Source organism: Filicampus tigris, chromosome 11, assembly GCF_054856515.1.
Source record: "Filicampus tigris isolate MCC_2025a chromosome 11, RoL_Ftig_1.0, whole genome shotgun sequence".
Classification (NCBI taxonomy): domain Eukaryota; kingdom Metazoa; phylum Chordata; class Actinopteri; order Syngnathiformes; family Syngnathidae; genus Filicampus; species Filicampus tigris.
This window is the reverse complement of record NC_141227.1, coordinates 4149149-4221237: the sequence shown is the minus strand read 5'-3', so window position 1 is coordinate 4221237 and position 72089 is coordinate 4149149. Positions and strand designations below refer to the sequence as shown.

General features: G+C 39.7%; 4 protein-coding genes across 4 annotated transcripts in view; 3 read left to right on the top strand and 1 right to left on the bottom strand.

The window, feature by feature from the left end:
• tslig3a (tRNA splicing ligase complex subunit 3A) overlaps window positions 1-5715 on the bottom strand; it is a 12055-nt gene extending 6340 nt beyond the window's left edge. The window contains exons 1-3 of the mRNA XM_086045852.1: window positions 5552-5715; window positions 4835-4983; window positions 2973-3107 (exon numbers count right to left, since the gene is read on the bottom strand). Of these exons, the coding sequence (XP_085901978.1) occupies window positions 2973-3107; window positions 4835-4983; window positions 5552-5589 (322 nt within the window). The 5' untranslated portion in view covers window positions 5590-5715. The remainder of the gene's footprint in view (window positions 1-2972; window positions 3108-4834; window positions 4984-5551) is intronic.
• A 2031-nt stretch (window positions 5716-7746) lies between these two features.
• tmem97 (transmembrane protein 97) lies at window positions 7747-15108 on the top strand. Its single transcript, XM_086045176.1, has 3 exons — window positions 7747-8135; window positions 8219-8363; window positions 14457-15108. Exons 1-3 carry the CDS (start codon window positions 8019-8021, stop codon window positions 14729-14731), a joined length of 537 nt encoding a protein of 178 aa, XP_085901302.1. The 5' UTR covers window positions 7747-8018; the 3' UTR covers window positions 14732-15108.
• A 4896-nt stretch (window positions 15109-20004) lies between these two features.
• On the top strand, window positions 20005-46544 carry LOC147139452 (uncharacterized). The gene is made up of 9 exons (XM_086044776.1): window positions 20005-20370; window positions 25945-26087; window positions 27294-27885; window positions 28651-29230; window positions 31353-31420; window positions 31857-31953; window positions 32048-32166; window positions 35557-45440; window positions 45558-46544. The coding sequence occupies exons 1-8, from the start codon at window positions 20173-20175 to the stop codon at window positions 36079-36081; spliced, it is 2322 nt and encodes a 773-aa protein (XP_085900902.1). The 5' UTR covers window positions 20005-20172; the 3' UTR covers window positions 36082-45440; window positions 45558-46544.
• Window positions 46545-68481: 21937 nt separating this feature from the next.
• LOC147139451 (cadherin-1-like) overlaps window positions 68482-72089 on the top strand; it is a 13815-nt gene continuing 10207 nt past the window's right edge. The window contains exons 1-4 of the mRNA XM_086045170.1: window positions 68482-68933; window positions 69940-70054; window positions 71196-71284; window positions 71541-71681. Of these exons, the coding sequence (XP_085901296.1) occupies window positions 68883-68933; window positions 69940-70054; window positions 71196-71284; window positions 71541-71681 (396 nt within the window). The 5' untranslated portion in view covers window positions 68482-68882. The remainder of the gene's footprint in view (window positions 68934-69939; window positions 70055-71195; window positions 71285-71540; window positions 71682-72089) is intronic.

Genomic DNA, 72089 nt, shown 5'->3' with positions numbered 1-72089 from the left:
TGACACTTTGTCATTATTTCAGTCATATTTAAATTTGTTTACCTTGCTTGCTGAAATTGTAACCTCAGCTCTATAGAATTCAATTGTCACGTGTAGAATAAATGCTGGACCTTCAATAGACATATCCACTCAGAGTAGTAGTAGAAAACACTTGAATGGCCATATTGCATGTGTGACAAACACTAACAAGCAATGTACAGTAAAATAATCTTCAAAAAAAAAAAAAAAAGACGACCTCCCTTCTACCCTTATGTGGATGTGAGAGCTGCGTGTGAGTTTAGTTATAGTCAGCTGGATTTTTACTGAAAGTCCAAGTGACCAATTCCTATTTAATGCTTGGGTCTGAAGTCTTCGAGGTGTGTTGAGGAGTTCCAGGAATGGTGTCGAAAACATACATTTCAAATTCAAACTACATTAGAGTTGTTCCCTTCAAAGTGGGCCACTTGGGAATGGGCCGCGGCGGGCTGCACAGATGAAAGAAAAATGATAATAAAGTACAGTACTCCCCCGGTTTATTTAGCATCCGTGGCTAAAAAGTATTTTATTTTGAAAAGTGACCGGATTCTCTCCGTTACATCCATCTATGACTGACTCTTAACGCATGTCAAGTTGGCTCTGTCACGTAACACTAATATTAAATGCGTGGGCTAGTAAATGAATAAAATAAACAGACGTATTTTGGAAGGTTTGGGAAGATAGAGTTGATGGGAAAATGGATGGGGACAAATACAGGGCCAGTTTGGAAGAAAACCCGTTGGAGTGTGCAAAAGAACTGAGACAGGGACAGGGTTTACCTTCCAACAAGACAATTGCTACATTTACATGGACAAAATTTCTTTAATCCGATCAGATTTCGGATTAAAATTATGATTGGATGCACTGTGTTCATGGACACTAAAAATATTGATCCGAATAGGACTTGCATGTTCATGCATCACACTTTCGATTGGAACAAATGACAATCTGTAGAAAGATTTGAAAACTGCTTTTCAGAAACACTCCATCTAAGATACCTGAGCTGGAGCTGTTTTGCAAGGAAGAATGGGCAAAAATCTCAGTCTCTGGATGTGCAAAATTGATAAAGACATACCCCAAAAGACTTAGCTCTGCAAAGTATTAAATTGGGTGTGGGGATGAATAATTTTGCATGTCCTACTTTTCAGGTTTTTATTTGTAAAAAAACAAAAACGTTTAAAGCATCATACATTTCGTTCCACTTAATCGTATCCCACTTGGTGTTGATTCTTAACTAAATGAATTTAATATCTTAATGTTTGATACCTAAAATGTGTGGGGAAAAAAAAAAAAAAAAAAAAAAAAAAAAAAATCAACAAATTCAAAGTTGTCCTGATACTTTTGCAAGGCACTGTACTTTGAAGGGGAAAACTTGTAGTTTGGCATTTGAAATGTTTCTATACTGACATTGGCACCATTCTTGGACCTCTTCTGTCACCTCTCACATTTACATGTATATTTCAAGTGATACATATCAAGTATTTTCGCTCTCAAAAACTGCATTGACAGGAATAACCGATCAGTCTGTTTAGGCTGCAGTTGACTGATTCTTATCTAGGATACTCTATTCCATAAGGTTTTTTTATGTCTCGTCACACTGCCATGATGTGCATCAGAATTGTGCCATTTGGCAGTAATAAATCAATAAAAACTGTGTCAATTGAACCATACAGTTTAACCCATTAAGGATGGGAGTGCATAACTGTCTTTCTACCCTTAAAGCCTGGAGCGCTGTTGCATCTTTCCACCCTTAAAGCCTGTAAAGCATATATGTCATTTTATTTTTTCAATCCAATTTTTGTTCTCTTAACCAATGAAATGCATCAGAATATACACGTGACGGTGTCGTGAGCCCGCAGAGGATGTTCTGGAATTCTTTGGAGTCATAATGGCGGACGCTAGGGCTGTTCAATTTTGCCTAACAAGAAAATCCGGATTATTGTCTCTTAAACACGATTTTACGATTACGATTACTTTGTAAAATAAAAAAATGATGAAAAATGAAGTATTTTGAATGTCTTTTATTTAAACTTAATTTGTCTTTCTTTGAACTCAAAATGCCAGTTAATTTAACTTAATACACACAGAACAATCCATTGGGGTTAACAGCATTTTACTAACACAATAGATTTCAGATCTGTTCTTAATTAAACCAATAATGAAAGAAGAAAGTGCATATGCCATCTGAAACGAAATCATCAACATGAGGGACGGTAGACAGTCAAGTCTGTAAACCAAACAGTCTGTCAGCAAGTCATTTTGCCAACCAGCCAGTGAGTAGCCTTTCACATTTCTCCCTGGTCTTACTTAAACATAAATCAATGATTAGTGCAAAACTGTCACTCTATAATACAATGCACTGTCAATTTTAAGTAAGGATGCATAGTCCAGCTGGACCAGAGGTCTGTTGTAGAGGAGAAAAAAAAGGGACGCCTTTCAGACATTGAGTTACTTGCTCGCGGGTTGTATTGTACACGCGGGGCACACACTACACTTCAGATCTATATTTGCCCGATTTATTAACTAAACGCTAACTTGCCTGAGCAAATAGCAGAATCGCCGGTAGCCATGGATGATGTTGTAGTTTTTCCGGTATGCGCGCTCGTGGGAGGAAGCGGAAATGCAGAGGAAACTACGGTGGCTTAGATACACCAAAAATAACAACATCGAACGTGCCGACTGAACATTTTTAACATTGTTTGATCCAGAAAATTCGGTTTCGGTTTAAAATCGCTTAATCGAACAGCCCTAGCAGACGCTATCGATCGAGGGACCTTTGAGCTTTGTGTTGAATTTCTGGGAAAACTTCAGGTTTTCAAGGGTAATTCCAAAGACGACCTTAGGTTTTGGGGAGCTGTTGAGCCAGGCGCTTTAGGCTTAAATGGGTTAAATCCAGCTGCAGAGACTTAAAAATGCTGTATGATAAAAAAAATAAAGTTGACAATACTGAACCATACAGAGTAGCAGCAGACAGTCATTCTTGTTGAGAAGCCTTTGGGTGACAGCTCCACTTGTGAGGACGGAGTAAGGACAAGCAACTTCTGCCAACAAACCGCTCATCTCCAGCTGGAAGCCCTCTGCCTCACTTGGACCTGCAATAGGTAAAAGAGCAACTACCTTGTATTCTTGTCCTTGTGAAATTTAAAACATAGTGTATGGGGGCGAGGGGGGCGCAAACATATTGCGTGGAACAGGCCACCAGTGCAGTGGGTGTCTGCAGCGGAAATAAATGTGATTTCTTTAAGGGAACGGATTCAAATTGCTCATTAGTTTTCGACTCCAATGGAATATGTCCCTCCTCACTTGCTGTACTGTGATTGTGCCAGGGATTGTCTAAATGCGCAACGTACAGTAAGTGAACTTCGCCTAATGTACAAAAATTGTGATCAATCAGCACCCAAATTTATGTTGACATCTCTATTTGTGCGCACATCAACCTCTGAATATAATAAAATGATCGCCCCAAAATTACTGATTTTATGGCTATAACCAGAGCTGGGCATTTTCCAAAAATTTCCCGGTCCTTTTATCGCCTTCCGCCTGCAGCTGGGGTACCCTTCCGGCTTCCGTCTATGTACCTTTTTCTCCGGCCAGACCAAATAGTAATCGCCTGTAGGCCCGTCCGCCTATCATTTTAAACAGGCTTCCTTTAGCAACTCTGTCTACCAACTTCCACAACCCACCCCAAGTTCCCCTTTTCATGTGCCCTCTCATTAAAGGCGAAGTAATCCAAACATATTTTTTTCAAGAATATGTTCTATGCAGGGCGGCACGGTGATCGACTGGTTAGCACGTCCGCCTCACAGTTCAGAGGTCGTGGGTTCGACCCCGGCTCCGGCCTCCCTGTGTGGAGTTTGCATGTTCTCCCCGTGCCTGCGTTGGTTTTCTCCGGCTTCTCCGGTTTCCTCAAACATTCCAAAAACATGCATCGTAAGTTGATTGGACTCTCTAAATTGCCCCTAGGTGTGATTGTGAGTGCGGATGTTTGTCTTTGTGTGCCCTGCGATTGGCTGGCAACCAATTCAGGGTGTCCCCTGCCTACTGCCCGGAGACAGCTGGGATAGGCTCCAGCACGCCCCGCGACCCTTGTGAGGAGAAGCGGTATCGGTAATGGATGGTTGGATGCATGTTCTATGCAGGCCCACTAATTGGAACAAGGTATTCTGATAAATTTTGCGTTTGTAGAAAAGAGAGTTAATCCACCCGTTTTTAGCCAAAATGGGGGCGGCCATTTTGTCACTTCTGTCGACTGAAAATGACGTTGAAGTTGGTCAGGGCTCAGGTAGTGACCAAACACGGCTCACCTGTTTTCTGAAGCTAAGCCATGATTGGTCATTATCTGAGCCCTGAGCATCTGTGATGTCATATTCAGCCGACAGAAGTGCCAAAATGACCGCCCGAGAGATGGCTAAAAACAGGTGGATTTTGCTGCTTAACTCATATTCCACAAACGCAATATTAATCAGAATGCAAAGAACATATTCTTGAAAAAAATATGTTCGGGTTGACTTCCCTTTTAAGTTTGAGGGAACAGTTATGGACAGTACCCTGATCTGGTTGCCAGCTAATGGTATGGCACACAAAAAGAAAACAAATCACACTTACACATCTATGGACAATTTTGAATATACAATTAACCTAACACGTATGTTAGGAAGCTGCAGAAGCTGGAGTATCCAAAGAAAACCCATGCAAGCGCTAAAGAGCGTGCAAAGTTTTATGTCATTGTCAAAGGGCCTTGCAGAAATTGTGATTCATTTAAACAAAAGCAGCATTTATGAAGTTTTGCTATTCAGGAAGAAAAAAACTGAAATCGTACAGTTCGTGGCATGGACATTCTCCTCCAGTTTACTGTAAAGTCTGAGCTCTGACACAATCCAAGCACAGAGCTTTGTAAACTCCGGTGAAGCAGCCCCACCATTCACAGCTGACTCCAGAGCTCCGTCCTCCAACAGTGGGCCTTGATACCTTCAATGACAAACATACCACACATTAAAATTCTATTCAAGCCACACTGTTATTCCTCATCAACCTATCGTGGCTATAGATAACCTGCAGTTAAATTGACAGCGCCCAAACCAAAACCCGTTGGCAAATTTGACCAACGTTTAGGAATGAAGACATATATCGCGACGAAATTGAAACAATTTGTTGATAGTTTCAAAGCTTTAAGGATGTCCCCTTGAGATGAATCATCTCATTTTCGAAGGGGTCCAAATGACGACTTTCCAGCGAGGGTGGGGTTAATAAGAAGCTGCACTTGATCGCAGCAACAATTACAGTGCAGCAGTTTCGTTTCAAGAGATACGTGTTGTTGAGAAGACCGCCAAACGGCTTGGTTGTAACAGTTGTTGCAACGTTATAATGGTCATCAAGAGAGTTAGATTAAAATGACTGTCTGACTAATGTTATCTTAAACACCGGGTTTAGTAGACCACGAGTAGACCACGTCACATTGCTAAACAGATACAGACATGGTTAGCCAACTGTACACTGTTTAATAAAATTATTGAAATTATTTCCCCCCTTCACTTACCCTAAATCCTCAAGTGAAACGATGATATCATTCTCCATAGTAATAATTCTTGCGTACGGTCAAAAATCACGAAATGTCAAACACACTAATGGTCCAGTTGGACTAACGATTGACTTCTTCGCTGGATTTATTTCTGCTCAGGAACGTGTGGATTGGGCGAATATCGCCGACTAGTGTCAGGATTCTGTCCGGCCAAATCACAAGTAAAACACTGCAGACTACTCGGTTTTTGTTTTGTTTTGTTTTGTTTTTGTTAATGTAAAATACAAAATAGTAGTAGTATAGCAGTTCTTTCTCTTGTGCTTCCCTCTTGAGGACCAACTTAACTTTGTATGTTATTTTTTGTAACATTTTGTTTTATCACAAAGACAATTAAACGTATTTCAATGTTATGTAAGTTCGGCAAATGTTTATGGGGTGAGAATTGTGCTTATACGTATGTAAGGAAGCATGCTAATAGAACTTGTTTGTGTAACATTGAAAGCTCTACTGGAAGTTTATCTATATTATAGACCCAAATTTAAGCCACCAAACCTAGAAAATATGTAATGAGGAATACAATTCTAAAAAGGAGACAGGATTTTTAAGAAAATGTTTTGCCCAAATAATTTACATATTATTCAGAGTAGTGAAATCCAAAACATTAACTCCACCATGTTCACAGTCTTTCATCAGTACACATTTTCAATTATAATGTGTTTTGTTTGCATTCGGTCATCCTCACAAGTTTTGCTGTTCACCTGCAGAGACATAGCTGCATAGGTGTAGTCGAGATTTTGAGAGCAATACTTTTCCTCTTACTCTTCTCCTCTTAAACTTAAATGTCTTTGCAACCACTGATTTTATTTAGATTGTGCTTTTATAATAATAGGAAAATTTGACATGATTCTATTTTTTAGGTTGTGAGGCTGGTTGGATGTACTGACAAATTCTCTGAAATGCCTTTGTAGACAGCTAATAGTAGATAAATGAACATTCAATGCACGAGCAACAGCTCTGGTTGACATTCCTGCTGTCAGCATGCCAATTGCACGCTCCTTCAAATCAAAGATGTTGCAATTGCAACATCTGTGGCATTGTGCTGTGTGATGAAACTGCACCTTTCAAAGTGGCCTTTTATTGTGGGCAGTCTAAGGCACACCTGTGCACTAATCATGGTTTCTAATCAGCGCGTGCTGCAGGAAGACGACTTCAGTGAAGTGGATCCCTGCCCAGTTGGTCAATGTAGAAATCTCCATAGCAGCGCCTCCAAGGATGTGTTCAGGCGGATCGATACCAAAATTTCGATATTCCAATTCCAGAGTGCTCAATTTTAAGTATCGATCCTCAAGCTAATCGATATTTCCAATACATTATTTGTTAATGTATACTGTAATTTGGAAGGTTGTATTGTCATCCAATCAGAATTTTCGCTGTGTGTAGCCAAGGGCAGAAACAGACTGCTGGCTCTGGTCCCGCCCACCAGAAATTTGCAAACATTGTTGATTGGATGAAGAACGATCAGGGTGAAGGCCCACTTCTCGTAGGCACTGCATGGAGTGCACACCACTGTTGACAAAAGGACATGGAAGTGGTAACAAAATGGTTTGAAGTAGTTTGGTTCACTGGTGCAAGGACAGCAACAGCGCACATGTGGTTTTGTTCGCAGCTTTATGAAAAAAAAAAAAAAAACACATCACTTCCGGTATCAAATCTCGGATCGGTAACACAATATTTGGTGAAGTATTACTTGGTATCGTATCAAATCCCAAGTCACTGGTGTCGCCCATCCCTATAAGAAACAAACAAAGATAATGTGAGGGAGATAAATAAAAACAGTGAAGCTAAAGGTTTTTAAAACATAAATGGCTGGTGGAAACTCTGATTGGCTGTTATGTTTAGAGCTTCACCAGCCACAAAAGTTAATTTACAACCGTGTTTATCAGTGCGTGTTTTAAGCTATCCTGCAGGAACACTCTTGTGCAAAAAGTGTCTCTTCACCTGTAAATATTGGAAAATTACAAAGTTTATCATTTGTATGTGGCATTCAATCAGTGTTTAAAGGTCTCGGTTACCTACGTATTTTGTCCTAGTGTCGCTGCCGTACTTAGCAATATTCTGCGCATGCGCTGTATATCGTGCATGGGCCGCAAATAGTCAAAATAATGGAGCAATAGCTCTCATCGACTGGAAGACCAAGCCCAATTATTACTTTCCTACTACTTTCCTGAAGTTTTAATAGAATTTCAAAGATAAAAATTGCTTGAACAACAACCCGTGTCACCATGCTCCCTGACGCAGAGGCATAATCAGTCGATGACGTCACAAGCACTGTTCCTATAGTGCAACATTTGTCCACTTGTTAACTTGTGCCCTCGAACACTACGTGCACTTCGCCTACGTGTACACTTCAGTGAACATTGTTTAGGGTTTTGACTAACGTTGACTTATTTATATTCGTTTGTTTTGTGTTTTTTGTTTGCTTTGGATGAAGATGATTCGTTTATTAGAAACAATATTTGCCTTCTATTTTATATCGCACATTCCTATCACGTTATTCATTGACTTGCAAACTGTTCTACCGGGATATTTGTATCCGCAAGCTGTAAGTACAGCGTGATAAGATGAGGTTTCGATGTTTCAGTGGCTTCGGCACGTGTAATATCCGTCCGTAATTTTTTCCCCTAGCTGAGAGACCTACTCCAGTGGTATTCAAAGGAGGTCAACGACACGCTGCTCCTGCACCCTCCAGAGTGGTTCAAATCTTTCATCGTCTGTGAGGGTTTGCTACAAATACCATTTTTTCCGATTGCAGCATATGCTTTCCTCAAAGGTAAGTTTACCAAAACGTCGACTACTACTAATGCAAACACTGTTCTGGATACGCGCTAATGCATAAAAAAGTAACGCTAATTAATTGCCATTGCGTTACAACAAATCTTTGATATATCCAAAGTGGGATTACAATTACTACTACTGGTCACTTAAAATGGTGCAACGATTATCTGCATCTTCTGCACAACTGTCATAGTATTGTAAGTACCGCACCACTGATCACTTTATCTGTGCTCGATGACTTTCCACATTGTTGCACTGGATCATTTATGCGCTTGTATTCACATAGTTTGGTGGGCTGCACATGTAAATTGTGCAACTTACACGATTTTAATGACACTGTTTATGTCTTTACCATTATGGTATCATCAGTTAAAAAAATATTTGGATGCAATCTGTCAGAAAGAAGATGCACTGAGGAGCCACATTGAGAAAAAGACTGTTGCCGTCATATTTAATTAAACTCCAGATGCTGAGGTGGAGATGTGTGCTTAAATATCATTTTTCAATAAAGAATATACACATTTGGAAATATCTGTTGCTTTCTCAAACACTTTTTGTTAAAATCCACTTAAAATTTGTCGGAAAAGTTTGCTTGATTGTAAACAAATAAGAAAAAAAAAATGCAACTTTTATTGCAACTTTTAGGAAAATGGCCCACGAAATCAGGCATTTTAGACCGCAACAATCACAAAAAATTCCCCCGAAATCCTGGAGGGACGATTATATTAGGGCTGGACGATTATGGAAATAAAAATAATGATCAATGATCTTGATTGATATTGAAATCAGTATTAATAAAACAATTATTAATTGGTTACAAAATTTTGTATTTATACAACTACTAAAACACAACTGTATCATCATAGCCTCATGCCATCCATCCCTGCCCATGGAACACTTTATTCTTAAACTCCTTATTCTTTTTGTCAAGTAGAACATGACATTGTAAATATAATGTGGAATGTGTGCCTCTTGCATTTTCATTCTGCTAAATCCATGCCTTCTGACGCCTTGCATCTTGCACACATTCGAACTGGGGACTAGATGAAAAATAGCCTTTTGGCTAATTCTGGCTTTTTTTAACCGTGATTTTTCACATGTTATGTGAAATTCTCCTTTCAGATAAACTAATCTCTTATCTCTTGATCATATTTATTTTATGTTATTGTTCTATCTTGATTTTCACAAGTGTTGGGACCTAGGGGCCTCTTGTCCCGTATTTCGTGCCATATTATTTGGAAATTCGTGTCGGTGTGTGGGGTTATTGTTGTGGTTTGTTGACATCTACGAAGAACAAAGAGCAGGCTTGGAGGACCGTGAGTGAGGAGCTTGCTGTACCTGGTATGTTTTTACTTTCTTTATTTTTTTTACAGCTGTTGAACTTTACCTAGACGGCAACATTTGTTTGCATTAGCTTTAGCACAACTAAATCTGCGTACTCCTCCAGCAGCGACGAGGGACATGCTGGCGTCACTCGCCGGTGTGCTGGCTCTGACGCTGCTCGCGCTACTGGGTTTCATCACTTGTCGTACTAGTAGAACTTGCGCTGTTGAAAAATCTCCAGCGCAGTTGGATAACTGGTGTCGCGTTTGAAGTGTTCAACGGCAATTTTTGTTGTTTGCCCAATTCGCCGAGTCGGTTGAAATGAACTTTGGCAGTCTCGCGACCACGTCACACGCATGAGGGACGATTAGTGGGCCGGACTAAAATCCACCGCTGCCCTTGCTTAGTCCTTTTTTGAGACTTCTTTCCTAACAGTGCGTTTTAACACGGCAGCAACTTTGCTGATTAAAACGGAACAGAATCAAGAGAAAATAAACAGTATCGGTACTTCTCGTCATTTCACTGCCTGCTGTCGCACCAGTTTGTCAGTTAAAGCGGAAGTCAACCCAGACCTATTTTTTTCAAGAATATGTTCTATGCAGGCCCATTAGTTATAAGAAGGCATTCCGATAAATATTGCATTTTTGGAATAAGAGTTAATCCACGCCATCTCTCGGGGCGGCCATTTTGTCACTTCTGTGGACTGAAAATTACATCACAACTGCTGTGGACTCAGTTAACGACCAATCACGGCTGACCTGTTTTCTGAAGCTAAACTGTGATTGGTCGTTACCTGAGCCCTGAGCAGTTGTGATGTAATTTTCAGTGGACAGAAATGACAAAATGGCCGCCCCGAGATGGCTAATGGTCTAATGGTATGATTACACATGCAAGACAGGCTGGTCGTGTTTCTGTCAGTCATCAGTGAAATGGGCGTCCTGTGGCATAATCCGTGGTATTACATGTGTTGAACTACTAGAGGGCAGACTATGCCTGTGATTACAATGTTACTGCAGGGAAGGCACATGAAAAAGAAAAAAAAATAAGTCTCCATTGTTGTTGCAGGCAGTTAAAGGGACACTTGGATGAGCTTAACATTGGCACTTATATAATAGGTTTGCATGTAAAAATGACATCAGTACTAAGATGTCCCCCCCCAAAGACTGCAGTAATTCAACATCTTTTTTGTGATTAGCTTTACGACAAATTGGCACCCCCCTTTTTGGAGCTTGGCTTGTTATTTTTTTCGGTCTCAGCAGTCACAGGAGGGAGGCAAGCTTGGTAATATTGCTCGCTTTGTCAGTTCTGTTGTCTAAAACGGTGGCCGATCGCCACCAAAATGCAAATGCACATTACTGCTCCTGTCCACTTCAACCTGTGAAAGTATAAAAGTGTTCTGCACAATAGTTGGATTTATTGACAAAAAACGTGATCTCATCATGGTCACCTCCACAAAATCAAAAATACCGTGGCAATCACTTCTCCACTTACACAGGCTGAAGCGGACCAGAGCAGGAATGCGCACACGAACGCTGGTTATATTTCAGACATTTAGCTATACGCTAAACTTATGTCAACTCTCAGGAGGCAGACGACGACTGGCAGTGGCAAGCATGGATCTTTATTCCCCCACTTCCCTACGGCTAACAGTAGGATAATGGGACGGCTAATAGAAACAACTAGTTTCAGGCTGTTAAAACAAAAGGCGTTAGCACAACAACATTAGCTCCTTACTGTCCGTCCAGCCTGCGTCAATCTCCATGTCGTGGGATTGCCTCCCAAGCAGTCGCGTGCGTTGTCCCGACACCGCTTGCAGCTGCCAGCTTCGGTGTGACGGTGAGCTAAGACCTCATCGAACACAAACACAGGGGCTGTCTTAAACGTGCGCGTCATTGCAGAGCGGCATGTGCTTTCAGCCGAGTGTGGCCGCATTGTAACCATTTCGGCTGTTACGTTGCAAATTGGAGGGCGTGTTGCAGGTCGAAAAACTGGGGCCATTCCTCATCCAAATTAATGTGCACGTCTACTCGTTCCCACTTCAGTGTCTGTAAATATCCTGACTGGTGTTTAATGCCTCGCCCGTCCTAACCGTGATCAGCAGAGAAGCAGTGTTTTGTTTTTTTTTTGCAAAGAAGTAGTGTGCGCTCGTCCCAGCATAAATCTATGTTGCTCTGCGCACTTCCACATTTCCTCATTCTCATATAAGTCAGCCAACGGAGAGGTTAATCGTTTTGATATGTTGAAGTGGGCATTAGTAGGGATGTCCACATAAATGTTGCTGCCAATTGATCACCGTTTTTGGATGTTATAAGCAATGAAAGTACAATGGTTTGCAATGGAGAGTTTGTAATCTGTTCCTCCAGTGACTCCGACCGAACAAGGATAGAACACTAGGGGGCGCGGCCATTTTCCTCATTAGAAAACCCAGAGCTGGGCATTGTCTATCCGTCACTAAGTTCCCGTCTGTATTTCCGGCCGACCCACGTGGTCCCAGTCCATCCCTCGTCGGTGACAGCCAATCAGCATCAAGAACGTAATTTTGACATCACACACTATCGCTGTCAATATCAATATGGGGCACGTCATTTCATCTGTGGGACCAAAAGTTATATGGCACACAGGGGTGGTAGTCCCCCTGTTTAAGAAGGTGGACCGAAGGGTGTATTCCAACTATAGGGGAATCACACTCCTCAGCCTCCCTGCTAAGCTCTACTCAGGGATCCTGCGGAGGAGGGTCTGTCAGGAAGGAGTAGTGTGGTTTTCGTACTGGCCATGGAACAGTGGGCCAGCTCTTTACCCGAGGCAGGGTCCTTGAGGGTGCATGGCAGTTTGAAGGCGTTCAACCCTTTCACTCAGGCGGTTCTGTGGGGGGGGGGGGGGGTTGTTTTGGAAGTATGCGGAGCTGAACCCCCTGACGCAGGCGGTTGGGTCCATGTACGACCTGTGTAGGAGTTTAGTCAACAGTAAATTGGATTAATTTCCAGTCAGGGTTGGACTCTGCCAAGGCTGCCCCTTCTCACCCATTCTATTATTTACCTTCATGGACAGGATTTCTAGGCGCAGCCAAGGCCTAGCGAGGATTCGGTTTGGTGGCCTCAGTATGGAATGCTTTTTGCAGATGATCTGATTCTGTTGGCGGCGTCAAACTGTGATATCCAACTCTCACAAAAATAAGCACCTATTCTGAAAACATCCATAGTCAGATCCCCTTTGGCTGTCATTACCGAATGTTTAAAATTGATTATTCTATCGATAATTTAGTTTTGTACTAAAGTGTATTACAGAACCATTTTTCCCGCTTACTGTTTATTAACCAGATGTTGTTTATTTACTATTTTTCAGTGATTGACAAAACAACAGCTAAATAACAATTAAGAAATGTCCCTCAAGAGGGATTGATATTGTACTCATCAAACTTTTTGAAACAGATTTAGTTAGTGGTTCGGCATTGTTTTCCAAAATAAAATCTGATATTTGCTAACGTATTTTTTTAAATAAACAAAAGATAATCAGTCTGCTTTCATGAAGTACTACAGAAATCAGAGAATACTTACTGTTGAGAGGCTAAATTCTGAGGAATTGGACAATTTTAAGTTAATCAATGGCTCTTCCTCAATTCTTATAATAGTTGTAACTTAATTTGATATTCGATTAGTGATCAATTCACCGATTAATTCTGATCCCTCTAGAATGCCCTCCCCGGGTCAGCATGAGACCCTGCCCCAAGTTCAAGTATCATGGGCTCTTGTTCACGAGTGAGGGAAGAATGGAATTGGAGAGCTACAGGCGGATAAGTGCAGCGTCAACAGTGACTGTCCCGTCGTGGTGAAGAAGGAGCTGAGCCAAAAGGCCATGGTCTCAGTTTACCGGTTGATCTACATTCCCACCCTCACCAATGGTCACGAGCTGTGGGTCGTGACCGAAAAGAACAAAGACCTGGAAAAGCGGCCACAATTAGTTTCCTCTGCAGCGTGTCCAGGCTCTCCCTTAGAGATAGTGTGAGAAGCTCAGTCATCCAGGAACATCTGCGAGTACAGCCGCTGCTCCTCCATTTTGAGAGGAGCCAGATGAGGTGGCTCAGGCATCTGGTTAGGATGCCTCCCTGTTGGGGAGGAGGCCTTGGGGACGACTCAGGACACACAGGAGTGACTACAGTATGTCTTCCTGGGAACACCTCAGGATCCACCTAGAAGAGCTGGATGAAGTGGCTGGGGAGAGCAAAGTATGGGCTTCCCTGCTAAAACTATGGCCCCCGCGGCCCAACCCCGAATAAGTGGAAGATGGATGGATGTTTCCAGTGTGTGTTATTCCGCTATTCTACTGTTTTTGTCTTCTACTACTTTTAGATTTGTTGCATTGAAAAGTTCAGATTTTCGACTTTCATGGAAGTTGCTTTTGTACATTTGCGATACTTGTACAATTTCTATAACAAAAATTTCCACTGAGAAATATAACTAAACTTACTTTTTGTGGCCATTTTTTTACTCCGGTATACTGTCACAAATAAAAACTAGAGTTCTACTGACAAACGTGTTGGTATGCATCTGATTTCTGCTCAGTAACGCATATCAATGGCCTGTGACCTTGAGATTATCTTCTTCACATACAGATACTGACCAAGAGATGTTTATTGTGTCATCTGGGGCTGTAGATTTTCAGTCAATCAGAGATGACAAATACATTGATACACATCAACAGCTGCAGCTCTGCCCCATAGTAGTTTGGTCAATTAACCTTTTGCTCAAATGTGTTTCCTGTCTTGCAGGGGGCTGTCACTGGATCAGGACTCCGGCAATTATTTATTCCACGCATGTCGCCACCACATTGATCCCAATTCTCTCCCACATCCTTTTTCATGACTACACTATTGAAAGCGCCCGGGGCCCACAGACATGGCGGGAACGTTGGACGCTTGTTGCCATATATGCCCCATACTTGTTTGTCCCTGTTCTGCTACTCATCACCATGCTCCTGTCATCCACATACAATCCTGGTAAAATTGGAAATACATTGCCAAAAAAAGCTAAGAAAAAAAATTGAAATGTTGCCAGACCTACATTGCTGTATATGATTTCATCAGGTATCATGCATACTGAGAACACTTATTAGTCAGAATTTTTTCCTTTTTGAACTTTTTTCCCCGACACAATTTTATTCATATGCCATTCTGTACTAAATACGTGGATCACTTAATTGTTGAATTCTAGTCTATAGACACATCCCTTGATTTCAACACATGGTTTGCTACTGTCAACTATGGTACCATGTATAGGTGTGCCTTGCCTGATCACATACAATCAATTAGACGGTCAGTGAAAATGTTTGCAACTGAGCTCAGATTTAAGTGCAATTGGTTGTTTTATTATTAATTTAAAAAAAAAAGTTAAAATAAGCAAATAAATGTTTTCTGGATCGTTTTTGTTGGTGGTGTACAGAATTTTAAGGACAAAAATACTTGTATCCATTCTAATATATACTAAACAGCACAAAACAAGGAAATGTGTGTTTTTTTGTTGATACGGTGCTTCTGGGTCATAAATCTTTTTCCGTTGGGAAGCCTGTTTACAGCATGGGTAGGAGTCAAGTCTTGCATGAAGGTAAAAGTCTGAAAATATGTTTTGTAATTGATTGCTAAGTAAAATGGCAAATGAGTGTATATAGCGTTTTATCTACTTCCTATTTTAAAATTACTTGTGATTTTGAACCCATTATATTATTATTTAAGTTATTCCAATTTAAGTTGAGTGTTATTGTAATGTTTTTTTGGGTACCAATTTTTCATTGCTTTTAAATTGACAGTTTTAAAGTATTGGCACTGACAACAAATATAATTCAACATTTTATTAACATACATTTTTTGATTAATTTCAAACATTTTTATTCAACTGTAATCAAGGATAGAAATGAGCGGTTTCACATCGCTGTTTGCAAGGTAGTTTGTGTATTTTGTACCTCAAACACTGAAACTGCGAATGGGCTGACATTTAACCCTTTAATGACCGGACCAAGAAATTGTCATTGAAACATTTTTTCCTTACATTTCCGGGTTATTTGGGACACAAATAACAAAAATCTGTAGTTATATTCTCCTCTGCCTTTCTTGTTCAGCTCATTGTCCTTCATCAAGGGAGCTCCACCAGTGCACTTTTCACGAGCTGTGCCGATGCATTTCACACCAAAACTTGATTCTAGATCCTTGAACAGGGTGTAACGCGTATTTGTCCCATACGACATATTTGTCGCAAAAGACAACAGTCTTGGCTCAGGAATGGTCCACACCACTTTGGCTCCCAGCAGAAGCTTCTTTTCTTCCTCACTTAGTGTGACGTTGAACAAGGTGGAGGATCCTCGGTAGAGTAGCAGGTCATGGATGAGTCCAGAGGTACTGGCCCGACTCGAAGCCGATGTTGAAGCCAAAACGACGAGGTTTGTGTCGGATGAACTGACGCAGATTTCCTGCTTGAAAGTAGATGAGATTTCGAGACACTGCTTTCGCAACATGTCAAACAGTGAGCGGATCTTGTAGAAACGATCGGGGCTCTCTGCAACTTGCTGGTTGAGATTGGATGAAACGACGTAGCATCTTGAAGCGGTTTCGTGGCATGATTTCTGCAATCACGGGGAAACGTGATTCCATGGCCCAGTAGTCTTCAATGGCAGGAAATTCAAAATCTCCCATGAATAGTAACATAGCCAGGAAGTGTTCCATCTCTGCAAGGCTTGTGTTGATTGGATTTCCCATTTGTTAAGCAGAATAGAGATTTGTGTGGTAGACAATGTGCCTGATCATCTCATTCGTGAAAATCGTTCTGAAGTTGGTGAAAGGTGTCCTCACTTCTTTAGGGAGCTCAAATATTTTTTGGGGGAACCAGGAATGGCTCAACTAGATACTTGATCTGCAGGCAAAAGGTGTTGTTGATATTCGACAACGTCCATCAACTTGCCTTTGTCTACATAAATCAGAAAGGTTCAGTGACTAATTTACACATGCCATGCTTTGGTTTAGACAAGACAATAAAGGCTCGCTACAAGGCTTGCGTTTGAATGGTGGGACAATCATGACTCTTTAGAGTCACTGAAACACAAGAAATGAATGCTGAAGCTACTTTTTGTCTGCAAATTCACCTATTGACTGTGATATCCATGCACAGAATGTTTGCAGAGGCAGACAACGTGTATGTCCTGTTGCTACATTCTAATGCCTAATTCATCCAGAGTCTCCGTTTGCTTTTAAAAAATTGCTTCCCTATTTTTTTTTTTTCTTCAACAAGTTACCTGATTATGTTCAGTAGTCATTCCCAAACCACAATATGACAAAAAAAAAACATTCCAACCTTTGAAAAACCAACTAGAAGTATCTTATAAGCGGGGGGTGGGGTTAGAAAAATTTCCATCTTCCATCTTGCTGGGAACCCTACTTAAGCCCCTATCCCACTGAGCAGTGAACAATTGCGACTGTGATCGAAGCCAGCAAATGTTGTGGTCAGAGTTCGCCAGGGTTCGTTCATTGTTGCAAATGTTCGCAAAACGTTCGTCAACAGTTGGTGATTTTTCTTGTCACAAGGAAATGTGAACATGTTCAAAATTCCCCTGCAACAAGAAACGTTTTGTGAACATTTGCGACCTTGAACGAACCCTGACATGAACGCGTATTTTTCTACCTTCCAACAGTCGGAAATGTTCATCCCTAAGTGGGATAGTGGCTTTATGTGAAAAAACACAAAGCTGCCAAACGTTACTGAATCACTGAGCAAACACTATACACATAGAGAGAGATGTATAGACAAAATGTTAACCTTTTACTGCTGCAAATAGCGGACTTATGTGAAGTGTCACTTTAAAAGTCAAAATATTTGAGTAAAACATTTTCAATGTACATTGATTGGTTTTTTTTTGCATTAAAATTCTGTGATTATGATTGTTTTAAAGGGACAATGTGTAGAATGCTTTTATTTTTCAATGATCATTTTAAAAACCCGCTTTTCATTTGAACAACATGCAAAAAAATATGATCTATCACAACATAATTCTTTTTATATAATCATAGGTAAGTATTCTCTAATTATATTACATAGGGCGCTTCTCCACTACAGGAGGCTGCCATGTTTCACTGCCATCTTTGTGCTATGGATACTCAAAAGGGGACAAACCTAGCAAACGTAGTCCCTCAGCATCATGACTACTGCATGTGTAAAGAATCCAACACACATACTTCACGACTCGAGGGAATAATAAGTTGTTTGTGATGACATTTTGCTTGCACCTCTGATGAAGAAACTATTGGTAGTCTTGCGACATGTAGTCTCTCGGAGGCACCGTAGTGCAGGTGTGTCCAAACTGCGGCCCGTGGTCCATTTTTAATTGGCCCGCAAGAATTTTAAAAAATAGAACAGAATATAGCCCACACCTCAACTTTTGCCTGAGTGTATTGCACTTCCTAGTTTTAACAGCAGCTAGAGCTACTGTTGATCAAGGCAGTTGCTCAATGTACATATGTGAGCAAACATTTTCTCTGTTAACACTGAATAAAAGCAGAATGAGAACCAAATTGACCGACAGCCATCTCCATGATGTCATTCGCATCTCAACCACTAAGTTTACTCCAGACCTGCCAGCCATCCTTCGGTCCTGAGCGCAGCATCACTGCTCAATCCCACTGAGTGCAAAGCAGTTTCCATTTTAGGTGAGTAAAAAAATATTCCACAGTACCCGTGTGTCAATAAGCATGCATGTGCAGGTACATATGTGACAAATATCAATAATGCGCATCAATTCTGTCGGTACACTGTTTTTTTTTTGCACACCACTTTCTTATCGGGGCTTTTCTTGTTAACTCACAGAGTACTTTACACCACTGTGCACAGCGCTCACACTGCGTCAGAACATCAGCTGATCTCATCTGATGCAGATTTGCTCTTTGATCAAGTGACATTTGTCCGAATTTTAGTGGAATCGGATCAGCACTGCGGCAGGATGGACCGATTACATACCCAGCGCACCTGATACTCACCAGAATAATTTACTAAAATTATATGCAATCCTGTTATTAAGTCCAGTCCAGTTCAGTCTCTTCATGTTGATAACCATTTTAAGCAAACGTTATTAGGTGAGTTGCTAAGCCTAATTGTTTTTCTCTGTACTGTAAATCTTCTAAGGGGAAATCTGTGGCTGCTGTTCTGAGAATGAGCTACCAAAGCTTTTTCGAAATAAATCAGTAAAGATCCATTTATGGACAGCTGTGATGAAGGCTGTTTTGTCTTTAATTATATTCAAGAATATAATATATTTGTCCACTCTTAATTGATTTTCCTAACTTTAATACACAAACGTTAAGGCTATACAGTATACATAATTTCTAGTAAGTGGCCCAGACCCTTCTATATTTTTATGTAGGTATATGGCCCTCAGCGAATAACGTTTGGACGTCCCTTGCCATGGTGTGCGTGCTTCAATCTTAGGTCGTTGCATTATATTAGTTGTTGTAGTTATATGGCACAGAATTCTACACGTTGTAGAATGTGTGCTCATGCATTATGCTGCATTCGAAAACTTGGGAAATTGGAATTATCCCTCTTGGATTGTCCAAGTTCGTACCTCAAAGCGTTCAAGCCGAGGAGAGTTAAACAACAAAGACGGCTCATTCCGATCAATTGTTTGTTGTTCTGATTACAACACATTTGGACCTACAGCAAACCTTCTTCATAATTTCTTAAATTTACATAAATAAAGTAATAATTGATCTTCAAAGCGTTCATTCATTTCACCAAGTAACTTCATGCAGAGATAACGGCATATCTTAACGCAGTCCCTACGAATCACTTTGTGTTACGTGAAGTTATTTCGAATAACTAAATTAATGGGTTGCCGTTGTCGAGTGATGTCTCATCGAAGTCGGCCGGTGAACTCGGGGTCCTTGCCCACCCACACGCAACTACCTAAATCGGACCTTCCAGTTGAAAGCGGCGTTCTAGTGCACTTTAACTTGTCCGGAGTCGGAAAAGGACGACTTCCCAATTTCCTCTATTGGTGGATGGATGGATGGCAGCGTAAGTCACAATAGAAAATAGTGAAGTTCCCATGAGTGAGTCCGATTCAAGTGCTCTTCCGGTACACGCACCTAGCTAGCGGCAGATAAAATGGAATCTGCAATTTGTCCGCAATCTTTTTTTTTGGCTTTAACCCCCCCCCCCACCCCAAACACACACATTCATGCACACAATCAGAATTTGAGGGAAAAAAAGAGTTGTTCATTTCCTCTGAACGACCCACAAACAATAAAAGTAAAGCAGTAACGATCCTATTCAGTAGGGGGCAATGTTGTTTAGGATCATGTTATACAGAAGAAGAGTCTGTTTAGGTCTGGCGCATTCATCTCCTCAATGCCTTAGCAGCAACGCAACCGATTGATCGCAAACTTGTCATTTTCTCCAATTGAGTTTATCCTACTAAGTTGTATTTCTTGCTGAATCAAAAAACGAATAATGTACCGGCCCGGTCAACATCCGTGCGGTCAGCCACCTTTCGGTGTTCCACCTTCTCGCGGCCCTCTTTTCAATGTCGGAGCTCCTTGTGGGCCTTCTGCTGGAAATTTACCTCCTGGACCGTCAAGGCAATTTTCGTCTTCGGCGCCGCTGGAAAACAATTTTCTGCAAAGACCTCCAGGACCTAATTACATGAATGTATGTACAACACCATGCTCGTGCTCGGAGAGGGGCGGGGGAGGCCGTGTGGGAGTTCAAAATAATTGTTAAAGGACCAAGTAGGAGCATCAACGCATCCACTTAAAAGAGCATGTCAATGTTTGATACGTGTGAAAATCATCTAACGTGGTGATCCAAGATATGGATCTCTCTTTATTTGTCGCCGCGGTTTATAGGACATTTGGTTCGTGTATACCAGCTTTACAAGTTGGTCGGGTTTTGTCCATGGTAGTCATCATTAAAAAAGTTCAAATTAAGCATTGATGTAGTAAGTATCTCAGAATTTCTAAGTACAACAATAAAGTGCAACATATTGTGAGAAGAACAGTTTTTATTCTATTTTCTTGAAGAATTGGGTTAGAATGGTGAGGGATGATAACACATTGGCTGTGAGATGCAATAAATGCTTGTTAATTCTATATTAGATGTAGCCTTGACCTACTGGTAATCAAAAAGAATGTTAAAATATGAGAAGTGGTTGCTACTTCAAATTCTAATGTCTCGCTGTCAAAAAAAACCATCCAACTTTAATGGCATTCTCCCAGAAATAGATCAGTAATGCACACAGATTGTTGTGTTTAGAGGTTGTAAATGCAATTAGTCCTTTTCCACTTTATGTTACCAACATGACTTGGCACAAGTCTACTTGTCATTGAGCCTTTTCCATTTGCAAAACCTGGTACTGCTAGTACGCGACTGTATTTTTACTACCTCGTTAGCAGAGGTTCCAAGGATCGTGACAGGGTACTATATTTTGTATGTTTTATGGGTGTAACAGACTGATGATCTTTAATAAGTGGAGCAGATTTGCCATTGCGGTGCCATTGTAACATTTGAGGATGTACAGCTCGAAATGACAATGACCAACATGTTTTACTTGACAGTCTCCACTTTGTTGCAGTGGTCCATTTTCTTTCTGCCCTAATTTTCTTCTCAAATGAAATTCTTTTGATGCGTTCAATGATATCATTTGTGCTGTTTTTTTCTGGTTATTGAGGTGGTATATAACTTTGAAGTGGAAAACCGACCGTCCGAGTAGAGCTGAGCAGGCACTGTACAGTGGAAAAGGTTAATTAAAGTACTTATCTACTCTAGCTATTTGTAATTTACTCAGTTACTAAAACAACAACTAAATTTCTCTCAGTACAGCGCAGTCATCCACCAATGCCGAACATAATAAACGTCTCACTTTTTGATTTTGAAATGATGCAGTTCCAAAAATTGGTCATGTTAAACTTAGCATAAATGTAAGCAGACTCTAACATTGACAAATGAAAATGAATTTCTTCATATACACAGAGTGTAAAGGATTCTTCCTTACCTTATTTGCCACCGCTCTACAAGGAGTTACGAGTTTTTGTGTGTGAAGCCATAGGATGTGGTAAGTCATAGTCTGTATTATATACAATTAAATGAGGAGGCACAACATGTTTCAAGGTGTCATACTATAAAAAAGTACAGTCCCCTCCAAAATAATTGGAACGGCAAGGTCAATTCCTTTGGTTTTGTTATACACTGAAGACATTTGGGTTTCAGATCAAAAGATGAATATGAGACAAGTTCAGAATTCCATCTTTTATTTCATGGTATTTTCATCTAAATGTGTTAAACCAGTGATTCTTAACCAGTGTGTGGCACATTAGTGTACAGTGAGAGATTATCAGGTGTGCCATGGGAAATTATCCAATGTCAATTCTTTTGACTAAAATATATATTTTCTAATTGAAAAAAAAATGCTTTAATTTATTTACGCCAACCACATATAGTAGGCAGGCAAAACTAACATGTTCTTAGTTTTGTTAGAACATGTTCTAGATGACAGAAGGTACATAATGACCCTGTATAGCCACTTTTTGTGAATCGTTTTGCTATATGGTGTGCCGTGGGATTTTTTTCAGATGTGAAATATGTTCCTTGGCTCAATTAAAGGTTGAGAAACGCCGTGTACAACTCAGGACAGCACACATTTTGTTTGAAGCCACCCACTTTTCAAGTGAGCAAAAGTATTGGAACGTGACTGATGGTTGTTTCTAGTTGCTCAGGTGTTGCCTTTTAGATTGATTGTTTAAACATTAGATAATGCTTGTTTTTGGCATTGGGTTTCACCTGTGAAAACTACATTTGATGTTTAGCAAACATGAAGACCAGAGAGCTGTCTATGGGAGAAAAGCAAACCATTTTGAAGCTGAGAGAAGAGGGACCATCAATCAGAGCTATTGCACAAACATTGGCCAAAACCAATACAACAATTTGGCAGAGCTGGGCATTTTACTACAAATTGAGCGTCATTCGTCATCTGTCAGCAGCAAGGGTCCCCTTCCGTCGTCTGTCATTTTTTCCAGGTGGTAAAAAAATACCTTGATAAGCCACATCAAGAGCAAGAGTGAGTCACGTTGCAACACTGTTAAACTTGAGAGCGTTGCAACTTTCCGTGCGAGACTTGAAAGCGCTGCAATCTCTCTTTTGAAGCTTGATAGCCGCAGATCCGAAGTCTGCATCTGTCAGGGCGATGTAATTGCGTGAGTCGCTATAGCCCAGAATTAGCTCCCGTTAGCAAGCAGTAACGTCTGCCTTGCCTCAAGCCACACGTCCTCGCCACATCCTCGGACATCCGCACTCACTCAGCCTCCTTGCATGCGACTCACAAATGATCCGCCGATTTATTTATTTATTTATTTATTTTTTAGCTTCTCGCTCGGGTTAGTCAATTTAGCCGTCGTCACAACAGCGTGTTCCTCCTCCTTCGTGCCCCCAAAGTTCCACCCATTCCGGATTATCTCCCAATCACATTAGCAATACTGGGTGCATTCTTCAAACTACCAATCAAACCAATTCAAACCCCCCACTGGCAGATATGTGAACAGAAATAGTGACTCATCGTGCCATGCAACCCTGCTCAAAATGGTGCAAAAATCTTTCAGAGTCTGTCAAAATATTCAAAATAATATTCTCATTAGTAATAGGTTTTATACATACAAGTCACTTCCTGCAATTTGTCAACCACAGATCGATCAGAAAATAATTTTTTTGCTGACTCATTCCGAGTGTTTCCGAACCTCATGGAAGCTTGGGGAATAGTGGCCCTAGCCACCGGAAGTGACGTAGATATCGCTAAACCGCTCGCTACACCATAGACTTTACAATTTCCATGCGCTAGAAGCACAGCAAATTCAATGTCGAGCGATGTTTTGGAATGGGAGGACTTTCAAACACACGAGCCCACAGAAGGGGGCGTTATTAGATCGTTCATGATTAGTAGTCACTGAATCATCCGGCTACCGTGACGTCAACATCTCCGGAAAAAGCCAAAGATGAGGGGGCGCGAGATTCAAACGGCAGACGACACATTCTGAATTGTATTTAGTGATTAAACTGCTGTCTACCAACGACCTAATCACATTTTAATGACAGATATGCATTGTAAAGGGGGTTCTAGAGGGTTACAGAAAGGTTTTCAATGTCTGCACCCTGAACTTTAAATCTGTCCCCCAAGCAACAACAACTCACTGTCGACGTGGCCATCAGAGCCTCGCAGAGAAAAATAGACTAACGGCGGACTACAGACAAATGCCGGATTAAATAAAGTGGCTTTGGACTATGCTTAGTCCACTTTTTAAAAATTTTTTCCCGTCAACCGTCAGCAAAATGGGTGTCCGTCAGTGACGGAGTGACGGTCTGTCACACAGGCGGAAGGCCAAGCTCTACAATTTGAAATGCCCTGGAAGAGGAAGAAACAACTAGTGTACTGAACAACAGACATTGAACACATTGCGAGAGCAGTGAAGAAAGACAACAGTGACATCAGTGCCAACCTCCACAGGGCAGGGGTGAAGGTGTCACAATCCACTGTTCGAAGACGACTTTGAGAGATGACATATACACGCCATACCTCAAGATGTAAACCACTAATCGAATCGGAAGGCCAGATTGGATTTTGCAAAGAAGCACGAGATGCGCCACAAAGGTTTTGGAGCAAAGTTTTATTTGACTGATGAGATGAAGATTAACCTAATAATAAGAGTAATCCTTCACAGTGAAGGAAGGGCCAAAGTGTGGAGAAAGAAAGGATCTGCTCAACTATGAAGCATGGGGGATGTAACGTCATGATTCGAGCTTGCATGGCTGCTTCTGGAACAGGCTCACTTGTCTTAAATGACGTAACTCGTGATGGTAGTAGCAGAATGAATTCTACAAAAAGCATTTTGTCTGGCAATTTACAGAAAAATGCATCCCAAATAATCGGGAGAAGTTTCATCATGCAATAAGATGATGACCCAAAACACAGCCAGCACAACAAAGGACGTCATCAGGGGAAAAAGTGGGAGGTGTGAGACTGGCCAAGTCAATCACTGGACCTTAACCCAGTCGAACCTGCATTTCACTTCCCGAAGACAAGACTGAAGGCTCTTCAGAAGAAAACCACAACTGAATGAGGCTGCAGTACAGTCCTGAAAAAGCATTTCAAATGAAGAATGCAGCAGTCTTGATGCAGTTATTGCAAGTACGGGTTACGCCACCAAATATGAAATGTTTTAGGTTAATTTCGCAATGTATGTTCCGGTACTTTTGCTCACTTGAAAAGTGGGTGGCTTCAAACAAAAGGTACTCAATCCCGAGTTGTTTAACACACTCTAGATGTAAATACCATGAAAAAAAAAAAGCTGGAATTCTCAACATTTGTCTCATATTTATTTTTACCTGTAACCTAACATTTGCCAATATACAACAAAAACAAAGAAATTGACATTGCGGTTCCAATACTTTTGGAGGGGAGTGTGTATGCCTGTTCAAATGCCATCTTTTTGTGGTACAAAAAATGTGAGCAAGATAAATAATTTCAAAACATTTTCCATGAAAAATAAAAACTGAGATATGGGTATGGGACTTTGCTCAGAATTACCCAATCGTGTTCAGTGGTAGTCAGCGCACGTAGAGATTTTTGGCAAGTATTGGCATCTCACATCTTTTCCATATGGAGTAGGATGAAGCCAGTTTATTGTATTAAAAAAAAAAACATAATAACATTATTATTCCCCTTAAAAGATTATTTTTTTAATGAGTTGGGATTTATAGGTAACATTAATGGTGGAAAAGTTTTGGAATGATTTATCTTTTTTTATATATATAAAAAAGCCTGCATTTAAACAGGTGCTTAGACTTCTGATATCCATTGTATCCAATGTCAATTACAAAACATGAAATGGTGCTTTGACTAACAAATTGATTTAGTTCCATGACCATGTTCAAAACTGAAATCACAAGCATAGCAACTTTCTCCTTTGACATGAATGGACTAGAATTCATTTGTTGCAGCTCCACCAAAATACAATTTTGGAACATTGGAGTGGCTGTAGGGCTTGCAACACCAATCCAAACAACGTCTCCTATTTTGAAAAACACATGAGAAAGGCGACTCCTAAGTCAAGGTACCACTGTATGAATTTAAAAAAAGAAATGTTTTGCTTGGTATGTTAAATACTAGTATAAACATGCCATGAATGACACACTTCTTTCATGCAAAGTACTATTAACCTAAATTCTGAATACTCTCAGCCCCACTGTAGCTCGTTCTCCATAGACCGTAGTACAGTGATTACTGTGGGAGGCAGCCAGCAGCCTGCCTCTCCGGCACCACCATCTCATCTTCCGGGCTCCCAGTGGAATCCAACACCTGTCAAACATACACCAGACAACAGGTAGGTAGTCGTACTTGTAGGGCTGGGCGATTAGTGTAAAAAAGAATTATCCCGATTATTTTTGATGAATTAAGATTATTCATTAATTTCAAAACTTACTATTTAATCAACTATGAAAACGTTACTATTAGATATTATCATCAGCCCCATTCCTATTCATCCCTGCACATTGAACACTTCATTCTTGAGTACTTTATTTGTGTCAGGTATACAAAATGACCTAAATATCAAATCTCGTGCAACTCAAGCCTCTTGCATTTGCATTCTGCTGCATCTACGCCTTTAATTGCTGGATTGCATCTTCATTCACACATTCAGACTGTGAATAAGCATCTCCCTTATCTCATTATCATATTTATTTTATCTTATTTTGTTGTTCTATTTTTATTTTGACAAGTCCTGGGACATCCCTGGCAAAACTGGGAGCTCAAGTATCATATTTCGTGCGATATCATGTGGAAATGTGTGTTGGTATGACAATAAAAAAATCCTTGACACCTTGAAAACTCAACTTTAAATATGAATTGAAAGAAGAACAAGAAAATAAAATAATATCCTAAAATAATAGCAATAAAGACCTAAACATAAAAATAAATACTGGCTGTTCCTGCTGCACGTGTGGTGGCCTCTTTGGTCGTGTGGTTCCGTGCATGCATGGGGCATGCAAGGAAAACACATTCTACATTGAGATAAGAGTAGAACAAAAAAGTTGCGATTGAGCTTTATAAATATAACTCGTCTTTCACAAATTAGGCAGAATCTGTGCCTTTTAGTATTGCCTTTGGGTATGTGTTCCTACTGCGTTTGTGAGTGATTATTGGTTATTTGAAGGAACATCACTCGCGGAGGTCGATGCTAATGAGATTTTACATTGATTTTTGCATTAGCACTGGCGATTGTTCTAAAATAAAGCATGTCTTGTATTTAAATATACAATGTCTGTCATTATTTTTGTGTGTTTAGTTTGACAGTAAATGTCAACTGAGGTGTCATTAAACAGCATTAAATATGCAACGTTTGAAATTAACGCGCCGTTCAGCACAATCGTTTTCCTTCGATTATAATTTTTTTATGATTGTTATAAGCCAAAATCGAAATCACATATACATTTCAGCCTACTACGTACATGTAAATGAAGGTCAAAGATGGAACATTTAATTTCTTGATTTTTTTTATTTTTTATTTTTTTTACTTTTTATTTTTCAGTGACAGTGCTGGAGAAGAGTTCTTGAGATGTATAGCTGCGAATAAACCTTTCCCAGACTATCTCAGAGGGAACATGGCATACAACCTGGCTGATGCCTTAAAGTCAGCCAGTCTCCTGAAGGAGGCTGTCAAGTCAGATCGTATTTTCCAGAAGCGTTTGACCAGGAGCAAAAGTCAAAGCAGGAGTCCTGACCGCAGCCGTGGAAGATCACGAGCTAAAAGCCGCGGACGAAGCCGCGGACGAAGCAGAAGCAGAAGCAGAAGCAGAGGAAGGAGTAAAAGTCGCGTTCGTGGAAAAAGTCGAGCTAGAAGCAAAAGCAGGGCTCGCAGTCGAAGCCAAACCAGGGAAAGTCGTGCACGGAGCAAAAGCAGGCCAAGACGGTCATTGTCACGAAGTAGCAGTCTGGACAAGAGCCATGCTAAAAGCAAAAAGCGTCAGAGGAGCCCAAGCCACATTGGTGACAGCTCTGGTGCTGGTTGGAGTCCTGGCTTCAGAGGAAGTAGTTTGTTAGAGGGACTTAAGATGGTTATGAACAACAAAGAAATGGAAAACCAACTGCCCTCTCTCAAAGAGGCAATTCTAACAATTCAGGTAGATCATGTCATTCATACATTTACTTGAATTTTCTGTTTACTCTGTGTGAGACTTTTATATATAGGGGTGTAACGGTACGCTAAATCACATTTTGGTTCGGTTTCTTGGAATCTTCGGTTTGGTATATGTTCGGTACAAAAAACAGATTTTTTTTTTCATGTTTATTTTGAAAAGATGACAAGTAAACGGTACATTTTTTAGAAAAAATAAATAAAAGCGAACCATTCGGGTGATATTCTAAGAAATTACACCAGAATAAAAAATACACTAACAATAAAGATCTCTTAAATTTGTAAATTATTAAGACACTGAAATCTTTAAACACTCAACAGCAACAGCCTCTGACACTTACTTTATTTGCCTTTTATTTAACCTACAGATGTGTCAGATCATTTTGCCCAACCATGTATGTATGTGTGTGTGGGCGTGTGTGTGTGCTGTCAGTCAATTAAAATATTTAACTGTGATTAATCACATTTTTTCATAGTTAAATAGTAGTTTATCGCACATTTTATTTATTGTAAAAAAAAATCCCTTGATTTTTCTGTCCTATTATTATTATTTTATGAGGTATTTCAATTCCACATGCGGTAACACATTTTGAGTTTACTTTGGTAAACTCATTAAGTCAGGGTAACACTTATTTGTATTTGAATATATCTTTCTGTCATTATACAGTGTGCATTTCCTAATTTCTCCGCTTTTAAGTAAATTAAACGTAAATGTTCACTGTTTGTTAAGAGAATACTTTTCTTTCTCCAGGCCTCAGATAAAAGCAAAAAACTGCTGTCTGTCTCTCACGAGCAACAACATGGGACAGTAGAGACGTCAGCATCACTGGAAAATGACAGCATGCTCCTGCCTCATGACAGAGTTGGCAGTGACTTCTCTTGGCTTCAGCCCCAAAGTCAGGTGGCTTCAAAAGCTGAGCAGCTTGAAGATGAAGAATGGTTCTTGTATGGTGATGAAAAAGGCACAAAAGAAAGTCTATACCATGGAACATCTAGAACACTCACAACTGGAGAGTTGGTCAAACTAAAGTGGGATGAAATGAAGACTTGTGGTTTGGGCAGTCAACAGCATAAGAACCCTGATCGGTCAAATTTCGGTATTTTGGATGGCCTCTCATCGTCAAGCCAAGTCTTTGCTAATCTGGACAACAATGAATGTGAGAAGATCAAAAACATATTGACCAATTTGGGAAAAACAAACTGTAGTGAGGTAGGCAAACACTTAGCTTCTGAGCCACCTCTTAGTTCGACATCAACTTCCTTGGGATTGATAGCATCACAAGAACCTAACATGCGGCACGCTTTGGAGTCCCTACAGTCTCTCATTAAAGGTGAGAGGATATTCCGTCAAATATTAACACGATTAAATTTAGAGACTTTATTTACTACCAGCATCATATACAATACGATATACAAGAATGGCATGAAATTGGAAAGTCAAGCTTGCAAGGATTGTTACTTTTAACCTTTGTAGATATAAAAAGTTGATTCTACTCTGTTCAAATGCCAAATTTTGGTGATTACAGAAATGAGACCAAGATAAAAACGTTTCTTTTTCCTGCCCTTAATGTCTACCACAAAATTGGGAGTACTGCTCTAATTGGTGCATAGTAAAAGGTAATAAAATATAAACATATTATATCAGATGGCAAATTTTGGAGGAACAAGAACATTGACTAATGCCCTGCCATGGTAATTGCACAACTGGTAAATTGGCTTTGCATAGTGAACATTGGAGGTGGGTAGAAATTCAAGAGTAAAGAAAAAAATTGTGAATACTGCTGAGGATTGCACGAGGTGATTTACATTACAAGTAATTGCACATGATACGCATTAGTATCATTGCATAGTGCACATTTAAGGTAAATAACCTAAACAGAAATTTAAGTAACCAAAATTGGATGGCCGTAGAATGCAGTAACTGTGTGACTTTCCAATGTGATCATGATCTGTTATTTGGAGCATTAATAGCTCTGGGTGGAAAGCTGTCTCTTGAGTCTGTTAGTTTGGGTTTTGTGAGCCCTGTAACGCTGACTGGAGGCAACATTTTGAACATATGACGTCTTATAAAAATTTACTTTTAAAATGAAGTTGTGCACAACACATTGTTAGTGAAAATAGTTTTGGAATTAATTATTGTGGTGTTCTTTTTTACCAGAGCTGGGCACTTGACCCTTTTTTTGCCGTAAAATGATCACCCCCCCCGGCCCAAAAAAAAGTGTCCGTGATTGACGCCGCCGCGGGAGGGACGCTAACGGCCGAGGCTTTTTAATGATCATTAGCTGGCTAATTTACTATTCGAACCTCGTTGTGAACACGCTTCAAAATGCTCCACTAGTACTTTACTACTTACCCAACTGCGTGTGCTTACTTCCATTGCGAGCCCCGGGGTTGGTTTTGTCATATTGTATAATCATTTGGGTCCAACGGACGGCCAGAAGTCCCGGCCTTCAAAATAAAAGCATGCCAGCAAACCACTATACACAGCAGGTTTGCCACAGCGTATTTTCTGAAGTAGGGAAGACGCCAGAAGAAGTGCATGAACTCCACCTTGATGTGCCAGCGTCATACTTGAGTGCTTAGTTGTTTTGAAACAGGCGAGTTCCAAGTCGGGGGGCGTCGCTTCAAAAAGACAGCGACAACAATGGATATCGTACCTGCTACAACCATAAAGTGACCGAGATGACTAGACTATGCATTTAATTTTATTGCCAAACTAGTTTGCTTTTGCAGCAGCAACGAGCTGCGCGCTACATCCTCTCTCTCTCCTCTCCGTGTGGGAAACTGTATGTCATAACAACATGTGACATAATGGATCGATCAGAGCAGCAACAATTCCCGATGGGTGCGTGGCATGTGTTGCAGACCTGTCGCCAACAGCACAATGCGTCGGTCACGTGAATCAATGCGGCAGTTGTCGCTCGCGCCGTCGCGGGAGTAGAAAGAAGCCTAAAAAGAAGCCTTTCAAAGAGTACGCTGAGATGAAATTTGGCCGCCTCGCGACCACATCAAACGCATGAGGGCAGATTAGTGGGCCGGACGAAAATCCACTTCCGTGCTTAGTCCAGCCATTTTTTAAAAATTTGTCAGCTCCCACCTCCCGGCCCAAAAATGGACATCCGGCCAGGCAGGAGGGTCCGACCGGTCCGGCCCAGGGATGGACTGCCCAGCTCTGTGTTTTACTTCACAAAAACATTGGTTTTGAACAGAGGTGTGTAGACTTTGTATTTCCAATGTACATTCTTTACATTATATTCTTACTTATTCAGATACAATTTGATGCAAGACTTTTGTTGTTGGTCTTTTAGATCCATTTTTCTCCCCAGAAGTCAAAGATAAGGTTTTGTTTCGTGCTGTTAGACTGCTGTCTGATATACTTACCGTATACCATGATTTTATTAATCACTACTTGATTTATGTAGAATCTTAACATTTTGGTTATGCTTTTTTAAGCAACCAAGGAGAAGCGGGAAAAAGGTGATGCAGTTGGGACGTCCCTCTCGTCGTACGATAAACACAAGGTAATGAATTTCTTAGCCGATTTCTGAAACACCCTGACAGAACATTAGAGCTGCCAACTGTTAGGGATTGTCTGGATTTTGTTACAGATATCACCGAATGCTCCTTCGAACCACGCTAAAATTTGAGGAATTAAAACAAACCCATCAGAGAGATGGCAAAAACATTCCTCTTGGCAAAATAAACTATTTGGAACATTCTTAAAAAGAGAGAGTGTTGTTTCATTTCAAATTCATTGCAATAGTGTTTACAGACAAAAGATGATAATTGTCTCAATATCACAATATTTACGGGCCTAACTTTAGTGAATTATTTCAGTCTAATGTTTGACAGATAGGAGACCATCCTGGTAAGAATACTGAAATAAAATAATCCCTATTAAGTTGGCCCTTTTTCGTCATTTGTTGGGTTAACTAATTTGCCATTTGTATATTCCAGCCAAGTGATGAAAGTGAAAGGAAGAAAGCCAAACAAATAAAAATAACTCAAACTGAAGTTTTGATGAAAGAAGTGGGCGAATTGCTCAAAGAGGAAGGTAAAGTAGTCTTCCTTTGAATGCTTTTTATTTTATAAATTGTATAATTGTTAAATACATCCAGTTACTCACTGTTTTTCGTATCTTTTTACAGGGTTACATTTTCTTGTACCAGTGATCGGGTTTTACTGCCAGATATGTGAGGAATTTATTGGAGATTTAAGTAAAGCTGAAACCCATGCAGCCATCCATTCTCATCGTAAGATGGACCGTGTGAGTATTTCCTTTCCAATACAAATTGTTTGATATTTACGATCCAAATTATTATGCAAAGGATGTTTTTGTCCGTTTTTTATACTTTATGCAAATGGTCTCATCATAATTTTCAAGTCATCAACTATGAGAGAATAATTTGAATGTTTTCAAATGAACCTCCCAATGATAACAGATTACCAAAACGTAGTTTTTGGTAAAATGCACAATCAATTGAATTTGTGAGTTTTTACAGATTCTCTGCTTCAATTTATTTTCACAGATTAGGCAAGGAGAACCACTTTATTGTAATTCCTAGGGGCGTAACAAAAAACGGTTTTAACCGGAAAATCATTTTTCGATTTAAATATTACAAGTGCATCAGATCGAACAGAATCAAATTGCTGTACTTTGAAATCTATCGAGATACGTATCGAATCGTATTTTATTGGAGAACCAAATCTTAGAAGGAAATGGCATATTTTCAGTCCTGATAAGTTCATTCAAATATATGTAAAATGACCAAAAAGTCATTGCATCATACCCTCTCCAACTGAGCTCTACCATATGGAATTGTAAGTCCACTGGGTCAAACCAAACAGAATTGTTCCACATTCAAATCGAACCGTCCTTGAATCGTTTGGCACCGCACGTATCGAAAAGCGTATCAAATCATCTTTTGTGGAGAAATGCACAACCTTAACTATGCCCAATCTGATTTGAACAAACTCCTTGCTCGTAGATGTGAAGCACTTCAGATTATTATTAGGCACAGCCTAATTCTAATAATAATAATAATAATAATAATAATTCTGCAGCTCGTCACCTCCTGTGAACATTGGGAAGCCGTAACTACACAGACCTGTCGCACATTACCTGAAATAACGGGCAAACGGCCATTTTATTGAAGCAGACAAACAACTGCAGTCTGCTTTTATGCGTAGCTTTTCAATTAAACCCTGGACTCGGGCCACTGCATTGTACATTCCTTTTAAACGTCTGCCATTTTTGAGCACACTTGCCCTTCCTTTTGCTAACTTCACCCAGTTATGCTGTGCACACAGGCAGCTGACTGGAGTCGCCTTTAGTAAAACACACAAAGGCTTTCCCACTCATGCTACAGGGGAAATTTCTCAAAAGTTAGTCTATGCGAGTGAACCCTCACAATCAGAATGGCATCCCAAAGCTGTTGTTTGGATGTGAACTGCCCCCCACCCTCATAAGTCTTTGCTTGAAGATGATCCAAAGGTTCTGAATAGGGTTGAGGTCAAGGGAGGATGGTGGCCATAGCAGCCAATGATGCAGAGTTATTCCTTGAAGCGTGGTGAGATTTTTCACTGATGAGGGTCATACAACTGTGGATGGTCAAGCTGGATGGACTAGTGTGTTGTTGGTACATGGCCACCATGTCACAACAAGGCTGCAACGTCAGCAGGGAGGTAATGGAGTCATGTTTTGAGACGGAATCATTGTGAGAGAGCTGGTTGGCCCCTTTTGTGTCCCTGAAGGTGTGAAACTAATTTCTCAAAAGTATATGGCGTTTCTGACTGACTACTTTCTTCGGTCGTATAAAATGAAGGACAGAATTTTGCGAAACAGTCATCTTTTTTCATGACATCTTATGCTGCAAGAAATTCCCCTGCACGTTGGGTGGCTATGGGCATAAAAGGAGAGAAACTTGTGTGTTTCTCCCCTGACCATCAAACCTATTGAGAACCTCTGAAACATCCTCATTCAATGCCAGCCATTCGCAGCGCAGCTAAGCTCCTCAGTGCCAGCCATTTTTGAGGATTCTGACCCATCTTTGAAGGCCCACAGAATATTGTGTTTTATGACTATACAGTGGTACCTCTACTTACGAAATTAATTGGTTCTGGAGGAAATTTCTTAAGTAGAAAATTTTGTAAGTAGAGACGCATTTTCCATGTAAATGCCCTAATCCGTTCCAAGCCCCCCATAATTCAGACATAAATGTTTTATAAAGCATAAAAATGCATCAAAACATGTAACATATAAAATACATGTTACAATTAGATTATTGCACAATAAATGAGAGTTGCACAAAATGTAAAAATACAAAGAATAGAGTAAGGAATAAAAATGATGGTCATTTACCTTTTAATTGCTGTCCTCATTGCTTTTTGCCCTCTTTGGTTCATGTTGTCTCTCAGAAGTGGTTTTTGCCTGGTGTTTTGTAAAGAACTGATTTAATAACGTGGCGACTGTCATACATTACGTTCATATTCTTTGGCGAGATCAACCCAACGCATCCCCTTTTTCATACTTTTCTATTATCTCTTGCTTTGTTTGTATGGACCAAAAAAACCCAGATTCTCTCCTTTTTTTCATTTCCCTGTTTCTAATTCACGTAAAACTATCGGAACACCTCATGGCCCAAGGGGCGAATGACGAGGACGCCGCATAGACATATCTATCTATCTACACACATAGACACATACGGTAGAGGTCCCTCTTGGCCAGTGGGATGCCAGGAAGATGCTAGGTAATAGCCAATGGCAGAGCAGCTATGCGTATCTTGCGTTCAGGAAACTCCGGAGATGCCAGGAAGATGCTAGGTAATAGCCAATGGCAGAGCAGCTATGCGTATCTTGCGTTCACGAAACTCCGGAGCTGCGAGTCGCAGCCCATACTGCCAGTAGCAGCCCATACTGCGAGTAGCAAAAAAACTGAGAATTCAAGGGTTTTGTGAAAAGACATATAAACATATAAATTTAAACTTTGACCCCAATATTTTTGCTTTTATGACACCTCAGATATATGAACAGTACTTTTGTTATTCAAAATTCCCAGAACGAAAATGTTTTTTCATCCATCAGTGTAATCGTCACTAACTCTATCAGTCACTGGCGGACGCCCGTTTTTTTGTTTCGATTTACTTTATTTATTTATTTATTTTTTCTTCAACGGACTCCCTGGCCACTGACCTGATGACAACGTACTAGCATAATATAGTAAAATGCCCACCTCTGCTTATTACTTAAATAAATATGAGTACATTTAAAATTAATGTGTGGAGAACATGGTGCCCTCTCTACGCAGAAACTGCCTTGAGAAAATACTTGTGAACAGGCATTATATGTGCAAATACATTTAATTTATTTACCGGTAGTTAGTAAAATTTTAGGCTGTGACATTTGGTAACCTAATATATGAATCTCCTTTGAACATTTACAGAGAAAAACATTGAAACCGAACACTGGATTAAAATGGTGATGCTCACAAAAAACCTAATGCAGTGGTTCCCAAATTCCCAAGCCCTTTTTGCGGGTTGCCATGTTGTCCCATGTATACAAATGCCTCAATGTTTTGGATCTCTTAACCAAATGTAATATTCTATTGGAAATATATTTAAATGTAATTACACTCTAATTTTTGTTATGTTTTTGGCAGAAAACGCTCATGAATAAACATACAGAAGAGCCTAAAGGACAATCTAGCTGTAGCAGCAGTAGCAGCATCAAACACCATCCCACGTTGTCAGACCAAAGAGGCAGTTACGTAGATAGAGGAGACAGCAGGAAACACGGAAATCATTACGATAGAAGGCATGAGAGCGACCACAGCAGCAAACAGGAGGACGGTCATCGTAGTCACCGGCCTGGGCAGGAAAGTAATTTGTTCAAGAAGTTGAGGGAGGAGAAGATGCTCATAACTGTTTGTGTTGGACCGCCAAATGTTAAGGAGGAGCTGAATAAGGACCAGGACATTGAAAGTCGTGCTAAAGTTAAGGAGGAAGCAGCATCCAATGGAAAGTCTCATGATGTTCGCAAAAAAGACGCAAAGGAAGAAAGTGAAAGGCCCCATAGCAACGATGACCAAGAAAAAGGATCAAAAGCAAAGTCACACAAAAAGAAAAAGAAAAAGGAGAAGAAAAGGGAGAAGAAGGACAAGAAAAAAAAGAACAATTTGTCTTGAGTGATGCATTGTGCTTGCCCGTTAAAAAATTCTAACCTCAACAAATGTCACACCACAACATCACCGTGAGACAAGAAAGTGTTGATTTGTCTAAAGTACAGGTGTCAAACAGAAAAGGTCCGGCCATCGTTTTATGTGGCCTGTCAAAAAAAACATGATTTGTGGTAAACCCTGAACCGAAATTGCAATTGTCACTATATTGCAAGCATTTTTTGTTCTTTTCCAAACACTGTTAAATAAATAATAGATGAACAAACAATTTTTATTGACTAATGATGTCAAACGTAGTTAACTGTCACTTTGTTGTGTATATGTAATAATAATGTGGGCCGATTATATATTTATATGCTGAATGAGTTCACTAAGATCAAGTTCATGAACTTGTTCATATTTTAGGCGGACGTGAACTGAATCTAGTGCATTTTTACTTTGTGAATGGTTCTGTGAATAAATTCATTCTGGGACCAATGAACGGTTTTTGAACGGCACTTTTTCAAGAGTGCTAGGTTTTCCCGCCAAACACTGTAAACGAGCCTTAATTTGGGGGAAAAGGCCATTATTTAGTGACCCCAGCCACCAACAGTCGCACAGCATATACGTCATCAAAATGTGATGTGTGGTGGCTTGGAGTGGGAAAAAACTAACAAAAGTGTGACGACGCACTTAGATGTACCTCATAGCGCTGCGCTGCTATGAGCATCCCCGCTGCCTGTCTCAGCAACCAGCAAGCAGGTATCCTCCTAGATACTATTCAAGAATTTTATGAGAAGGTCGGAGAGGATTTGGAGGAACAAATGTGACAATTTTGTGTACATTTCAAAAAGCAAATACTGTCTTAAATTACAACAGCGATCCTGATACGTCTCATTGATTTAATACTACCTGCTAGCCAGAGCTGGGCACTTGACCCTTTTTTTGCCCTCTGGCCGCGACCCTCCACCCTTGACCTTGGGTACCCTTCCGGCCGCGACACCCCGGCCGTATTCATAAACATTGTCGGCCCTCGACTATGAACGGAACTAGTTCATTTTAAAATTTGTAAGGTAAACTGAACTAGTTTGCATAGAAAATGAATTTTCACAACAGTGTTTATGTGGCTACTTATTTTCGCTCTCAAATGCTCCTTGGACAGCCACGCACACGATGACGTATACAACCGTATTTTTCTCTCTATAATGGCATAATGTAGCCATTTATGTATAACATTAACGGCAAACATTCAGGATCAAACCTATGTAAATACACGCAGTAACTATGTGTATATACACACCAACATAAATCTACATAAAAAGTCTGAGCAACACTCATTTTAGCCTGTACATAGTACAGAGGAAAAATACTCTAAGTGACAGTGCTGCAGTGAAATGTAAGGAACAGCATTGTTCCTTACATAAAACTAGACTAACAGTAGTGGGGAATGTTGAGTATTGCACGGTATTACAGTAGTGGGGAATGTTGGGTATTGCGCGATATAAGCCCGAATAGTCACTATTTGGGCGTAATCGGACAGTTGAATTGGTCCACTGTGATGTGTTCCATAATTTCATTGGTCAGATGTAACGCGACTATTTGTAAATCTATTGACAGCTTGAAGCTCGTAAAAATCCACAAATAAACCGCATCACATTAAGAGACGCAGGGTTCAAAGCATCTGGGGAAAAAAGTAGCAGCTTATAGTATGGAAAATATAGTAAATAAAAACAGAAGACTGATTTGCAAATTCTAACACTGATTGTTGAAGACTTATTGGTGGAATTCTTTCCCTGTCTTGCTTGATGTACAGCTTCAGTTGCTCAATCGGGTCTCTACTCATATTTTGCACTTCATAATGCACCACAAATTTTCAATGAGAGACAGGTCTGGACTGTTGGAAGGCCAGTCTAGTACCGATACTCTTTTACTACGAAGCCACACTGTTGTAACATTCGGAATGTGGCTTGGCATTGTCTTTGCTGAAATAAGCAGGTCTGTCTCTGAAAAAAGGAGTTGCTTGGATGGCAGCTGCTACAAAACCTGTATGTACCCTTCAGCATTACTGGGTGCTTTCACATATGTGCAAGTTACCTATCCCATCACAGATTCTGGCTTTTGAACTTTGTGCTGGTGACAGACAGACCGTAAAAATCATTTTCCTCTTTGACCAGAAGACACAAAGTCCATGATTTCCAAAAACGTTTTTAAATGTGGACTCGCCAGACCGCAGCACACTTTTACCCTTTGCATCAGTCCATCTTGGATTATTTTGGGCCCAGACATGTCAGAAGTATTTCTGGGTGTTTTGGTACTGTACATGGCTTTGCATGGTTGTAACTTGCATTTGTACATTTAGCAACAAATTGTGTTAAAGGGGAAGTCAACACAAATTTTTTCTTCACAAGAATATGTCCCACTAGTCGAAACACTGCGTTCTGAATGATATTGTGTTTGTGGAATAAGAGTTAAGCAGTAAGATCCACCTGTTTTTGTCCATCTCGAGAGTGGCCATTTTGCTACTTGCTGTCAACTGAAAATGACATCACAGTTGCTCAGAGCTCAGCTAACAACCAATCATGGCTCAGCTTAAAAAAAACAGGTTAGGCGTGAGCAACTGTGATGTCATTTTCAGTCGACAGAAAGTGACAAAATGGCCGCACCCTGAGATGGGAGATATCCTTTACACAATACTGTTGGTTTTTAAAGCAGTGCTGCCTGAGGGATTGAAGGTCATGGGGCAGTCAATGTTGTTTTCAGTTTTGCAATTTACGTGCAGAGATTTCTTTTCAGGTTTTAATTTTTTTTTTTTTTTTTTAATTATTAATTGAATTCAAATTGAAATGTAGTAGAATGCAATTTTCAAATCACAAAAGCTGCCGGTTGTGAAGGAAAAAAAAAAGTGCCCCATTTAGGTCGGTCGGTAGGACCCTACATACTCGCTGTTTGGCTACAAGTGGATTTTCACTATTCGCTGACCGGGCTGGTGCCTATCCCCTGTGAATATTGTCCATGGTCCATGTAGGTAGATTGAATGTGTCTAGATAAGTGCTTAATGCAGGGGTGTCCACGTTTTTTGCAAAGAGGGCCAGATTAGATGAGGTGAAAATGTGGGGTGCTGACCATTTAGCCTGACATTCTTTTTTACGTGGAACACCAATAAATCCAAGCAAATTTTAGCAAACCAGTCTGCCTTTTAGTTTTTTACTTTTTTTAAATTGAAGTTTCAAGATTCTTAAAGTGGAAGTCAACCCAAACATATTTTTTTCAAGAATTATGTGCTATGCAGGCCCACTAGTTGAAACACTCACAGAAAACAGGTGAGCTGTGATTGGTTGTTACCTGAGCAACTGTGCACCCAGAGATGGCTAAAAACGACTGGATTAGCTCTTATTCCACAAATGCTATATTTATCAGAATTCCTTGTTTCAACTAGTGGGCCTGCATAGAACATATTGTAAAAAAAATGTTTGGGTTGCTTCCGCTTTAACTCATTAAATGCCAGCCATTCTCAACGCTAAACCAGGCATTTTCGAAGATTTTGACCCCTCATTGAAGGCCCACAGAATATTGTGTTTTATGACTATATAGACATGGGACCCACCGAAAGAAAGATTAGACTCTCTTCTTTCATCAGGAAAAAAACTTTAGAATTTGTCATTCTTCAGTAATCTGCAGTAGAACATAGGCAAGTTTCACTGAAAATCCTGTTTCTGGGGAAAAAAAAGCCCCTGAGAAATCGGTTTTGTGAAAAGACTTATTTCAAGTAAAACTTCAACTTTGACACAAATATTTTTTGCTTTCATGACACCTCAGATATACCACAGATATATAAACTTTTCTTATTAAAAAAACTAAAACAACTGTAAAAAAGCAATTTGATGCAAAAAAATGTATGTTCAAGTATCTTTTTACAGTTAGCAAAAAATGTATGAACATTGTGCTACATACAAGCACGTTTATGTATGTGCGTGCGTGTTTGTGTGTGTGTGAGTGACTGGGTGTTAACTTCGATCCCTATAAGCAGAGCTGAGCAGCTCGTCCCAGGGGCGGACTGGTCCGTCCTGGACGGACGCCTGTTTTTGGGATGGAGGACGGGGGTGACAAGTTTTAAAAAAGGGACTGAATAAGCAAGGGTGGAGGTGTATTTTAGTCCGTTCTACTAACAGTCCCTCATGCGTGCAATGTGGTCGCGAGGCGGCCAAAGTTCATCTCAACCTACTCAGGGAAATGGGCAAATGACAAAAATTGCCTCCTAACACTACAAACGCGCCACTAGTTACCCAAGTGCATGTACTTACTTGAATTGAGAAGGCCCCGGCGGGAACGCTGTGCACTGCGCACGTTTGGTCTGCACGAAGGGGAGACAAAAAGGAAGAATAAGATGAAGAAGGAGCACTAGCGTTTGACCGCGGGAAATTTGAAACCTAAATGTCGCAGCCGCTTCATTCGCGCACATCAGAGAGGGAGAGCTTTTGCTTGGTACAAGACGACGACTGGCAAAACAAAACAAAAAAGGTTTCAACATCGCAATCAAGTGGACGACACTGTGCTAAAGCTAATGCAAACAATATTACAGTTTTGGTCAAATTCAACAGCTGTAAAAAACAAAAGAAAGAAAGTCAAAACATACCAGCTATAGCAAGCTCCTCACTCACGGTTCTCCAAGCCTGGTCTCTTTTTTTCCTGTCCAAGTAGTTGTAACTAGCCTCAAAACAGTACTCGCTGTGATCTAATAAACGACACTGATGACATATGCTGGCGATTGCACCTCATTACAATGCTTCCCCCAAGCCTGAAACTTTGTGATTAATTGCATCAAATGCACACCAAAAAAAAAACTAATTTCTCGAGTTAACCTGCGGATGGGGCTATACTATTGTATTATTAAAAAAAACGATTTAACACGAGGTAGGCATCAAATGAGTTAAACGTCTTTTGGTCCATTTAAAACATGACATATCACTGGCAAATAAATGTTCACTGAACCTTTAGATTTAAAAACGGAAATAAGTAACAGTATTCATCAGTGCAAATTACAAATATCAAATATGAATAACAACTGATAATAAAATGTACTTTTCAATCCAACAACAGGGAAATATGTAAAAAAAAATAAAAAACACACACACACACATATATATATATATATCCACCAGTACAGGCCATGGTTAATTTACAATATTGGCATATTGGTGAGCATAAATGTAAAAATAGTAAACTCAATAAATGTTTTGATTTAAAAACAGGTAAATAACTAACAGTCTCCTTGCAAGTGAGGCAGACACATTCGTTGCGTATTTCAGTGAAAAGATAGTCCGATTTCCACCTTTCTTAAATTGTCAGCCCCCACTGTAAAGTTTCCTTTTTTTAATCATTGTCGCCATTGTAGAAACTGTCCGGAACGGGTCACCGCAACACGGAACATTCAATAAGCTCACAATCGGCTTTCGATGAGGTGTTTGTCCGAAATTGGCGCCCATTCGCACCGCGATGCCGATGGCTTCATGAATTGACTCTGCAAGCGGAGGCGGACGCGAATGTACTCGACAGCACGGAGACGTATATCTGGACGGTAAGAAGGTCTTTTTTTTTTGCTAACCTCGTCTGTTCAGTGTCCAGAAGCTAATTGCTGCCTTGAGCAATGCTGTTACTTTTAACACCACCTTTTAACACTGTTAGCTAGCTGGTTGCCGGTATTTATGTCACAAATTTGCATCACACCTTCTCCGCTCCAAATGCAGCCAAAAGGTGGTGGTATTATATTCTTCTCCTGTCAAAAGGAGACTTCCCCGCCACCGCAACCTCAGAGGACGTATCCCACCTGTGAACCTTTTGCTGGGACTATTCTGTCAACACATCAAGGACTACAATTTTATTCTGTCTACAGACGCCAATGAAAAAAGCTATATAATAACATCTTGCTTGTTTACTGTACTGTGGAATTAGTGGGATTTAAATCAATGGCAAAATACCTGTAACCTAATGTCGTATTTTTTTGTGCGACGAGCCTTTTGCATATATACAAACGGATTTAATGGTAAAACTGAATATAATGAATTGGAACATTTTTTTCTGTGTTATTTTTTATGTTCATTATACAGTACCGGTACATATCACGGTACTAAAAGGGGACATTACATCCTTTTTGGACTTTTATCTCAACTCATGTTACACCGCCATTTTTGGACTGCAAATTAGGATAATTTGTCAGATTTGAGGTCATCTATGCTATAATAAATATATGTCTTATTGTGTACTTGTATCCCTAACATGAGAATGTAGAGAGTCTATCACGATTATTTTTTGAAGATATTGAATTCAGTCTGATAATTTGCTACAGTCGGCTGCTGGCTTTTTTCCTGCTGCAAACATGATTCTGTGTCTAGACGTCTTTCAACATTCACACACATTTTATTTAGAAACTGCCACTCTAGTTAGTATCCGTAATTATTAGACAAATAACATGATGAGTTACAAATGTAATTTCTGTTCATTCTTTTTCTGTAAAACTAAAAATGAATGCAACATCCTATACAAAGCATGCAGATGTATCTTGACGGCTTTCAACACGTTTTCTTTAGAAACTGCCACTGTAGTTAATATCCGTAAGCATTACAAAATATGTGGAGTTAAAAACCTAATTTCTGTGGATTATTTTTTTGTAGAATTTAAAATGAACGCAGCATCCATCTATGCAAAGCAAGACGGAGGACCTCGGACCAGGGCTCCTCCTGTGGACAGAGACGGCAGCTGTCTCGGTGATCGTGGGGGACAGTGATTAAGAATACACTCCTAAACCACTTAAATAAATTTGTCAAGTTCCATCTTGTTTGTGACAATTGTGAATATAACTGTGTCCACATTGAAGAGATAAAAATGTCTGCTCCTTTTTAAAGTGATTTCTTTTTTCTGTACGTCCTTGTCCAATTGTAAGGGCCTGATTGTGTACAAATGTGCAAAGTGTAACGTTCTTATGTACCTCAACAAAACCAACTGCTTTTATGAATTTCACAAGTGAACTGAAGTGGCATGCGCTCGCTCTACACACAAATGTCAGTCAGACTGAGTGGGAGTCAAGGTAAGTAAAATTTGTGTTTTGTGGTTATAATGTGTGTTTTTATGGTTCATTGTAGTGTTTTATTGTGTATAGCAGTTATAAGAGTTGTAACTCCTGAAAATAACTGTTGCATCAATAAAAAGAATCTCCATACCAGAGATGGAAGCAGGTGCTTTTTTATACTTTTTTTTTTAACCATGAATGCCTGTTGTCGCTTATTTGTATTGTACCTAAATTGATGTTTTGTTTTTTTATGTGCTATACTCAAATCAGAGATGGGAAGTAACGAAGTTTACTGAACCTGAGTAGTTTTTTTCCAGTACTTTGTATTTCACTGAGTATTTTTTTTTTTAGAATAATTTTTACTTTTATCCGTTACATTTTATCACCGGTTTCTGTACTTTTTACTCGATACATTTTAAAAAACACAGTCATTACTTTTGTTTTACATGATGCATGATGATTAAAAAATAAATCATACTAATGTTCGTACGTGGCTCCGCCAATCATATGAAGGGTTACACCCGGTCCCGGACTTCCCAGATCTCAGCTCTATCTCAAGCTATGACATCACCCGAGAAGACTTGATGCTACCAGCTACAGAAGATAATTTAATTGGAAGGTGAGAAGAAATAATGATCGACGACGTGGAGTGTGTCGACGTTGAAACTGTCAACAATGTGGGCTCGACTAGGAACGAGCCAGCGCCAGCGAGTCAGCAGCTGGCTGACCCAGCCGTGACCTTATCTAAGAAAACCTATAAAGGTAAAGCTAAATGATTACCCTTTCATTAGCTTGGCCCTGGTTAATGACTAGTTTTATACTGTTTGAATGAAACAGCAGTTCAAAAATAAAAACGTGATTTCAAGAGGTGTGTCTACTTGCATAGTGTGTTAAGTGAGAAACCTTCAAACTTAGCCTTCAAATTTTTCCTGTACTTTTTTACCTTTACCTGAGTATTTGAATAGTACTTTTACCAAAATCATTTTTTATACAAGTAATATTCTACTTTTACTCAAGTACAGAATGTCAGTACTTTTCCCATCTCTGACTCAAATTAGCATTCTCAACCTAATTTAGCATCTCCTTTGAAAGCAAAAGCACACCAAAAAATGTTCAATATATGTATCATCAAATTGTATGCTTAAAAAGAGAGGGAAAAATATAGGAATTTGGGTTTATTTTGACCAGAAGTCTTTTAAAAAGGACGGAAGTGGGTTTTTCGTCCGTCCCTCTATTCGTCCCAAATTGGGTCAAGTACTGGCTGATGTGTTGTGTTGGGTTCTTTCAAAAAGAAAGACCACTGTTCTCTTCCGCGATACCACGGAACAGCCATGACTAAGCCTGCACAACACTGTAGAGTGCTCTTTTTCTTGAGCATACCCTCCCTGCAGTATTGTTCTCATAGGCATAGTCTGCTGTGGTATCTGTAGTGCTTTAATAATGCACAATGACATGTACTATAGCCTAGCGTTGCACAATGACATGTATTTTAGCCTAGCATTTATAGCTGTATATGAAAAAGGCTGTCCCGAAGATTAATTGAAAATAACTTTAAAAAAAAAAACACTTGAGCAACAGTTGTTTATCATGAAAATGACAGTTGGTGCACAGAAGTCTCATGAGCCCCCATTAGAACTATGGGAAGCTTGAAGTTTGATGTTATCGCTGCTGTTCACCCCAGGTAAGAATGCCAACAGACAGAATTAATTGGTTATGAGTGAAGTGATGTCCACAGTTGAACAGAAGGTGATGACAGGTTGCAGTAAAACTAGTTGAAATGATCAAAGAATAATGTGTTGGACGGCCCGCTAAGGGGATTTTTAATATTTTCAGTAAAATCAACATTACACCAATATAAAATAAAATTGACGGTGATGGGATATAAAACAAACATTAGATAATAGATACCATTAAGTACGGATGTCCTTTGTGTTAGCCATAAAAAAAGGGTCAAGTTTATTAGTTTTATTATGATACTATTAAAATTAGGCAGCTGCCTTATATCCAATCAGAAAATGGGTTTTGGCCCTGCAAAACCTGTATAAAACCTGCAGTAACGTGCTGTGGAATCAGACCGCTCACTTGTGACCGGCTCTCTGGTTTTGAATAAAACTTTTTGTGTGATCAGCCAGCAGCTTGGACTCCTGCAACTCATTGAATTCAACTGAAAGCCAATTGCCACAGCAGTGAAGGAGACCTGTTGGAGTTGGCTCGACCCAGACTCCCTCTGTGTCAGCCGCGGGCTGTCACGTCACGTGTTGGGTTGCGGCAGCTGCGTGGGCTGACACGACACTGCTCTCTAGTGGACGACCATTTCACTGACGAGGTAAAAGGTTTTGTTAACTAACAGTTAACATTGAGTACAAACCTTATCCCTTTGATCGCAAAGTATGTCCTTGTCTGGGACATCTCTAGACTGTAAAAATCTATCCAAACGTTACAGGTTACCCCCTGCATACACTGAAAGCTATGACCCGGAAGTGGAAGACATTCGGGGAGCCGATGTAGTTTAAGGACGGAAGTGCTTTAAAAGGCCGAAGACGCACGGGGCTGGAGGACGATTAATTTTATGAACAAGGAAGGACGGACGAGTACGGAAGGGTACACAGACCGCGGACAGAGGACAGACTGGGAAAAAAAGGTTAAAGTGCCCATCTCTGATACATTTGAGGTTACTGCCCCAGTGACAAGCCATGGACTATATGCATGGAGTGGGTGTGACGTATTTCCGGTAAAATCTCATAATCCATCTCACTTTCCGGTCAAGCGCTGGTTTCAACCTGCGACCTGGAATTAGTAGTACTGCCTTTAGATCTCTGTTTACATGGTAAAATGATTAGTAAAGCTGAAGTCAACTGCAAAAAATTATTTGCAATAATAAGGTCTATGTCCCTTCACTAATCTTAACATGACATTCTGATTGATATTGCGTTTGTGGAATATGACTTAAGCAGTAAAATCCACCCAATTTTAGACATTTCAGTGGGCGGCCATTTTGCGATTTATGTCGACTGAAAATAACATCAATAACGTAATAATAACATAATTTCTGTAGCTGAGCCCTAATTGGTCGCTATCTGAGCCCTGAGCAACTGTGATGTCATTATATTTGACAGGAGGGGGCAATTTTGCCCCCTCCGGTCAAAATTGCCCCCTCTAGACATGGACAAAAAGAGGTGGATATTACTGCTTAACTCATATTCCACAAACACAATATCAATCAGAATGGGCTGTTTCCACTAGTCTAGCGATTCCCAACCTTTATTGCGTCAAGGCACATATTTTAAGTAAAAAAATCTCACAGCACACCACCTAACAAAAATGTTACGAAAAGTGGATATGTCAATTATATACTTTCTATGATCTAATAGAAGATCATTTGGTTGTTCTGTTTATAACTATAAGTCACGGTTGTAGATAGATAGATGAATATATATATATATATATATATATATATATATATATATATATATATATATATATATATATATATATATATATATATATATATATACATATAGATTTTTTTTTTTTTATTTATAAATAATTCTTTAACCAATAAAGTCAAATTTGATCATTTTCCGTGGCACACCGTAAAAGCTCTCACGGCACACTGGTTGAGAATCACTGGATTAGTGGGCCTGCATTAAACATATTCTTGTGAAGTAAGTGTTTGGCTTGACTTCCCCTTTAAACGTTTCAATTTTGGGTGCCAGCCTACCATTTGCTAGCTTGAGCATTTACCTGCTGAATAAAACAAAAGGTGCCTTTCATGCACATTGGGTAGTCTAAGTCAGTGTTTTTCACACTTTCTTGAGTCAAGGTACATTTACTTCATTGACAAAAATTCCGCGGCACGCCACCAGCTGAAATTGTTAAAAAAATAAAGTTTATTCTAACAATCTAAGTGTTATATTGTTTATAGAAGCATTTTTTAACATTGAAGAATGATGTTATGTTATAACGTCTTGAATAGGAATTCAATAAACACAAAGAAAACGTTTTTTATAATGTTTCATATTGATACTTACTCAGTGTGAAACATGGGACTGTTTGGATAAATATGCGTCACTAATTCGCTTGTCTCTAAACAAAGACAATTAGCTACAAGGCAAATGCAGGTTGGCCATCTTGGACATCACCACTTTCCCTCCCAACTCTGGATGGGTTAAGCTGAGTGTCACAACACAATTCCAGATGTTTGACTGATGCACTCCATGCCATTTTCATCCTAACACAAAAACAAGTTGAGAAGGGCATTCCCGTGACTATAACATAGGGTTCGATTGTGCTTATGACGGACGCCCATTTTGTAGGCGATAAATGATAGATGGGGAAACTTAAAAAAAAAATTAATCAATCATTGCCGAAAGCCCATTTTTCCATCTACGTCATCGTCTGTCTATTTTCGCGGTGAGGCATTACTGGCCGCGGTATGGTTTCCGTTGGCCGCGGCCGAGGTCCTCAAAAAGGTTCAAAAAGGTCCTGACTGGAACTATATAAGACGCCGCTGTGAGGCTTCCATGCCACGGTGAGTCTTTCGTCTCAAATATCACTCAGCGGTTGATTGTAAGTAAAAAAAAAAAAGGATTTGTTTGCATTGTTTATGTTCAGAAATGTCTGATTACTCATATGATTTGCAACAAGATAAAAAAAAAAATATTGTTTGCACCAAAACAAGTATACAGTGTATATTTGCACTGTATACAAATTGGGGTGAATGTGGCCCTTTAACTAAAATGAGTTTGACATTTATGGTCTCAGGTATTTGGAACCATGCTCAGTACAGTTCTATACCACTGCAAATTACAATCACAACGTTTTTCTGGAATTAAAAACTCCAACAGGGTCATTGTTGTTACGACAGAATACACATATGGCATTGGTTATATTTGAAATGTGCAAGTATGTTGTGGCTGGTTGGTGGTGGTCCATTATGTTCATTAAAACTTAAGTTAGGGCAACTCGATCTTACTCAAGAATGATATGATGACTCAAAAATATTTGACGTCTGTTGCAAATGATTAAGTATGAGTAGCCATTGCAACATATTGATATAGATTTCCACATTGTGCTAAGAAAGAATGCATAATACGATTTTCCTGACGTTTGAAAATAATGTCTTCCAGGACAATTATGAACATTGTACTGAAAACGAAGATGATTGTTCACTGATTCACTGTTTACCAGCAGGTGGAGACATTGTCCTGTTTTCAGTTGTCACACTGACTGGCTACAGTCGATACAGTACTTAAATAATAATAATAATAATTACAATATCTCACTATTAGTATGAAGAACTGTTTCAGGCATACTACTGTAGAACCTTTTGTTTGAGAAAAGGTTGTGTGACGTGAAGTGTGCAGTCACTGCAACGTTGTTGTGCAATTGTGGACAATTTCATGAGTCAGACTTTGTTAACATTCTTGTCGCAGCACTACAAGTAACAACCTGCCCAAGAGTGTTACAGAGTGTTGTTTGTAGAGTTTAGGGCCCCTTTGGCTTTACTTTAATTTAGATTCCACTCTCACTTTACAATAGTCCTTATGCAAACGATAGCAAGAGCTCCTGAGGCACTTTTTAAAATACAGTAATTAGGAGAAAATGAAATAAAGGATTGTACATTTCCCTTGCATTTTTCAGGTTTGAATTCTGAAAACATTTATTTTGCCACTTTTAATATTACATGGATTGTTTGTATTTTATTTGCAAAAAGTATTTAACATCTCTTCTGTCAGCACGTGTAATACATTGTATGTGAATTCAAACAAAAACAAGGTATCGATGGTAAGCTCATTCTTATACATAAAAAAATCAGATGCTAAATTAAGAACTCAAGTTGGTGCAAACAAATATGAGAACAGAATGATTAATAATTATAATGATAAGTCATAGTGCCACAGGACTTGACATAGTTGGGTGATGATTTTGTGACTTCAGATCAGTAGGCTTCGTTCACTACAATACAGCCTTTATAGCAGATCTGGGCAAAGTACGGCCACGTCTCTGATTGGCTCTCACAGTGGCCATGAAATCAAAGCAAGGTAGCTACTTTCTGTGGCAGCTCACCTCTACTCACTTTGCACCCAAATTTAGAGGACGCACTTTTGAAAGCCAAATTCAAATTCCATATTGGTTGTACGTCTTTGGTGTATTGTTCAACAATTGTATTTCACAGAAAAAGAATCATATTCAGGGTCACTGATGGTGTAGTGGTACACACGCCTGAGTTGTGTGCAGGCAGCGTGGGATCGGTTCTCGCTCAGTGACGGTGCCTGTGTGTGTGTGGGCTCCAGCACCTCCCCGCGACCCTTTACAGGATAAGCGGTTTGGAAGATGACACAGAATCATATTCAATGATCAAAGAAGCAATTAGAACAGTCTTTGAATTGAAATATACATTAAATATTTTTCCCACATTAATTCCAACTCAAGTAGCTTTGTCGAAAATTGTAGTTGAAATATATGATTAATTGCGATCAATGTTATCTTATGTTATATATTATATATAGATAATTCCAAGTATATTTACTAATAACTAAATATATACACACATAAATAATGTTCTTATATCATTTTGACTTGACTTGATCATTTCATAATTAGCTCATGCTGAAAAAGTGTGGGCACTTCATTTTAGAATGTGGGAGGAAGTCAGAGAACTGAGAGACGGATGTGGTAACCCCTAAACCCATCGCCCCCAGACAATTGTTATTTGAGAAAATCTAAAAGCTACATACCGCTTTGGAAAGTAAAGCCTGAGTCATGTCACTGTCTTATTTACGTTGTGGGTCCTTTGTCTTTTTGCTTTGAAAAAGAGGACGTCAGGATGCCCTTAGCTTGACTGCGAGTTGTAGCAAATTTTCAGAGGCTGAAGGAAAACGGCATATACTGAGCTGTGATTGGTTGTTACCACATGTGATGTCATTTTAATTCGACAACAAGTGGTAAAATTATTTTTCAATGGTGTAAATTAAAAAAACAATGAAACAAAATATTAACTTTTTACTGCTGAAAATTACAAAGTTAGTAAAGTATCCCTTTAAATGAAAGGTTGGCTTTTCTTCTTTTTATTTATTTTTTTATTTTATTTACATTTTTGGTCTATATTATTTTTTAAAAAAACTACATTTATTAGATGCTAAAAAACACATCTTAACTAGGGTTGCCAATAATTATGTAGGGCAGTGTAAGTGAATATATATATATCCATCCGGGTACTCCGGTTTCCTCCCACATTCCAAAAATGGCCCTAGGTGTGATTGTGAGTGTGTATGATTGTTTGTCTCCGATTGCCCTATAACAATAGTTCGGAGTGTACCCCGCCTCCTGCCCGATGACAGCTGGGAAAGGCTCCGGCGCCGCCGCGACCCTAGTGAGGATTAAGCGGTATAGATAATGGATGGATGGATGGATGGATGGATGGTCACAGGGGTGGCCAGTCCGTCAGTACAGACGTCAGTACAGATGTCAGTACAGACGTCAGTCCAGACGGAAGGTCCATCAGATCCCTCACTGACGGACTCCTGTTTTGCTGGCGGACTGATGACTGATGGAAACTTTGAAACACTGACGGAATAAGCGCAGACAGAAGTGATTTTCGGCCGTCACCTGAACCGTTACTAACCCGAAAGCAAAGATGACCGTCGGCAAATAATGCTTTGTGGTGCACGTTAACACGTTTGTACGAAAGCATGGATCTGCCAATGTGGAGTAAATATTTATGACTGGTATGTATTTACAAATACATTCAAATGTATTTGTAGGGTAAATGGTAAAAACATAGCATAACTTTGTAATTCTCAGCAATAAAAAGTTAATATTTTGTCCAAAATGAATTTGATAACTTCATTGTTTTTTTAATTTACACCATTAAAAAATCATTTTACCACTTGTTGTCGAATTAAAATGACATCACATGTGGTAACAACCAATCACAGCCTAGTATATGCCGTTTTCCTTCAGCCTCTGAAAATTTGCTACAACTCGCAGTCAAGCTACGGGCTTCCTGACGTCCTCTTTTTCAAAGCAAAAAGACAAAGGACCCACAAAACAAGGAAGAAAAAAAATAATTCTCATATTGTGCATTAAACAAGAACACGTAAATAAGACAGTGACATGACTCAGGCTTTACTTTCCAAAGCGGTATGTAGCTTTTAGATTTTCTCAAATAACAATTGTCTGGGGGCGATGGGTTTAGGGGTTAGCACATCCGTCTCTCAGTTCTCTGACTTCCTCCCACATTCTAAAATGAGGTGCCCACACTTTTTCAGCATGAGCTACTTATAAAATGATCAAGTCAAGTCAAAATGATATAACAACATTATTTATGTGTGTATATATTTAGTTATTAGTAAATATACTTGTTATTATACTTTTTATTTATATGTAATATATAACATAAGATAACATTGATCGCAATTAATCATGTATTTCAACTACAATTTTCGACAAAGCTACTTGAGTTGGAATTAATGTGGGAAAAATGTTTAAAGTGTATTTCAATTCAAAGACTGTTCTAATTGCTTCTTTGATCATTGAATATTATTCTGTGTCATCTTCCAAACCGCTTATCCTGTAAAGGGTCGCGGGGAGGTGCTGGAGCCTATCCCAGCTGACAATGGGCGAAAGGCAGACTACACCTCGAACTGGTCGCCAGCCAGTCGCAGGGCACACACACAGACACCGTCACTGAGCGGGAACCGATCCCACGCTGGCTGCACACAACTCAGGCATGTGTACCACTACACCATCAGTGAATCTGAATATGATTCTTTTTCTGTGAAATACAACTGTTGAACAATACACCAAAGACGTACAACCAATATGGAATTTGAATTTGGCTTTGAAAAGTGCGTCCTCTAAATTTGGGTGCAAAGTGAGTAGAGGTGAGCTGCCAAAGAAAGTAGATAAAACTGAGTTGACTGACTTAATTTATTTTAAAGCGGTCAACCAACCCAAACATATTTTTTTCAAGAATATGTTCTATACAGACCCACTAGTTGAAACAAGGCATTCTGATAAAATATTGCGATTGTGGAATAAGAGTTAATCCACATATATACGGGGAGAACGGGGAGCATGGGGAGAACATGCAAACTCCACACAGGAAGGCCGGAGCCGAAATTGACCTCTGAACATTGAGGCCGACATACTAATCAATTGACCACCGTGGCGCATGCCCCCCCCCCCCCCCCCCCCGTCACTAGTGAATACGGATTACACTTAACACTTCCAAAGTAATACATATAATAAATTTATACTTGAGTAATTTAAAAACAAGTTCTGTTCTTTTAAATGTACTTTGAAAATGCTAAATGAAATTTAAAAAAAAGAGGAAATAGCGAGGTTAACCGCAATGGATGAAGTTATAGTTACAAATGAAAACCCCGCGATAGACTGAAGCAGCAATAACCGAACTGCGACGTAGTGAGGGAACACTGTACGCCGTACATAACCAGTGTAGGAGAACATACCGTGGATCAAATTTATTGTAGTGTTGTTTTCAAAGTTTCTTTACAAATATAAATTAGTAGCTTCAAATTAAACTGCTTAATTGTTCTGTCCTCTGTTTTTGTTGTGGAGCCATCCTTTATTTCCACGTGAATGACTGTCATTCTTAAGCGTAACCACACCCACACTGCATGGGAAAATACAAAGGAGCAGTAGTTAAACACACACAACAAGGACAAAGCTGGGTTAAGGTGCAGGGTGTGGCCTGCATATTTCGCAGTCTGACAGGCCTTACTGCCCTAGGCAGTTGTCACCTTTCCACAGATAAGAAAACTGTTGGATTAAGACTGTGGGGTCTTCCTCAGGTTTGCCCAAGTCTCTTGAAGGAAATGTTACTTCAGAAGACAATATATTTAATCCAGATAAACACAACTTGGTGTAAATAGAAAGGTATGATGCAAAATGACAAGACTAGTTTGGATTAAAGTCATTTTAACTCTAGCTAGCTTGGTAGCTAGCTTTTCTTTTCGTGTCTTTTCTATTGTTATTATGATGCATTTTTAAATTGGCTACCGGGACATGGATTGCTGTGATAGATCAGAGGTGAGCAAAGTATGGCCAGGGGGAATATATCCAGCTCCTTTAATCCAACCAAGTGAGTTTTCACATTAGCAAGAGTCTTATAATATATAATATAATTGGTAAATAAAAACACATATTTTGATTTAATTTATCCCATTAAATAATTGGTAACTGATTTATTGTAAATAATACAGTCAAAGTTTTCAATGAGCAATTTAACCATTTATTTTATTAAATAATTGCTTAATTGAACTATTATAAATAATATACAGTAATAAAAACTGTAATGCAGGCATGCAAAAGTATACTATATTGGTTTTATTATGAAAAATATAGCTTTATAAAGTCAGAATAACAATAAAAAATACAAATTACCACTCAGTGCAATGTCTGAGTGTACATTGGTGGTAACATAATTAAAAATTCAACTAAATTGATTGAGTAACAAGAGTGAGCTAAGGATCTCTCTTGCTCTTATCTCTGTCTATAACTCTTTCCTATTTTTGGCTTAGCCAAGATGTACCGACTTCATAGTTCTGACCTACCTTTTAGTACTCCCTCATTAGTCCAGTCTCTCATCTATCATTTCCAGTCAGTTGTTATATAGCCCTGACTGTATAAGAAAGGAGAGTCTTGCACCAATAACTAGCCAATATTTTAATGTTAGCAAGAACGTAAAGTATCACAACAATTAGCTTATAATCATAACGTATAAGTGACTGAAACTGAATCTGTGAACTGGCTCCGAAAACACTGAATGCAGAAAGTAATTCAGCAACTGGAAATTAAAAGAGAAATATCATTCTCTTAATACAGTTCCATTTGAGCTGATTCAGTAACTGGCTTGATCTGGTTCTCTCTGAGCATCCTTTGGTCTCTTTCCATAGATGATGATGGGGACAGAATCTTTATCTTTAGACTGGATTCGAATTGACGCTGCATTGTACCTTGCACATCTGGATGTAGAAAATAATACTTTCCTGTTGCACAGAAAGTGTTCTGGCAGAAAATGCCACTGCTGCATCAGTATGTAGTACAAACTATAAAATATAAGCAGAATTTGCACACAGACTGACAAAACTGGTATGTTATTTTATTACATTCTTTGTTTTCACACACTAAAAAAGTGGTCGGATGGCTATGTTTCAACTAATAATTCTGGTCAAGAATGCATCTGTTCAAAACAACAAAAGTCTGTCCTGATGTTAACATGAAGGCCTGTCATTGTTATTTCAACGGTCAATTAATTTCAAGCCTCGGTGGGTAGGGGGGGAGTTTCCGCTTGAGTCCCTAACTTCCCATCACAGCATGAACAGACATGAAATATGAAACACTGATTCCCATGTATATACTGTACAACTAAAAAAAAACATTAGCTTTATTTCAAAACACTATATCATATAAGATTAAAAATATATCTTTTAAAAAATGTGGACATGGCCTTCAAGTAAAACACAGCAAAATTACATCCAAGCATTGAATTCTACCTCCGACAAGCACGTAGTTCATGACTGAATTTGATCTCCAAACCCTTGGATTGAAATGCCACAACCCTCAGACAAAAACTTTTATGCGCAATAAGTGAATGTTCAAGTTATCCTAAGATGGGAAGCTCTCGTCAGAGACTGAAAGGCTTTGCTACCATAAAGATTGTGAGGGAACTAAAAGCTTATGAGCAGCCTGATAATGGGCTTTTAACAGGAAGTCCACTGTTATTGGTTGATGGTAGCACTTTTATGCTTGTAGTCAGCTGTAGACATAGAGATAATAATACTCCTCCACATGTCCACCAACACTGAGAGAGGGATGTAATGAGTGTCCACTTTCCATTCTCCTAATTGACTTCTTTCCCAAGAAAAAGAAGGACAATTTACTATTACTTTGAAGAGAAATGGATTAAGTAGTCTGTCATTTACAGTGTAATAAACAGAGCTGGGCACTTGACCCTTTTTTGCCCATCCGGCCGCGACCCTCCACCCTTGACCTGGGTACCCTTGCGGCCGCGACCCCCCGGCCATATTCATAAACATTGTCGGCCCCCGGCCGCCCCGTTCCGACCTACCGCCCCCTTGAAAGAAGCCTTTCACCGAGTCGGCTGAGATGAAATTTGGCCGCCTCGCGAGCACGTCACACGCATGAGGGCCGATTAGTGGGCCGGACTAAAATCCACTTCCGGCCATGCTTAGTCCAGCCAATTTTTAAAATTTGTCACCCCCTGCACCCTCTGCCCCAAAAATGGGCATACGGCCGGCTACCGGCATTCTGGTAGCTGAAGAGGAACGTTTTTTTTTTTAACAATATATTACAGTCGACCCCCGCGATTTGCAGGTAATGTGGACCAGGCTGGCTCGCAAATAGCGAAAATCTGCCTATAAGTGACGACCATTGAAACGCATTGGAGTTATGGTGATGTTATTTTATGCTATTTTTTTATCTTTTTATTAAACGGCCGATTAATTGGTAGTCAGTATTTTTTCCTGCCAAAAATCATCAGTCTAAAAAAAAAATCAAATCAATGTATGTATGTATATGTTCAATTGAACAACGTATATCAAAAGTAAAATATTTATTTTGCAAATTGCTTTTCTGGATTAACAGTTGTATCTGTGTCAGAAATGAAGCTGCCATACTGTTGGACTGAATGACCTCATTGGTTTGAAAAAAAGAAGCTCCCATCTCAGTTTCTTCACCTGCTAGCACATAAAAAAAGCAAATATTAACTTGGCAGTTAATGACTGACTAGATGTCTCAGTGGGAGCCAGCAAATGTCTCTCACACTGGGCCAGTCTTTCTAATGAAACAGAAAGATTAGCTCCGCTTTGTTTTGTTTCTGTCTTTATAAATGTGTTTGTTTTTACTTGGTGATTACTATACCATGAACAACTTCAAACAAATTGATTTTGATTAAATGAAGAAATGAACTAAAACACATGACAATAATGTTTGTGCAGGTCTGTAATACTAAACTGGACTAATTAGATAGTCAGAAGAAACAAAAAAGCTAGCAAAGGATCCTTGAGTCGCAACTTTGTCATTGGAGTGAAAGAAAAGTAAACATCTCCACTTCTTCCTGCCAATAAAATAGTTCATTGGCACTATCCCTACCAGCATAACAATGTCAGAAGCAGTAGCAACATAGTTCAGCAGTTATTACGACAACTAAAATAATGACATAGGTGGAAGAATAGTGTGAAGGTCACTGGGTTGCATGGGCAATACAATTTCCTTTCAAGCAATCTAGTTGGATAGATTAATTGTTGTAAAAGAAGGAATTAAATATAAAATTAAAAGTACATAAGGGAAACATAGCATATCAGACTATTTTACATATTTATATGCTAAGGCCACACTCATAATTACTTGGGATATTTGTTTGAAACACACTTCTAGGTCATGAATATAAAACAATAAAATGAGAAAAAGTAAGGGAGCCATTCCACCGATGCGTTCTTGGTAAATAAAATTCATGATGAAATCAACTGTAAAATACATTTTCTTATTGAGGAAAGTGTGCTGCGGATTGATCTGATTGCATTTTTAGTAAATACAATATAGAATAATAATTTAAATTACTTTTAACACTGAAAAAATAGGATTTGCTTGCTTCTTAAAATGGGACTTTACCATAAAATATAATAATTTCAATTCTTCAGAAACTGTGTATACATCTATCCATCCATTATCCATACCGCTTATCCTCACAAGGGTCGCGAGGCATGCTGGAGCCTATCCCAGCTGTCTTCGGGCAGTAGGCGGGGGACACCCTGAATTGGTTGCCAGCCAATCGCAGGGCACACAGAGACAAACATCCGCACTCACAATCACACCTAGGGGCAATTTAGAGTATCCAATCAACTTACCATGCATGTTTTTGGAATGTGGGAGGAAACCGGAGTGCCCGGAGAAAACCCACGCAGGCACGGGGAGAACATGCAAACTCCACACAGGGAGGCCGGAGCCGGGATCGAACCCGCGACCTCTGAACTGTGAGGCGGACGTGCTAACCAGTCGACCACCGTGCCGCCGGTGTACATCTATATATATATAAATATAAATCTCTCTCTCTCTCTATCTCTCTCTCTCTCTCTCTATCTCTCTCTCTCTCTCTCTATCTCTCTCTCTCTCTCTCTATCTCTCTCTCTCTCTCTCTCTCTCTCTCTCTCTCTCTCTCTCTCTCTCTCTCTCTATATATATATATATATATATATATATATATATATATATATATGTACACACACACACACACTTTACTTTAAATTCACACTTCAGTTGTGTCCCTGTGTTTTCACTCAGCCCTTAGTGCCTGTAAAAAATGTTTAATATTCCACACAGCACACGGGGGCACAGGAAGTTGCATCATTCATATCCTCTGCAGGCCATGGGAAAGTCCAAATCAAGTTTACTCATTCATTTTTTTCTTTATATATTTGTTGATATTTCAACTATGACAAGAGGCACAGTCCTGCTACCTAAATGATCTATTTGATATTCTTCTTTTTTTCTTTTTTTTTAAATACAATTTTTGTTGAGTGACCGTGATGTGCTTAGTGTCAACATTCTATTAGCATTAATGTTTTGTGGTGGTATTTCATGTATTTTCTATTTCTATGGCAAAAACTTACCTACTCATGTTACTTTCAGTCTTCAAATGAGGATTGGATTGGAGGATGATTTCAGCACAATAAAACAATGACATTAAAAATACAGTTGCCCAAGATGGTCTAATACACATTTTGAGTAGTTTAAGTATGTTTTAAGAGCTTTACAAATGCACATTCAGTATTTGTGTCAGTAGTCACCAGGGGCGGAGCCAGAACGTGGCTGATGGGTGGGCCTGGAAAAATCAGGGTGGGCCTGAATATTTCTCTCACTTCGCACAATCCTCCTGTCCCGACACATCGTATATTGAAATAAAATGACCAACCGAATAACATGAAGTTCAGATTTTCCTTAGACAACCATAATTATGCCATTCTTAATATACAATCAAAAAAACACAATTTCATAAAAATGTAAAAGTATATATTTTTTCATGAATCTCACTGGGTTTGCCGTCTGTAAATATGGCTCCGCCCCTGGTAGTCACATATAATGGACACCAGAAGTGACAGGTTTCAATTATATTGTTAAAACAATTGGGCACATAAAAAATTCAGGCTCAGGATTAATTTTATGTTTAAGACCTTTTTTTGCTCTTTGCACAGTTGCACATTTTTGCAAGAAAAAAAAACCTGCGGTTGACAAATCTGTCAGGTGTGGTGGTTGTTGAAGACGCATTTTTTGTGATTGATGAGGGATTTAACTTTCAAGAAATTGAATTTAATGTCAAGATGCCCATTTCTTAAGAATGGAAGGAAACCCTATCTTTTTCCTTGTTTTTTTCCCATGAAAAATACATTATACTACTAAAAAAAAAATCTTAATGTTTGGTCGTTTGTGTTTTTCAAGTATTGCACTTTTTAACAGTGTTCGTGTGTATTCCTCATGATTAATAAAACTCTGTGTTTTCGATTCATGCACTGTTTGTCTGTTTACGTTGTGTGGGAACATTTCTCTCGATCTATTTGCGTTCTGTACTAATTAACGTGGTTCATCTGCACTCTGGGAGAATGTTATACATTCCAGCATGATAACTGGAAGGACACACTGCTTGTTTGAGTGTGAGAGTAAGGGCGATAGTGAGAATATTTTTACTGAGCGGAATTCCATTTAGGATAAGAAATGCGCTAGAATAAACTGCCCCTTAGCTGACATTCAGCTCTTTATTCGAAAACAATCCAGATTTGAACACTTAGTTTGTCTTTGCATCCATTTTAAAGTCTTGGTTCATTTTACACCAAGATTGGTCAATACATGCTTTATATATACTGCAAGGAGACACTGAGTTTGAGGATTTGGGACACAACTAGGCCCAAACAAAATAATCTTTGTCTTATTCTTGTTTAAACTGAGAAGGTTTAGAGCCATCAGAGTTTTTATGTTTTTAAATCAGATGCCATTGTTTTTATCAACAACAGCTCCCAGGGGAAGTGCAAAGAAAAGAAAATGGGCTCCAGAATGGAACCTTGGATGACGCCAAGTATGACAGGAACAGATAATGAATTAAATTACTATAAAATCTCCTTTCAGACAGGCAAGACCAGAACATCTGAAAGATTGTCATGACCTGTGTGTTTCTTTACAATTGTATTTGGTTTTCTTTCGTGTTATGTTTTCTTGTGGTTCATGTCATGTCCTGTTCATTAGGTCTTTTGTTTACACCTGTGCTCATCAACCTGGTCCCTTGTGTCTTCCCTCAGCCACTTGTGTCTCGTCAGTTTGTTTGTATTTAGTGCCCTCCTTTCATTCAGTCTTTGTCAGCTCATTGATTGATCAGATTTTTGTTTTTTGATTGATTTTATTTTGGGGTTTTTGTACCTGCTGCTCGGGGTTTTTTTTTTTTAATATATATTTTGTTGGGCACACCTTGCTTGTCCTGCCTCCCTGCTTTTCGGTATCTCAACCAAGCACTCACATGACAAAATCAGATCATACCACTGATGTCCATGTAATGCTGGAAGAGAGAGATTAGGTCATGGTCAATAGTATTAAACATAGCTAAAAGATCAATTCTATTTCTATGGCTAAAAAGAGATGATCAAAACCCCTTTAAAGAAGAAGATTCAGTGCTGTTGAGGAGTTCGAAATACGACTGGAAGACATTATGAATGCAATTCACATTTTAAAACGCCCCAAAACATTCACTCGCCCAATCACAGATCTTGCAGCAGCCGTGTTGGATTTGTGATTGACAGTGGGAGCAGAAAGATAAGATGGCAACATCAATGTATATGTTGGCTCATGCCTGTTTTGCTAAACTAGTACCAAATATGGCATAGAAACCAGTGGAGTCCATAACAACAACTCAGCGGAACATCGATAAACGACTTTCAGTTTGTGTTGCCAGTGCGGCGGTCCGGAGGATTAGGCTCAGTAAATACGCGCTAGTGACTGTAGTGCTAACTGCTACGTCACTTGGAGGCAAGAGACTACGAAGCAGCATATTTTCCCACAATGACAGGCCGCCCCAAGAGCGCTGGCAGTTGGCACCATAGATGTACGTTAACTCCTACGTTTTGCTGTTGATACAAATGTTCATTGTTTTACAACTAACTGCACTGCTGCAGTAATTGTTCTTCATCATCATCATCATCAGAATTATTCATGTACTGTAGGTACAGGTACAGTTGATTGACTACGTTTACATGCAGTCAATATTCGGCTTGAGGTGAAAATTCCGATTTCTGAGTTGTTTGGAATAAACCGTTTACATGACTTGAGCGGAAAGAGTTACCCCCCCATATCTAAATAACCCGTTTGTAACGGCAACGCACGGATGGCATGACGCAATTTACGTCATCTCGGCTTTTTACTTGCTTCCGTCAATAAAGCACATTACATTCATATCGCTCATCGCACGAATAAAGCAAAGGATTTCCTCCTCACTTTAAAAGTGTGGTGCCGTACTTACTCTAGTTTTCGGCATGTTTTGTTTATCACTAAACGTGTATTTCGGGTGGATTGCGCGCCAAATAGCATACAAGCAAAGACCAAGATTTCTTGCGGTTGAGCATGCGCAGTGTCCCGCGCATGCGGCATATTCCGATTGCCATATACATGCACGCATATTCGGGTTGGAAAGAGAGTAACCCAGGCATGATGTTATAACAACCCGAATAAGTGCATATTCGGGTTATTGCGCGCGTTTACGTGGCTTTCAAAAACCTTAATACCGCCAATATTCTGGTATTAAAAGGTTTATTGGCTGCATGGAAATGCAGTCATTGTGCTGAACTATCAGTTTTTTGATGTGCTATATTTCTATATTTTTAATAGAATATTGTGTATGTGCATGCTTTGTTTTAAGATGTTTAATGTACTATATTTTTAATATTTATAAGGGTTTCAAATGCTATTAGAGTCTTTTGGAATCAACGTTGGTGGGATGTTGATGGTTTAGGTTTAAAGAGGAAGTCAACCCCAAAATTTTCTTTACAAGAATATGTTCTATGCAGGGCCACTGGTCGAAACATTGCATTTTTATGAATATTGCATTTGTGGAATAAGAGTTAAGAGGTGACACTTGCTATTGACTGAAAATGACATTATACTGCTCAGGGCTCAGGTAATGACCAATGACGGTTCAGCTTCAGAGAACAGGTCAGAAGTGACAAAATGGCCTCCCCCAGATATGGCTAAAAACGGGTGGATTAAGTCTTTTTCCACAAACGCAGTATTTACCAGAATGCCTTGTTTCAACTAGTGGGCTTGCGTAGAACATATTCTTGAAAAAAATGTGTTTGGGTTGAATTCCCCTTTAAGTCATATTCCACAAACGCAATATTAACCAGAATGTCATGTTTGGACTAGTGAAGGCGCAAAGATATATCATTGCAAACAATTCTTGGGGTTAACTTCCTCTTTAAGGGTTGGGGTTAGGCAACCTTAAATACTCAAAGTCATTTAGACTGTCTCCGACGGGAGCATTTTTAAAAAACTTTTGACATGTGACTATTAACATAAAGGATAAGCCAAACCAGTATGTTGTTTTTTTGTTTTTACTTGTATGTCTAAAAAACTACTGTGTATTGCATTTATTAAATCAGTTAACTGCTCCAGAGAATGCAAAATTTTACTTCTGCATATATCAGCAACAACATTGAAACAAAATAGTGTGTTTGCCTTCCTTGTATTTATTCACACCTTTTATTTTCTTGAGACACTTTTCTTTTCTTGGATTTATCCATGGTTAACCTACCATGGGGCGGAGAGCTCAATAAATCTATGTGCAAGGTGTCGCACATTAGTGGTTGTGATGCATATTTTGAGTGAAAAAAAACAACTTTCATTTTAATGTTACAGGATCACCATTATCTTCCAATTTTGAGTCACATTTGAAAAACATGCAAACTACAATAAAAATGAATGTACATTGAATACTCATTATTTGTTTTGCAAAGACACAGAGAGCTGCAGCAAGAGAATCAAAGAACCAGTCTGAAAGATCAGGTGGTCTCACTCAGCCACACTTTGGAATTTATCTGACTACAGACAGGTTTCAGAGGGGCTACCAGATCAAGACTGCTTTCACAGGTGGAGCGGAATAAAAAGACCAATTCCTCTGTGGGAAATGTGTGGGAAGTTGGAACCGTCGCCATTCCCCTGATAAAGGATGTTCTCTTTGTAGCCCAAAATGTCAGATAGACTACATTGTTATTCAACACTGTTGCAATCATTTTAATACATTTAATCTGCAGAACACTATTTGTGTGTAGAAGAAAACTCTTAGATCAGCACAAACCAATCAATGTCTACAACTGTAATTGGGGAAGCAGGAGAAGAAGTTAACAGTTCCCCTTAGTGGTAATGACTAGCGCCTTGCCCTCCCTTCATTTGTTGAGCAATAGAGACTTCCTATGATGCTGTGGCTCTGTAAAGAAAATGCATCTGTGGGAGGAATGCTTTTTAAAGATTATTAGCTGGCTAATTTACAATTCAAACCCGCTGTGGACGTGCTTCAAATGTGCCAGTAGTACTTTACTACTTATCCAACTGTGTTTGCTCACTTCCATTGCGAGCCCCGGGGTTGGATTTGTCGTATTGTATAATTATTTGGGTCCAACAGACGGGAAGAAGTCGCAATCAACAAGTTACTTATTTATTTTCCACACATCCCCTCCTTCACCTTCAAAATAAAAGCGTGCCAGCAAACCACTATACACAGCATGTTTGCTATGGCGTATTTCCGAAAGTAGGGAAGACGCCATGCTTGAGTGCTGCGCGCAAATTGACTATACTCGCGGACAAACTCTGCGCATGCTCAAGTTTTGAAACAGTTACGTTCCAAGTCGGGGGGTGTCGCTTCAAAAAGACAGCGACAACAATGGATAATGTGCCTGCTACAACCATAAAGGGACCGAGATGACTAGACTATGCATTTAATTTTATTGCGAAAACGATCTGGAAGGAGGCTGCTAAGGGGGAACGTGGGTGAGTTGCTTCTTGACACAACACGCACGCCGCTGCCAAACTAGTTTGCTTTGCAGCAGCAGCAACGAGCTGCGTGGTGCATCCTTCTCCAGTTGGTAAACTGTATGTCATCGCAACATGTGACATAATGGACCGATCAGAGCAGCAGCATGGGTGCGTGGTATGTGTTGCAGCACAATGCGTCAGTCATGTGAATCAATGCGGCAGTTGTCTGTCTAAGAAGAGACGTGAGACAGCAACGTGCATGTTTGTATTTCCTTATTGTCACATCACGTAACCCGCGCCTCCCACCTGCAAATAGGGCATACCATTACAAGAGGGGGCGGGGGTGTGGGGTGGGGGTCAATACCACAATCCCTATAACAGCAGTTGTCGCTCGTGCCGCGGGAGTAGAAAGAAGCCTAAAAAGAAACCTTTCACCGAGTAGGCTGAGATTAAATTTGGCCGCCTCGCAAGCACGTCACACGCATAAGGGCTATGCTTACTCCAGCCATTTTTTAAAATTTGTCACCCTACCCCCCTCCGCCCCAAAAATGGGCATCCATCCGGGCCGGAGGGTCCAACCGGTCCGGGAATGTCTCAGGGACGCACTGCCCAGCTCTGTATGTATATATTTAAAAAAGCAACGTTTTTAACCTGGATTTAAAAGCATTTACACTCAGGGCTGATGTCACTCCCGTTGGCAGTTTATTTCATTTGCGTGCAGCATAACAGCTAAATGTAGCTTCGCCACGTTTACTTTTTACTCTGGGCTCCACTAATTGACCCAAGTCTGCAGATCTCAGAGCCCTACTGGGTTTATATTTAATCAGCATTCCTTTAATGTATTAAGGACCCAAACCATGCAGTGATTTAGGGACCAGTAGAAAATTTTTTAAAAATCTGTCCTACAGCTGATTGGGAGCCAATGTAAAGCCTTAAGGACTGTTCTGATCTCTTTGTTCTGGTCAGAACGGGAGTCCAGTAAGAAGACAATTCCAATAATCAATTCTACTGGAAATAAAAGCATGGATACATTTCTCTTTGTCTGCTTGAAGCATGCAATCTTTTAGTCTGGATATGTTTTTCAGCTGGTAAAAGGCAATTTTAGTGATTGATTTGAAATGATTGCTGAAAGTCAGGTCAGCAGCCTAAGATTTCTTGGACTTTGGTTTCTAAAGACAGTGAGTCCCAGATGTTTTCTAACAGCAATCCTCTTTTCTTTGTTGCCGAAAACAATTACCTCAATTTAGTTTTAGTTTAGGGCGGCATGGTGGTCGACTGGTTAGCACGTCCGCCTCACAGTTCAGAGGTCTTGGGTTTGATCCCGGCCCCGGCCTCCCTGTGTGGAGTTTGCATGTTCTCCCCGTGCCTGCGTGGGTTTTCTCCGGGTACTCCGGTTTCCTCCCACATTCCAAAAACATGCATGGTAAGTTGATTGGACACTCCAAATTGTCCCTAGGTGTGATTGTGAGTGCGGATGTTTGTCTCTGTGTGCCCTGCGATTGGCTGGCAACCAATTCAGGGTGTCCCCCGCCTACTGCCCGAAGACAGCTGGGATAGGCTCCAGCACGCCCCGCGACCCTTGTGAGGATAAGCGGTACAGATAATGGATGGATGAACAGTTTTAGTTTAGTGGAAGGAAATTTTGGTTCAGCCAAGTTGTTATATTGCGCTAGACAGTGACAAGCACGTTCATTGAACTGCTGTCATTTGGGGACATTGATAGATAAAGCTGTGTGTCATCTGCATAGTCATGACAGCCAATTTTGGCATTCTGAAGCATTTGACCCAAAGGTAACAGATACAGACTGAACAAAAGGGATCCAAGGACTGATCCTTGAGGGACCCCACATGTCAATGGCCACTCGATCAGATTCAGAACTTCCAATTCAGTTGACATTAGTAAATCGACCTATACAATGTACTTTAGATGTAATTCAATAATCCATTCATCTATTTTCTAAACCACTTGTCCTCATTTGGATTGTGGATAACTGAAGCCTATCCCAGCCGACTTCGGGTGAGAGGGGGTGTACATCCTGTACTGGTTGTCAGTCAATCACAGGACACACAAACAACCCTTCACTCCTATGGGAAATTGACTCGCAAGAACCAAGGGAACATTGAAATTCCATACAGAAATGTTGGGAAAAGGATCTCCTGACTGTGAGGCAGACATGCTAATCACAATTGAAACATGCTGCCCAGATCAATGATTACAAGTATAATTGGAATTTTTTTTCTAACTTTGGTCAATTGGATGTGGAAAAGTCTCCAAGGCCTGCAAAACTAGCTTACATCGTAATCTGACACTGCCTTCCTGCCACTTAACTTTGCTCCCCCTCCTTTTATAACTCCTCTTATCTTTCATCAAGGCCTCCCTTCATAGCTATCCCACATCTTTCACTTGTTAAGTGGTGGCAAATGTAAATGGACCAGTCTTTCTTCTACCCACAGACTTCTGTCCTTCTGTGGGAGGGTGGATGATAGTGGAAGGGAACAGCAAAGGATAGCATCACTTAATTGTTTACATCATCCATGCGTCTACATTACCAGAAAGCCTTGAAATGAGACATTGTTCCTTTTTTTTTTTTTAGGAACCATTTTGCTTTCGGTTCCTTATGTACTATTTGTACTGTAACAATGATCAAAAGGCCTAGATATATTACGTTACATGCCGACAGATAAGGACATTTTTGGGGAATACTTAGCTTTAGTTCAATGGCAATAAATAAATGTGAATCTGACTTTGAGCGAGCGGTGGGGTACACCCTGAATTGGGCACAAGCCAATCGTAAGGCACATATGGACAAACAACCATTCACACTCCCAAAATGGAGTCTTCAAATAAACCGGAACTGCATGTTTTTGTAATGTGGACGGGGCTGTGCCAAGGGTACCTGAAGAAAACCTATGCAAGCATGGGCGGAACATGCAAACTCCACACAACCCCGGGCCCAACGTCAGAACTGTGAGGTGGATGTGCTAACCACTCTTTCACTGTACCACCACTACTGGACTTGTAAATAATAATAATAATAATAATAATAATAATAATAATAATACATACTGTGTGATTTGACTTACTTTTACTTTTGACTTATTTTGTCATCTAAACATACAGTATTTAATACAACCTTCCTAATGCTAGATGTGTACACAGAACAGTGGTGTTACCAGGATGCCAGGTGCGGGTGGGCATTAGTCTTACCTGGTGGGGCAAAAAAGTGCTACAATGCTCAAGTAGGTCGAAATCCAGCGTGGGGCTACCGCACCTTAAAACATTGTTTTGTTTTCTCCTTAATTGAGATAACTGTTGTTGTGATTTGGGCTTAACAAATAAAAGTTGATTTGATTTAGATTTTTTATATCCCATTCATCAGAACTACATCCAGTTTTCTTTGGGTAGGCAGAGCATGTCCGTGGGTGGGCACTGGCCACCCTGCACCCCCTCTGGTAACGCCCCTGACACAGAATATGGTCCATTCTTTAGGGTTTTGAGTCTATGTGTGTCAGTCAGCAGCCCTCTGTGCGGCAAATACAGTCACTGTTGTTGCTGTTCAACCCAAAGACAATGAGTCATTTAACATCCGGGCAGTGGCAAGAAAATGACTTGATGACCCGGGAAAGCCCTCATCTCCAGAATGAATTATGAATGGCTTTTGAATCATGAAGAATAACTTCAAGGAGCATCCATCCATCCATTATCGATACCGCTTATCCTCACAAGGGTGAGCTCTTGCTGGCTACCTTGCTACCTTGCTTTGATTTCATGGCCACTGTGAGAGCCAATCAGAGACGTGGCCGCACTTTGCCCAGATCTGCTATAAAGGCTGTATTGTAGTGAACGAAGCCTACTGATCTGAAGTCACAAAATCATCACGCAACTATGTCAAGTCCTGTGGCACTATGACTTATCATTATAATTATTAATCATTCTGTTCTCATATTTGTTTGCACCAACTTTAGTTCTTAATTTAGCATCTGATTTTTTTATGTATAAGAATGCGCTTACCATCGATACCTTGTTTTTGTTTGAATTCACATACAATGTATTGCACGTGCTGACAGAAGAGATGTTAAATTCATTCATTCATTCACTCATTATCCATACCGCTTATCCTCACAAGGGTCGTGGGCGTGCTGGAGCCTATCCCAGCTGTCTTCAGGCAGTGGGCGGGGGACACCCTGAATTGGTTGCCAGCCAATCGCAGGGCACACAAAGACAAACATCCACACTCACAATCACACCTAAGGGCAATTTAGAGAGTCCAATCAACTAACGATGCATGTTTTTGGAATGTGTGAGGAAACCGAAGAAGCCGGAGAAAACCCACGCAGGCACGGGGAGAACATGCAAACTCCACACAGGGAGGCCGGAGCCGGGATCGAACCCACGACCTCTGAACTGTGAGGCGGAGGTGCTAACCAGTCGTCCACCGTGCTGCCCTGCCAAGGAGCAATGTAGTGCAAATATTATGTTATGGGATTATAAAAACTGATGTATGATTGATTTATGTTTGATAGCTAATAAACACCATGTGTGTTAGTGCGTGTGATTTGTTGCACTTTATTTACATGAAAGTCTGTTTGGGTCCTTTTGTGGAGTTGGTCTGGTGTAAATACAACATAACTTAAATTTACTATCAAGTAGGTATTAGAGTGAGGAAAGTATACAATGAATCTGCCCTTTTCATCTCTTATTAAATTGTAATAGAATGATAAACTTTGTACTGGAGTTTTGGAGCAGTGATTGCCAACCAGGGTGCTGTGAGATATACTGTTGTATCAAGGATGCCGTATCATTTCAAAGTATCATTTCACATAATTTCTCCCAAATATATTATTTATTAATTACAAATAAGTCTTTGTTCATCTATCTATGCCAGCGACTTTTAGGCCGCCTGACAAGCATGACGAATAAATATTTCTATTAGGTAGCAGGGGACTGTCGACATCCACCTGTTGCCACTCATAAAACAGAAAAAAAACATGGCTTCCAGCAGTATCAGCTCTGTGTTCTTTGTAAAGAGATTTGACATTGAGTAAATCAATTTGTGAATAAACTATCATTATATCAGTATTCAATTTTTATTCCTTTTTTTTCTTTGACATTTTTGTTTGTGGTGTGATGTGATCTTTTTCAAATGTGAAATGTGCCTTGGCTCAATAATGATTAGGAAACACTGTTTTACAGTATTATGGTAAACCATGAATATTACCTCAGTTGAAAGAGACAGACAGACAGTATTAGGGTAAGCAATATGTATTGCCTCACTTGAAAGAAAGAGAGCGAGGGTGAGAGAGAGAGAGAAACAGACAGAGAGCGCGGGGGCGGGCTGGTTGGAAATTGACATCTAAGAGGAACAGAAAGTTGTAGCAGGACGGATCCAAGCAACCATACAGATTTATCTCAGCACAGAGGCTGTCTCTGGCCCATGTTTGTGACCAAGCGGCTACAGAAACTGTCGGTATCGTCCAGGCAGGCGTGTCGGTCTCTGTTGTCCTTATGAGGAAGGCGGAAGCGGAGCACCTGTGAGCTGACGTCACACATTGAAAATACCTGCAGCTACTCGTCCGCTGAACTCGTCCAGCTCGACAACCTCCTCGCCCAAGACAGGGCGAAGAAACTACAACGGCCGGCGCAAACCACCTGCTGAGGAATAAACGACTTATTTTACTGTCAGCATTTCAAGGAGAGCTTTTGGGGACTTCCAGGCAGATGAGGGCCGCCACTTTCGCGGTGTGGGGAACTTTGTTCGTCGTTCTTCAGGTGAGGTTCAGTTCCGCTCTACAACCTATCAAAATGCCTTTAATTTGCTTCTCTCCAGGCTTTTTTTGTTTTTGTACACTATATAACATTTATATTAGCTCTTCCATTTGGGTAAATGATTGCTTTTTACTTTGTTGTCGCAAATTTGCCGAATAATTTAAGTTTAACAGCGAGTCGACGAAATTAGACGCCTACGAGGGCTAATTTATGTTTGCGCTGGCCCGTTGATACGGTTACATTTTTAATACAATTTTATTCCTGCTTGACTGAGTGTATGTTTTAATTGAGTATATTTCACGTTATCATTCAGACAAAAAAAAAAAAATAGCAACCACAATCCAGTCCACTCAGACGTTAGTAAAAGACACGTTTGAAGTTGCCTGTTGTCGGGCACGTTAGCAAAAGCAAAGGGCCTCGCCCTTGTCGTGATGTCATTAACTGTCGGCAGGTTAGCGCTTGGTCAATCTCTCAACTTGTTCTGTCCTTTCATATTGACCCCTTTGAAGTTAAAGACACAAAAACGGTCAGTTTTGTATGTACGCACTCACTGAATGTGCATCTGGAAGAAAGTGAAAATGGATCACATTATGTTACTGTTTTTGCAACGCGTCCACTATTGGAAAAAACATTGTAGTATCGCTTGCTAATTGCAAGAATAAATTATTCATATGTATAAATGGGCCAAGCACCTGTACTGCATATGAGATAGTTGACACACGTAGAATTCCGAATGTTACTTTAATGCCATTTCTTGCTGCTCAACTTTAACGGCTACATGTGTTGCTTTTCGTGTGAATTTATATATTTTTTTACTCAAGCATTACAATTATCAGCAAACCAAATGGCTGAAGTTGCATTAATCATGTGCACAAACTGACTGTTGAAGCAAAGTTTTGAGTTGATCAGAGCCCAACAAGCAGTGAAATTGAGAAGAAAATTGAAATTTTAAGAGTAACCTCTTTTTCCTCACATGCATAGAGCTCTGACTGTCTCTATCTTCTTCTAGGCTTTGGCTGTAGCTTCTGCTGAAGAGCAATCATGTGTACCTGGGTTTCAGTCAGACATGAATGTTTTCACAGTGAGCAGAAAGCACCTAGCAAGGGGCACAGTGTTGGGCAAAGGTAAGACCAATCACAAAGTTGTTGAACTACCGGTTTTAATTTCAGTGTCATTTTGTTCCACTTGTGACTTTTGTGTATATTTTGTAAATAAGTCCAGTAACTGCTAGAAAACCAGCCATTCATCAAACTGAAAGGTCAAAGAGGAAGTTTGTTGACAGGGCGAGAACATTTTCTATAGATCCATGCTTATCATTAGTGATACTTGGAGGCCAGGCATGCTCAAGTCTCAGCTTGCTGTGCCTCATCTAATGATCTTTCCTGCACGCACTAATGTCCCCAAGCCTGTTTTGCAAAGCCTCTCTTTTCAAAGCATGTCAACAGCTGCAAGGAAAGAGCTTTTTTTTTTTTTTTTAATAAACTCAACAACACAGCCTGGATAGAATTGTGAATGTACATTTTCCAAGGATAATAACATTAATAACATGAAGGGCAAGTTGTTTGAACATGTTTTTACTTTTTCTTAACATTAACAGATATCACAGAACTGATCCCACGGTTCAGTTGCAACATGTAAGCCTGAAAAAAACGTTGCCATGTCATAAATTCCATTTTTGTTCATTACACTTTCTCCTTTTCCATCAATGGTACCCTTTTGTGGTGACATAAGAAAAACACGAAAAGCAAAGCACTTGTACTTGTACTTGTACATCCATTCGATGCTCCTTAAGCGTTTGACTTCTGAGGCCTATTTCTGAAAAAAATCCTGCTTAAATTGAAGAAAGTGTTTGATTTAAAGCAGAAGTCAAACCCCAAAAATATTATTATTGTTATTAAAAATAGAATATGTTCTATGGCCCACTAGTCGAAACACAGCATTCTGATTAATATTGTGTTTGTGGAATATAAGTTAAGCAACAAAATCCACCCGTTTTTTGCCATCTCTGGGGGTGGCCATCTTGTCAGAAATGCAAGTTAATATAAAAAGCATTACCTGCTTTACATGTTATTTTCATTGTCTTGATGTATTCTCCTGAACTGGTCATGAAGGTGATAAGTGTTTAAAAAAATCTTTAAAACATTTTTTCTTATCATGTTTATCTTGATTTTAGCATTGCAGCAAGTGATGTTTTGTTGACGAAACAAAAAATTACCAATATATAATTTTTAAAATTTTATTCTCATTAATGTTTCTCTGCTATAGTGGACTTCACAGACTGCTCCGATCGCACGAGATTTCGTTTTACAAGTGATGATTCACGTTTCATGGTACAAACAGATGGTGTCTTGAAGGTGAGATTTTATTCCGTTTTATTGACTTTGTTTGCGTCTTTTGTCCTATAAGTGGACACCTTTTTGAATGAAACAGTAGAAATATCTAAGTAACTAAGGGAGTAGACCATGAAGTGTTTGCTTGGTGCCACTGCCTGGCATGATGAAATTTATGATATGGTCATTTGACAAACAAAAAAAACTAAACATGTGCTGGCCTTTGATTTTATGTTATTTTTTAAATTAAAAAAAAATTTTTTTTATGTTTTTCATTCAGATGAAGAGGATGGTTTCTCTTCATGAAGCTCAAACTAACTTTTTGATTCACACCTGGGACTCTCAAGGGCACAAGATAACCAGTCCTGTCATGGTATTGCATCATGGCAACCAACACCAAAATGCTGAGCGTCATGCAGAGGTAGGATAAAGCTTTTTCGCCCTCTCCCCCAAACTAAATGCACTATATAACGCAATTTGTTTGATAATATGGTTGTAGTTATTTCGAAATGAATTAAAACAAATGTGTTGCACGACAGTACCTGGTATTTTCATGTAGTATTCACCTACTCTTCTTTTGGCACTCATTGATTCTCAACTTCATTTGTAATGCAGTATAAAGTTTTATTGTATCACTTTACTGTGGATGGCAGAGGTCAATTACTAAGACGTGGCTGAATTGCACAACTGCCCCCTCTTGTGGCTAGATTAAAATGTGACTATGTCTCCACATTTTTTAATACCTTACTTTCTGAGTCCCACCATTGTTAAAGTGTCACTGTCACCTAAATAATTTGAAGTATATTTTTGGATGTCTTGTATTCATTAA

What these genes read in the sequence shown, in the direction of transcription:
- tmem97 (XM_086045176.1), top strand. Translation starts at nt 8,019, where the DNA reads ATGAAGATGATTCGTTTATTAGAAACAATATTTGCCTTCTATTTTATA. An exon ending in GATATTTGTATCCGCAAGCT is followed by an intron (nt 8,136 to 8,218) that starts GTAAGTACAGCG and finishes TTTTTCCCCTAG; the next exon opens with CTGAGAGACCTACTCCAGTG. An exon ending in AGCATATGCTTTCCTCAAAG is followed by an intron (nt 8,364 to 14,456) that starts GTAAGTTTACCA and finishes CCTGTCTTGCAG; the next exon opens with GGGGCTGTCACTGGATCAGG.
- LOC147139452 (XM_086044776.1), top strand. Translation starts at nt 20,173, where the DNA reads ATGTACCGGCCCGGTCAACATCCGTGCGGTCAGCCACCTTTCGGTGTT. An exon ending in CGAATTGCTCAAAGAGGAAG is followed by an intron (nt 31,954 to 32,047) that starts GTAAAGTAGTCT and finishes ATCTTTTTACAG; the next exon opens with GGTTACATTTTCTTGTACCA. An exon ending in CTCATCGTAAGATGGACCGT is followed by an intron (nt 32,167 to 35,556) that starts GTGAGTATTTCC and finishes TGTTTTTGGCAG; the next exon opens with AAAACGCTCATGAATAAACA.